The sequence below is a fragment of the Crinia signifera genome, chromosome 3 (assembly GCF_055691185.1).
Source record: "Crinia signifera chromosome 3, ASM5569118v1, whole genome shotgun sequence".
NCBI classification, from domain to species: domain Eukaryota; kingdom Metazoa; phylum Chordata; class Amphibia; order Anura; family Myobatrachidae; genus Crinia; species Crinia signifera.
In genome coordinates, this window is record NC_139219.1 from 65,522,879 (window position 1) to 65,587,700 (window position 64,822).

Consider the following 64,822-nt stretch of genomic DNA (forward strand, 5'->3'; position numbering starts at 1 on the left):
AGCTCCAACTGTCATGGTACATGCTGTGATTGAAAAATGGCAGTTATACACTGGTTGGTTGGTGGTTTATTACTCTCCATTTTATCACTTTTCAAGGCTTTGTACATCTCGCCCCTTATCTCTGAAGAGACAGATTTAAATGAGCACAATCTGAAGTGTATAAATGTTGGCAGAGGCGTAACTCTGGGAGACAATGGGGTCATCTGCCGCCGGGCTCCTGCTCCCAAGGGGGCACCTTTCCTCCCCTGCCAGTTTGAATCAGTTAATTCAAAGCCATTGATATCGCTTCTCAGGCTGACTTCCCTCTAATATCATTTTTGCAAGTGTCACATCCTGTATTGGAACCCATGACCTGTCTTACTAGAGACAGACACCTTACTGATTTAGCTATTTGGGGGGCCAATATTTATCTTGCCTCCGGGCAACTGGAACGAACTTACGCCACTGAATGTTGGTGTACCTACTAGAATAACCGAAGACTAGTACACCACAGCCTTCATGATGTCTGGCCTGCTCTCCACACCAGTGATACAGACCATACAGTCTTCCCTTTTATTGATGCCAGGACGACCTTTTAGTAGACTTTGCAATGTGTCACCAAACAATATTCTATGGTCAGACCACAATTCAGTTCCCTGAATGCTCAGAAACCTCATCTTCACCACACATTGGCCTGTTTCAGACCTGCTCTTTCATTGCCTAGCGAGCGGTTAAGCGCTGCCCCGGTGAATGCCCCACCCACCCTCCGCATGCCCCGCCCGCATCCCCTCGGGAATGTGTTGGAGATCACATCCCTTCGCATGCGACTGAAGGAATCACCACTGATCGCCAAAGTTGGGGCGTGCGATGAAATCATCAGATGTCATCTGCCCGCCATGAGCAGGAAATGCCATGCCTGCCTCCCCAGGGGAAAACCACGTGTCCATGAGGATGCCCATAAAATGCTGGGCGCTCCCCTGAACTGATCGCCGAATTGGCCCGACTGCCCCGAGCAGGGAACACCACGTCTGCGTTCCCAGAGCATTTTCATGGGGGTGTCCATAAAACGCTGGGCATTTCCCTGATGCCGCCCCCTACCTATGCGATTGCGAGTTTGATACCTGCCGAAGGTGTTCGCACAGGTCGAAAAATGGGCATGCGCATGTGCAGACACCCCCCACCCCCCCCAATTGGATCGGGGTTGAATTCGGCCCCTTCCAATTGGATCTGAATTAGGCCCAAGGTAATTTTGTTAATAAATAGGTACAGATCAGCCCGTGCTCCTAATGTAGCTGATAATACTGACATTCTGCTTTTCCATCAAACACAGGAATTTGGTGCAGCCTCTCGGTCAGGGCAGTTAGTGAAAAGGGCCAAAGAGTGTTTAAAGAAGAGGTCACTTGTTTTCCCATGAAACCATCTGTAAGGGCACTGCTGTAACCACACAAACCAAGACATGTGTAGGGTGAAATGATGAATTGAGTGTCATGTCAGGGAGGCCATGGAACCACGTCCCTAAGTGAGAGTCACTGTATTTCATTTGTTTGGGGGTCAATGGATATTATGTCATTTTGTTAAACAAAAAGGTTATAGGTCACCCACATGTCAGTCGACGAAGAATAACGAATACACTTATCATGTTTTTCCCTACACAATTACAATGTTACATCTATTATTATTATTATTATTATTATTATTGAATTACTGCAGTTGGAAATCTAAACATGACAATGCCCTTCGGATTCATTAACAGCTATAATATTGTCATCATCTGCCAGGGTGACAGTGGCTATATTTCCTCCATTGTACTGTATCTGTCATGGTCACAGCAACTCCCTACACAATATACATCTAATTATATTGATGAAACCCTGGAACAAGATGTCAAAATTACAATATTTATGCAGTACCATGTTATCTTAGCTAATTGGCAGATAAGACATAGGTTACAATTTATCAAAGGTTTGCAGCCATCTATGGCAGCTGCTAAGCCAAATGCCATTTTCTGATGGTGTTTCAAGGCATCTTTATATATTCAGCAACTGTAACATTTTTGTATTTTTTCCATTCTTCAATTGTCTATTGTAGAAGCTAAGCTGCCGTCACAGAGTACATTATTATAGCTGTCTGTGCACAGTGTCGTTTTAGGTTTATGAATGCGTAGGATATTTTATAATACTTTAATTGACTTAAACTTTATAGTTGTATTTTTGTAATACAATTCAAAGTAGAATGTTTGAACAGATTCTTCATCATACTGTATCTATATATTAATAGCATACGGGTGATTTTTTTATGTGACATATATATTTATCATTGCCTGAGCAGGACCATATACCAAATTATAGCTCTTGGTAAATAAATATGTAGAAATAAATTAGCTTTGTAATTGGCTGCTTAATTGTAAAGTTAAACATCCGCCAGCCAATCACAATGGATCACCTTTGTGCTTCTTTTAAAATGTGACAGTTGGTCAACTCTGTTTGTGCAAGTTCTGGGTTCCCTGTGAAGTCATCTGGAAACTTAAGGTGCCCATACACGGTGCGATGATCGTTATGGGCTGGATCGCATCGCAACGCATGCCTTTTGCATGCTATGTGATGCAATGCGATCCGAGGGTAGTACAAAAAGTATGTGCAGCACAGACCTTTTGTACTGTGCGATGCGATGCCCGTGGAAGCACGCATCGCACCATGCCATCGCACCGTGTATGGGCAGCTTTACAATTATGTGCATCCAGTAGTATGGATATTACTCGATATCGGTTCCTAAAGCTGTATACACAATGGACGACATTCTGCCGATTGCGACAGGTCAGAAGGACAAAATCATAATGTTGTCCAGTGTGTACTCACTATGTTGCTGATGATGCTCCCTCCTGTATTCACTTGTTGCATCCAACCTGGTCCCATCACTCAAGAATTAGTGAGTATACATGTCATCCAATGTGTACCCAGCTAAAGGGACACTACTGGGTATCAACACGTTTGCTCCCATTCAGGATTGCAGGACTTTCTTCAGGCTGCACCCAGGGCCGGCGCCACCACTAGGCAGCTTTAGGCAATTGCCTAGCGCGCTGTCCACTGGAGGGCGGCATAAAGGGAGCTGGGATGGGGGTAATGCGGCGGTGTTGTGGTGGGAGGATGGCCTCACTCCCCCCTCCCCTCTCCTTCCTCATCTCTTCAGGCAAGCTTATCAAATTCCAAAAACATGAACCTTTCCAATCCAATTGCACCCCCACTGTACATATCCTCACTTATTTTTTTGTTTTTTAACGTTCCCATCCTCTTCACCCCAGGCCAACACTGCTGGGTCACCATATCATAAAGCCCACTGATAACCTTTGCAATCTAGTGGGACTGCTATGCAATAGATATACAACCGATGCAATAGAGAACACCTATCCTTGTGTATCAATGCCTATTTCCCTTTAGATTGCGAGCAGGGCCTTCCTACCTCTACATCTGTCTGCAACTACCCAGCTTTTTTTTATTTTTTATAATTGTTGTTTCCAATTGTAAAGTGAAATTAAATATGCTGCACTATATAAGAAACTATAAATCACAGGTTCTCAAACTCCGTTCTCAGGACCCCACACGGTGCATGTTTTCCAGGTCTCCTCACAGAATCACAAGTGAAATAATTAGCTCCACCTGTGGATCTTTTAAAATGTGTCAATGAGTAATGAATGCACCTGTTGGGTGACCTGGAAAATATGAACTGTGTGGGGTCCTGAGGACCGAGTTTGAGAACCCCTGCTATAAATAAATACATTAAAAAATATTCGGCACAGCACACCACCACCTGGGTCTAACTGCATCTGTCTCCACTGTAACCCTGTTCAAGGATTGATAATTCTCTCTGAGTCTTCTCCTAATAACTGTCAATTAATATCCACTAATGGCCAACAGAGTGACTGATCCTTTTTTATCTTTATCCTGGGTAGATGGGCTTGGATTCCCCAACCGCTCCTCAGGTATTATGTTTTATATTATTTTATATACAGTTCCATTATATACTGCTACAAGCTTTTCTTTTTGCCCTTCTTCTCTCTGGTTATGGAAACCTGGTGAGAAAATCCCTAAACTACGGATGTAGAATATAGATCGGACACATGTATTTAAAGAAACCTTCATAGGAGTACACTTACCTATACTGCTGTAAGTATGGTACGCAGCCATTTATACTAACTGGAGGTGTATCCTTAAAAGATACCTTTATGCACAGGATCACACATTTAAGACTGTGAGTTCAGTACGCAATCACCCTTTTTGTTGTTCCCTTCACATTATCTACTTCCAAAAATTCTTACACCTTTTTTATTGTTATTATTTTTATGAACATCATGTCAAACACTTGAACACCATCTGATACCACCTTTATGAGCACGGAGTCATGCGCCATCAACACTGTTCTTTTCCAGTTGTAACATCCACTAACCTGACCCTCTTATAGTTTTCTACTGTGCTACAATACAGTACAGACCATTTTTCTTCTGGGTCATTTTTACAGAGATCTAGTGATATTTTCTATCCTGTAGGCACTGGTATGTGACAAGGAACCAGACCACTTCCTCAGCATATTTTATTGGGTTGTTAATGCCCCCAAGCATAAAGCATACAGCAGGAAAGACACCTTTGCAACTTTGACCACCAATTCATTTATCCAACACTGATCCGATTCAGGTGCGATGATTCATCATAGACATTTGAGGAAGGCAGGAAGAGGCGGTGCTCTATATTTCACAAAACTGAGGTTTAACGAGGCGGTAAACCTCAGTTTTGTGAAATATAGAGCACCGCCTCTTCCTGCCTTCCTCAAATGTCTATGATGTCTCCCATTGTGGGAGAGCTGATGCCAGGGTCTCCGTCTGAAGGAAATTTTCTGACCTCATTGAAGGAGCTCCTGCAATCAACCTGCGTAACTTGAGGGTTACTCAGCCAGCTAATGATGTTGCAGAGTGATCCAATGGGGTATCCCAGACACAGCAGAGGATCACAACTGCATACAGGAGGCATCTACTTTTACCAGATACCTCCTGCTTTATTACCATATGTTAGATGATTCCAAGGAAACCATAGTTATGGTTACCATAACCACACCAGAATCAGGTCCACTGTGTTCTACTGAGCTGAATAATATACCAGCTATAATTGGTATGTATCCTTAATTAAACATACCTGAGGACACATACTGGAAGCCAGAGGGTATGGTATTCTGTGCTTGGCAATTATGAATCAGAATACACCTTTTCCACAAGCTTCCATGTTAGTAGGCAGGTTTTTCTTTAACTAAACAGTTTGCGGGACTTTAGCTCCCTCACCACGAACATGTGACATCAAGATGTTACAAAGAGGGTGGGGCTACTGCGACCACGGAGAAGCTATGAGCCATACAGACAATTAGGGATGGCCATCGTTTCTATTGCCATCGATGGTTGCCATTGATGGCAATTCTGCAAATAGTGCTAAACTATTCAATGGATGACCACCATCCATTGTGTTTGATTGATTCGCCTGTGGGCCAATCAAAACATGGAGGGTGGGGTTTCATGGATGTCGGGGGGCGGAGCTAGGCTCCGTGTCTCGGCACTTTGAAAAAAAAAGCCAAACATTGTTTTGCTGGATTATCGATGGAGGGAAACCATCTGGTTCTCCCCCATCGATGGTAAAAGTATTCGACATCGGCCATGAACCATCGATGATTTCGAATCATAGATGGTTGATGGCCATCCCTACAGACAATCCAGTCAGCTCTAGGCAGCAGGGTGAGGAACTGAGGTGTGGTGTAGGTAATGGCTGAGGAGGCACTGGCTAGTATAAGAGTCAGATTTATACAAACACGTATATTACTTGGTGGGGAGTTTTGACCATAACATTATTAGAAAACAAATACAAAGATTATATAAATAATGAATTGTTGATATAAGTTATAAACATTTTATTCGTATAATTATAATATATATATTTTTTGTTAAAACTGGAGTGTTCTGGAGTATGACAGTGAAGCTACCATGACCAAACAAGACTGGCTGTTCCCCAGGAATTCATACCTGCTTTGGGAAAGGAACAATCCCCTGCTGAATGTGGTGCCGGACAGTTTCCAGACAGTCGGGATCCCGACAGTCATTAACCCGACATCGGGATCCCGACAGTCAAAACCCCGACACTCGGGGTCCCGACGGCCACTGGCTATTCTCCCTCGTGGGGGTCCATGACCCCCATAGAGGGAGAATAGAATAGGTGGCGAGTGTAGTGAGCCTCCGTGCCCGCAAGGGGCTTTGTTGCGCTTGCCCCGCTGTCTGAGTCCTGGCAGTCGGGATCCCGATGTCGGGCTAATGACTGTCGGGATCAAGACTGTCGGGACCATATACCACACCCTGCTGAATGACTGTAACCTGCCATTGTTTGTTATTATCATTTGCCTGCTACCCTAGGTGAACTTGTTTCATGGTGTAATAAAGTTTATTACCAGCTCAGGGAAAGTACAAACGGGACTCAACTGAGGGGTGTCAACTGAGCCCCGTGTGTAATCAAGATGTAATGAACCCATCAGAGAGATGGCTAACTACATCCTGCCAAGCCCGGAAGCTGCGGTCAAATACAGTACACTGTGCAGGCGGCGTCTAGTGAATTTTTTTTTTGCCTGCACTAACTATTTGACCAGGCGATAGCGATGCTATGGGGCCACACATCGCTATTGCCCACTGTGTACACACAGGGCAATTCTGTAATACCTTCTTGGCAGGACGGGGGCAGTGGCAGCACTGGGACATGGATATACCCATGAAAACGCTAGGCGTTTCCATTCAAAGGCAGCGGGACAAAGTGTGCTGGGGGCGGGTGGCTGACATCACATGACATCAGCCGCCCAACTTGTCTTTGTCCCTGCGCCCGCAAATATAAGTCGTGGACACCCACGGAGGGAGAAAGTTTCAGGATTTCGGCGGTCGGGATCCCGTTGAGACGGGTGCTGTGATTGGTTTGGGGTGCTGAAATGGGATGCGTTTAACATTCTGACTGATGAAATGCCAGCTGTCAGAATACTAATACCGGCTTTCTGCCTTGTGGCCAGACCGGCGCCAGAATCCTGACATCAATGAGTGTGCCGACCCTGAAATTCCAAATATCGGTATCATGAATGTAGTTACACGTGGCAGGTTAACAGTGGGGGAGGGGGGGCTAGGTTTAGGCACTAGCAGGGGACTTAGGGTAAGGCTGCGGGGAAGGTTGGGTTACGGCTGCGAGGACGAAGGGTTAGGCCTTACAAGCATCCCGTCCACCGGTCATCTGTATGTATTAAGCTGAGAGGGAGGCTGTCATAGGAAAGGGATGATGCCTCGCCCCCAATTTTTTGATGCATATCTTCGCCACGCACTGTCCCTATATTTGATTTAGAGGGGAGGGGCACCAGTTCCCTACCTGGCACAGGGCACTAAAATCTCTAGTCATGGCACTGGGTCCTGCACATGTGCAAAGTACCAAACATAATGCAACAACAACAATGGGATCTGAATCAGGCTCAAAACGTGCATCATGGGTTCCAGGGCCTTCTCCCATTTCTGAAACTTTACAGATGCTGCAGCCCTGCCCCCACTCCCTGCCCATCTCCCTGCTCATCTCACCCCTCTGCCCACTCCCTGCCTGTCTCCCTGAAGCGGAGATGGACAGTGAAGCACCCTGCCGCCCAGCTGAGTAGGCCAAGTGAGCAAGTGAGACACTCGCGTGTCGCCACCATCCGCCGTCTGCCAGCTCCGCTAGAAACATTGCCATGGTGAGCTGGAGGGCTGACTGAGAGGGGCTCCTTCTATACATCTGCCAGTATAGAGCGAGGCTTTGTCACATTTTACATGGTTCGCCAAATGTGGCTTTTTGGTGTGATTTGAGGATAGACATATGTGGACAAAACTGTAAATCACATGAAGATTCCCAAAACAAAATACATTAAAAAAGTTAAATGGAGGTGTATCAATGATAAAAAGGGGCTAGGGTGGTCACCTTATGTTTTCTTTTTTATTGAATGCAATAAAAAAGTTAAAAAACTATAAACTATAACACACACCTAAAATTAGCGATCACATGATACTAAATAGATTGATAAATCACATATAAACTACAATATTATAAAAGCGCACGGACACGTGGATTCTTGTCTACACACCCGTAAGAAACATTTGAACAGGTAATGCTGGAAAAGGCCACTACTTCTCTGCATTAAATCATTTACCCAGTGTTACATGGAACAAAATTATTTATGATTCACTTTACTAGCATCAAAACCCTGGAATTATCATTTATTAATTGTCCTCTGCTTTTGCTAAATGTGATTTCCTAGTTATCATGGCCAAGAGCCTTTTTAGAACATTCTTCCTACAATAGGGCCTTGTAGTAAGATTTATAGAAGTGTGTAGCATCATTGTCATGTAGGGGAACCAGCAACTGTGCATTCAAACAGATTTATAGGGAGTACAGGAAATGAAGAGTACAATGCCTTGTACTGGGGGCTAAGTAACACATTGTTTCTGATTATATACGCCACTTGAAATTCAAGAACATGCTAAGCAGAATAACTGGATTTTGTTTAGTGGAAGGTCAACATCTACATGTTAGTATATGAGTATCCTACTGCTGTAATAACAGGAAAACATTTCTACTTAAGTATTTCCCAAATTTGGCTTCTTTTCCATTCCATTAACACCATGGTTTGCTTTGCACTTGGTTTTTCTCATTTACATTGCTTATTTTGTGCTTCCTCTTCTTCAGTCCTCCTAAACCATTATCATGTTCCAAGATGTGCTACTATAACCACACAATAGTAAGAATCAAGAGCACTCCGACATAGCTAATGCTGCAAACTTTGCACACTTAACAAGCTCTTCTTATACACAATTAGGGCCAGAGATAAATATTGACACACTAGATTATTTTCTAAATTTGTTTTGTGGAGTGCCTAAGAAATCAGATGCAGCCGAGTCCTCCTGCCTGATAACTCCAGTTCTTGACTAATAGAAACAAATAAAATAAGAACTTCTGTCCACAATGGGTTAGCAACATCCATTGTTGGTAGGACTAATCGGATTAAATCGGTTGCTAGCTCTACAGCTAGGAGTCTAAACTCATTCCAAAAATGTTCACATCTCAAGGGGATGCGCCTTTGTTGCTTTCCACGGCATCCCTATTTACATCACAGAGATAGAAAGCAGCAAGTACAGACTTGAGATTACAGCAATGGCTTCTCACAATGCAGACAAAGCCTATCGGAGAGCACTAGCGCGGGAATACAGCACCGTCGTTAAACACCATTGACAGGGATTCTATGGACAGTATTCCCTATTGTTGTTTGCAGAATTTTTCATAGATAAAATCCCTGGTTAAAAAAAACAAAACCGAAATGATTTTAACATATCAGCCCGGCTACAAAGAAAACAGGCACAAAGGGGAAAATGACCATTTAAAACGAGCAAATCCTGCAAATTGGCTTTCACACAACATACATGAGAAATATTAAAAAAGATCATTTCAATGGGATCTTATGTCTAAACTCCGGCTGCTTGTGTATAGAGGGTCTGAAATCAAATATACAGTAATGGGTAAATATATATATATATGTGTGTGTGTGTGTGTGTGTGTATATATATCATCGAATTTACTGCTGTTCCTTTAATTTTTTTTTACTGCTGACCCTCGGACATCTAGATGATTGCAGCGAAACGCGTTGACATCGCCTTGGCAACAAGAGGTTAAAGTAATTAAAATAAGGTCAAATTCTAGCAAAGTAGCGAAATCTACTAAATAAACAAGTGAACACCAGCCATAAATATTATCACTGCAGCCGCGCAGACTGCAACGAGCCGCCAGTACATTTTTTTGCCTACAGTCTGATAATTTTCAAAGCTATTGGCAACTTGGGAATATTTCTTTCTTATCAGTGTGGCTCAGCTAACTTCACTAAAACTAATCAGTGCAGGAATCATTCATTCAAGGATTGCACGATCATGTCTTCCTTTGGCAGTGACAGCTGCCTGAGCCACATTAGCAATGCAGATCAGTCGGCCTAATAGGTTAATGCAGAACACGCGAAAATTAGGTTTAATCCCCAGTGAAATAATCTAACATTTTCACATTTCTTGATGTTGGGATAGAGACATCGCTGGTGACTCAATTAGGTATAATGTAGATCAAAGCAAATTTACCTTCTGGCTGAACCTTTGCTGTGGTTGAGATAGGAGAATAGAAAGGTGCCTGATTAAATGTGTATAGCTACTGGTGAAATGTTCTCCAACGCATGTGTGTATTGTAGAAAGCAAACACTGCTAATGTCTCAATGACCGTGACACTAAGCTTTATTATTCCGATGATCATTTCAGCATTCTTCTACAATATGCAAAATCACATAACAGTCTTTTTCTTTCTTGGAGACTAATATGCCGTTAGTAATATTATTTGACTTATGAGCTCACCATACAATTATATCTTGATGTCTTGGAATAAAGTACCAGTGCTAACAACATCAACAAACCCTGCAGAAATGTAGTCACATCAGTAAGAAAGAAAGGCCAGTAAAAAGTAGCTGCCCGCACTAGACCACATTTCCTTAAAAGAATGCTATTTCTTTCCAATTTATAATGTTGCTCAATAAAGTGTCAATATGAAAAGCCAGTGGGTAAATGTAATAAAGCTTCTAAAAATGATTTAGTCATTGTAATCCTAAATATCAACACAATTTAAAAAATTACATTGTCAAATTTCAAAATTCATTCATTTGTCTGCAGACTTTTTGAAATAAATGCGTTGTGGAAGCTCCAAGCTCATTTTGGACATCTGTGTAAGGACTGAGACGCCCACTTTCAGAACTGGTACATGCTGTAATACCACCTGGTGTGTCTTTCAACACCATCATTCGGTTGCATCACCGAAACTATGCAGCCCTATGCAGATTGTCTGTCTGAACATGGCCTCCAAAGTGAATGTTTATCATCTGTGTATACAAATATTACATTAACATGGCTGTGGCAGTCCCAGCACTTTGCCAAGTCCTCTATGATTGAGGACCAGATGTACTAAGCTTCGAAAGTGATAAAATGGAGAGTGATACACAGCCAGCCAATCAGCTCCTACCTGCCATGTCACAGACTGTGTTTGAAAAATGTCAGGCAGGAGCCGATTGGTTGGTTGTTTATCACTCTCCATTTTATCACTTGTTTTGAAGCTTAGGACCTTATTCTGATTGACTTGCAAGGCTGTGAAATTAGCCTTGAGAATCAGTCAGACGCCGCCCGCCACCCGCAGTTCCAGCCGCACTGCCCATCGCGCATGCGACCCCCCCGCACATCTGCGAATGGATGATTTACATTTCATTCAATCGCAGGAGGAGAGAGAAATCATTTGATGGTCGGCGACTATCGAATGATTTCTCCAGCGCTTGCAGTTCAGAGGCACTATTATGGTGACTCTAAACTGCAGGCACCCTGTGCGAGGACAGGGCCAGCAGCTGACATCTGGTGATATCAACTGCCCGCCCCCCCCCGCATGACCGTCATGGCCTCATTAGCATGGGAATGGCCAGCGTTCTCCTGGGAACGCCCATGAAACACTGGGTGTTCCCATATGCCCTTCTCCCTCCCCTGCCAGCTGTGTAGGGTGCGTGCCAGTGGCGTAAGTTCGTTCCAGTTGCCCGGAGGCAAGATATATATTGGTGCGGATTCAGTATTGAATCCCGGCGGTCGGGATCCCGGCGTTCAGAATCCTGACGCCGGAATCCCGACAGCCGAAATGCCGACAAGGGGGGGACGTGGATCGCCCCCCCCCCCCCTTGCGGGCTCGCTGCACTCGCCACGCAGCGGGCCCGGTGCCTCGCTACGCTTGGCACACTAATTTATTCTCCCTCCAGGGGTGTCGTGGACACCCACGGAGGGAGAATGTGTCTGCATTTCGGCGGTCGGGATTCCGGCGTCGGGATTCTGAACGATTGGATCCCAACCGCCGGGATTGTAACTGCATCCCATTGGTGCCCCCCCACACACACAACCATATATAACCTTATATAAAATATATATATTCTGTTTGGAATATAGATAGATAGATAGATAGATAGATAGATAGATAGATAGATAGATAGATAGAACATATATATATATATATATATATATATATATATATATATATATATATATTTCAGAACTCAGCCACAGAAGCAATATCGTTGGCATTTAAATAACTGATTTAAACTTCCAGGGAGAGGTGCCCCTTTGGGAGCCGGAGCCCGGCGGCAGATGACTCCATTGCCTCCCAGAGTTCTGCCTCTGGTGCGTGCACAGAATGTTTGCCATGGGTGCACACACCCTGTGTCTGCACATGCAGACACACACCATCGGCCCTCCGTGCGAACGCTGGGAGGACCGAATCAATCAGAATAAGGACCTTAGTGCATCTGGCCCACAGTGAGCAGAGCCGAACTTAGTGGGTTATTCAGACTTGCTCGGTTCTCTGCTAATTTGCAGAGACCTGTCAGAGTGAAATCTCGCCCTGTGCAGGCCTGCAAATCAGTGTATAAAACTATATATATACACTATATAAAATCAACTCCATGCGTAGTTGGATAGTAGTGGTATGAAAAAATGGGGTGCATTTAACATGGGAGCCCAGATAATACATAAGTACCGAAACAGGTTGTTTGGCGTCGAAGCTGACGCCACATGACTTCCCCTCAAATGCATGAGTTTTCCTGACATTCCCAGAAAATGCACAGTTACCACCCCCAAATGCCAGATTTCTGTCAATCGACTTGTGCACGGCCAGCGAATAAAATATGAGCGGGATTTCATCGCAGGAAGGTCCCTCTTATGCCGTGTTCTCACTGCGAGTGAGAAAGACACGGCTTTTACACGGCATTAAAATGCCGGGGACTGAGGCGCTGGACCCCCGTTCTCACTGCAAGGCAAATTCCCGGGTGAAGAAGTTCTACCCGGGAATTTGCCTTTAAACACGGGTTTTTCGGCAGTGTGAACGGGTCAACATGTGTCTGCATATCCGGATCTCAGACACGGGTAAAAAGAAGGGTTTTACCCGTGTATGAAATCCGGATATGCAACCTGTTCACACTGCCAAAAATCCTGTGTTAAAAGGAAAATTCCCGGGTCTACATGCTAGACCCGAGAATTTGGCTGCAGTGAGAACGTGGTATAATGCGTACTATGAGCCAAATGCATGCAGTCTATCCATTATCACCTCGTCTGTGAATTTGCAGCTGTGCTATTTTTTTTAACCCCCTTGAGCGGTGGATTTTGCTGGGGCAGGACAAACCTACCAGGGCAGGTTTGTCCTGCCCCAGCAAAACCCACCACAGACCTGTTGCCCCCCCCCCCCCCCCAATCGCTCCCCTCCCCCTCATCTCTGCTCCTGGGCCCTGACACTGCCCAAGCGCCACTTAATGGGATGTGATTTTTAGTAAGGTTCAGGTTCAGGAATGGCACAATATATATATTTATTTAAAGAAATGTTTTATTGAAACACCTTGTAATACATTTTACAATAGAGAATCACGAAAGAAATCGCGATTTTTTACTTTAATGAGATGCGAATTTGCGGGTGAAAAGTGCAATATGTTTTTTAGTCTTGAACCTGTGTGAATTTTTAGACGTGCAAATTTTAGCCATGAAAAAGTGCGGTATTTAGTAAAAAGAAATTTTTAATGGTGTGGGGTCCCCCCTCCTGAGCATAACCAGCCCTGGGCTCATTGAGCCAGACCTGGGTCCAAAAATACAGGGGACAAAAACCGTAAGGGTCCCCCATATTTCTGAAACCAGCTCCAGAATCTTGGACCGGTCCTGGTTCCCAAAAAATATGGGGGACAAAAAAAACTGGGGGTCCCCCATATTTTGGACCAAGCACCGGGCTCCACTGTAGGTGCGCATATACACAAAAAAAAGTCTGGGGTGGTGAGGCAGATAGGGTGTTGTGGGAGATGGAGAGGGTGACAGAGAGGCAGTGGGTGGCAGGGATAAGGCAATAGAACGAGGAGTGGGTTATAGTAAGAGGGTACTGGAGTGAGTAATAGTGAGTGGGAGATGGAGAAAAGCAGTGGCTTACAGGGAAAGGGTGATGGAGAGGCAGTGGTGACAAGGAGAGGGTGGCAGACAATTGGTGATAGAAGCAGTGGGTGATAGGCTGGATGTGACAAGGAGTGGGTGACTGCAAGAGGCAGTGAGTAATAAAGTGAGCGACAGTGAGTTGGTGACTGCAAGAGGCAGTGGCTTACAAGAAGAGTATCAGAGAGAGGCGGTGGGTGACTGAAAGAAGCAGTGGGGTACAGGGAGTGGGTGATGCAGAGAAGCCGTGGGTGACCAAAACATTGTGACAGGCAATGGGCAATAGCGAGTAACAGAGAGACGCAGAAGCTACAAGGAGAGGGTACCAGAGAGAAGCCATGGGTGACCAAAATATGGTGTCAGGGACTCTATTACTACTCTATTACACAGCACATACACAATACAGCTCTATCATAGACACATCACAGGTCAAACCATGAGGCGAGCGCTACCAGCATACTTGCACCACCAGGCTGGCATCTTTCTACATTAGGTTGTGCGTGAGCATGCCTATGCATAGCCAACAGCTTCACTCCCATTATGTGTTACTGGGAATAACAGCTAAAAACTGTAAAGCAATTCTACGCAGCCCTAGGGACTGTATTATGTGTTCTGTCACCACACAGTCACACAGCCATAGGCTATAGCAAAAGTTCATCACAACTTCTCCAGTGCAGGCAGCAGCACAGGGAAGTGTGCCCAGGCTCAGTCTGACACCCCCCCAGCAAACATTACTTACAACCCCCCCCCAGCAAACAATACAGACACCCCCCCAGCAAACATTACTGACACCCCCCCCCCAGAAAACATTACTGACAACCCCCCCCAGACATTACTGACATCCCCAGCAAACAATACCGTCACCCCCCCAGTAAACATTACCGACACCCAACCAGCAAACATTACTGACACCCCCCCCCCAGACATTACTGACAACCCCCCCAGTAAACATTACTGACGCCCCCCCAGCGAACATTACTGACAACCCCCCCCCAGACATTACTGACACCACCCCAGCAAACATTACTGACAACCCCCCCCCCCCCCCCGACAAACATTACTGACTGACACCAGGGCCGAAACTAGGTGTTTCGGCGCCCGGGGCGGCAGTCATTTGGTCGCCCCCCCCGGGGGGTGGAAAGGGGGGGGGATACACACACACCAAATGACTGCCTTGGGGACAGGCGACGGAGCGACGAGTGAGTGAAAGCTGCCACTACACCAGTCCCTGGACCCCCGCTGCCAACATACCTGTGTGCAGCCAGCGGGGGTATAATGTGTAATGCCCATTACACATTATACCAAACACTTTGATGCCCATTATACATAATGACACACACCGTAATGCTCATTACATATGCCACACACGCTAATGCCCATTATGCATAATATTACACACTGCAATGCCCCTTACACATAATATTACATGCTGTAATGCCCATTACACATAATGCCACTGACCGTAATGCCCACTACACATAATATCACATGCCGTAATGCCCATTACAATTTACACCACACACTGTAATGCCCGTTACACATTTTTATTTGGGTAAAAGGTGTCACACACACACACACATAAGGGGAAGAGGGGATCAGACACCAGGGAAATTGGGGCAGATAGGGTCACAGACACAGAGGAAGGGGGTAACAGGGGACAAGGTGTCACACATGGGGAAGGGGGTACAGGGGGGTCAATCCCTGGGCACTCACCAATTTGTGGGGGGAGCTGCAGGGTGTCCAGGTAGCCAGTGGATCCAGGGACAGGCGAAGGGGGTGCCTGCTGCAGGAGGAATCCAGACTGTGCACCCGAGAGGCTCTGGCTGAGCAGCGCGCAAGCGGATTTGGAGGAAGAGATCTGCAGTTCCTCCACGGCGCTGCTGCAGGAGGAGGGAGATGTAGTTTCCCCCATGGTGCCATTGAGGAGACAGGCAGGGCAGGTCCAGCCCCAGCGCGTATCGCTGGGCGCACTGCGTTCATCACAGACACTAGAGGTCAAGCCCACCTCTAGTGTCTATCTTCTTCATGGCGGCGGCCATCTTTGAAGTGGCCGCGGCGCCACAGACATATATCTATGTCTGCGTCGCTCGCTCCCCGCTGCTGCCGCTGCTCACACTAGCGCCCCCCGCCTCCAGCGCCCGGTGCGCGTGACCCCCTAGCCCCCCCCCTAGTTACGGCCTTGCTGACACCCCCCAGCCAACATTACTGGCACCCCCTCCATCTTCAGCAGGACTTATCTGAGCCCCTGCTGACCGAGTCTGTGCTCCTGCTGTGGTGTGGCTGCTGCTCTACATCCTCTTCTCTCTGCTGGGCTCCTCCAGTGCAGAGAGTGTAGGACATGTGACTTCCTGTTCAGATCAGGAAGCCGGAGAGAGGACGGGGCGGCACCGTGGTGCTCACGCTGATGGGAGGGGAGGAGGGGGGACCCGGAGAGACGCTGCCTGTACGGATAGTGCTGGCAGCGCCGCTGCTGCCTGTGAAAGGCAAAAGCTGCAACAGCCCACCCTACTATCTACCGCTCCTGTGCTACACTGCAGTAGCGCCTCTGGAAAGCTTGGGCATTGGGCACCTAGGGATATGGGGCCCTTGGGCAACTACCCATCAAGCCCATGCGGTAAGATGGCCCTGCTCCAGAGTTGACTCTGTGCTGCACTGACTGCGGGGTGAGCCAGCTTCCTCCACACTTGCAGCGGGTATCCCCTCTGTCATCCTGTTATAGAAGCACTCAGCCCTGATTGGCTGAAAGCATCTCCATGGAGAAGCCTACAGTCAATCAGGGCTGAGTTCTTCTACTTTTCTCTGTGTGTGTTTTGAATTGAACATTCTTTTTAGAGGTGAACTACAAGTCCAAGGGGGCCCATTAATGCTCTGCATGCTAAGACTTGTGGATAGCCAATTCCCAGCATTCGAGGGAGGCCTTGTAGTTCTACTGTAAAAAGCTATTTTTTAAAATTTAATTTTACATGTATCAGCCCGGCGTCCACCCTGGAGGGGTGAAGCTTGGGGGGTCATGGTATGGCCAAGGTACCTTACGTAAAAAGCATGGTATGGCCAGGGGACCTTGCATAAAAAGTGAGCATGGTATAGCCAGGGGACCTTACATAAACAAATGTCCCCCGGCTGTGGCATGACATAATAGGCTGTTGGAGCCCGGTCCTGGTTACAAAATATGGGGGACCCCCAGTCCCCCCCCCCCCCCCCGTAGGTTTGGAACCAGGATCTGTTCAATAAACCTCGGGCTGGTTATGCTCAGGAGGGGGGACGCCAAGGCATTTTTTATTTTATTTTAATGTTTACACATTTTTTAAGATAAAACCATGCACAAATCTCACTGTCTGTAAGAACCTGGTCTGTTTGTTTAATGGTCTGTTTGTTTAATTTGAAAACATCTGGATGCAAATTGAAGTGTGTCGACAGTTAAGAATGCTATTTTCACAGCAAAAAGTGTGTTTTTTTAACGCAATTCGCATCCTATTCAGTTGGTGATTTTGGAAAAACATGCAAATTCTGCCATTTTTTACTAAAAAGTCGGCACTTATCCCATTAAATGTCACCATAGGATGTATGATTTATGGTAGGTAGTATGTAGACAGGCCTTCAATATATCACAGAAAACAATAAAGCACATTGGCCTCAAAAGAAAAAAAAAGGCATAATGGCCTCCAATAGAAAACAAAACAAAACACATTGACCACTGACAGTATACATTGGACCCCACAGGAATATATAAACCACACTATAAGCCCAGGGGTGGATCCAAGAAAAAATTACAGGAGGGCAGGGCAGACGACAGGGAGGGGGAGGGGGGGGGGGCAAAGGGGACACTCTTACCAGGCCCCGACCAGTTGAGGGGCCCCAAAGCTTTGAGGAACTCAGGGTCTAGTACCAGCTGCCCCTGCAGATGTGTTCACATAAGCCTTTCCTAAAATCTAGCCTTATGGTTTGATTTGGCACACCATGAACTACGCCATTGATGGTCTAGCTGCAATGTCTGGTGGGAAAGGGCTTTATTGTCAAGCTTGATGGTGGAGCCGAGCTTGGTGGAGGAGCCATGATGCACTAGGTGTTTACCCAGAATGCCCTGCTGCTTATATGCAAATTAGCTGACCCACAATGCACTCTGATTTTAAAGGATGTCAGGTTTTATTGTTAATTTCCATAGTGCAATTAATAGAAACGGTGATCAGCATACAGTACTGTAAGAATTCTACAAGACCAGATATAATTAAGACCAAAAAACACACAAAGGATTACTCTCCATGACCCTAAAAGCAATTGAAAACAAGGCCTTGAAAGACGGCTCCATTGGTTTTCACCTGGGTGTACAAAACACCCAGGGGGGGGTGAGTCAGAAGACCGACTGCGCCCCTTACAAACAATTGTAAAAGATAGAACTATTTTCCAGAAGGGCTGGTGTAATGTACCAGATGCTTACTGCAGCACCCAGCAGCTGTCACATCTGGCGCATGCCACTTTTCCTCAGGGGCGTGTCACAGTTTAAACTGCCATTGGCTGCTGCTGGAAGCGTCTCATACTTTATGCGCTTTTAGATTAAATCCCTGTATTTATCAAATACCTGAGAGCTGCTACTTTACTTTACCCACGTACTGGGGAGGTGAGTGTGTTTTTAAGGAATATTTTATGGACACTACACCATTGTTTAGTTACTATATTGGAGTGCAGCCTTGTCTGCAAATCCGATGTATATATATCTACATATTTTACACATACACAAACAGTATCGGATATATAACAGTATAGCAAGTGGATTTACAGATCCAGGCCCTCCATTTAATATAGGCCCATAACATTTTAGTGGATTAAGGTATAGGGAACAGCCAGTAAAGTGCCAACCAACCTGCCCCCTGTCCTATGGGCTGAAGCAGGTTGGTTGACCACAGGGTCTATCACTCTGTCAGCCACCAGCAGCAGCAAAAGAGAAAAAAACAAAGACATTTTCTTTTTAGGAAACATTGGTGGAGACCTAGTGATGGTTCAGGGTTAAATAGTGACCATCGGATCCATTTTACCGATGGTTCTGATGAAACATCTAATGATCCCCATCCCTAATTTGCTAAATAGAATGTCATGTGTCATGAATGACCAACCCTCCTGCTTTAATCCTAGGCTGGTATTGGAAAAATACATGTGTGATGTAATCCCGATATTTCACTAACCAGCTAACACTGGTCGATATTGTTACCGCTACAGTATATCACCCAGTGTGTACCCAGCTTAGTGGAAACACCTTTAACACTTGGTACATCTCCACCTTGGGCTTTTCAGCACCCTGGCTCCACTCAGAGGCGGAACTAGCGAGTTGTGGGCCCAGGTGCAAAAATATGCTTTGGGCCCCCCTGATGCTCGAAATAGGAACAGTGTGTGCCAAAGGCGAGCGACAAAAATTCAGGGCATTGTTTTGTGTGGAAGGGTCGTGGCCACATACTAGGCTGTGGGATGTGTGTATGGTTAGGGGTGTAGGCTGCGTGGTGTTTATGGTTAGGGTTATAGTTTGTGGGGTGTGTGTGTATGGTTAGGGTTATAGGCTGCGGTGTGTGTGTGTGTATGGTTAGGGTTATAGGCTGCGGTGTGTGTGTGTGTATGGTTAGGGCTATAGTCTGTGGGGTGTGTGCGTATGGTTAGGGTTATAGGCTGCGGGGTGTGTGTATGGTTAGGGTTATAGGCTGCGGTGTGTGTGTATGGTTAGGGTTATAGGCTGCGGTGTGTGTGTGTGTGGTTAGGGTTATAGGCTGCGTTGTGTGTGTGTGTATGGTCAGGGTTATAGGCTGCGGTGTGTGTGTGTGTGGTTAGGGTTATAGGCTGCGTTGTGTGTGTGTATGGTTAGGGTTATAGGCTGCGGTGTGTGTGTGTGTATGGTTAGGGTTATAGGCTGCGGTGTGTGTGTATAGTTAGGGTTATAGGCTGCGGTGTGTGTATGGTTAGGGTTATAGGCTGCGGTATGTGTGTATGGTTAGGGTTATAGGCTGCAGTGTGTGTGTGTGTATGGTTAGGGTTATAGGCTGCGGTGTGTGTGTGTGTTTATGGTTAGGTTTATAGGCTGCGGTGTGTATGGTTAGGGTCATAGGCTGCGGGGTGTGTGTGTGTATGGTTAGGGTTATAGGCTGTGGGGTGTGTGTAGTTAGGGTAATAGGCTGCGGGGTGTGTGTGTATGGTTAGGGATATAGGCTGCGGGGGTGTGTGTGTGGTTAGAGTTATAGGCTGCGGTGTGTGTGTGTGGTTAGGGTTATAGGCTGTGGGGTGTGTGTATAGTTAGAGTTATAGGCTGCGGTGTGTGTGTGTATGGTTAGGGTTATAGGCTGCGGTGTGTGTGTGTATGGTTAGGGTTATAGGCTGCGATGTTTGTGTGTATGGTTAGGGTTATAGGCTGCGGTGTGTGTGTGTTTATGGTTAGGTTTATAGGCTGCGGTGTGTGTGTGTATGGTTAGGGTCATAGGCTGCGGGGTGTGCGTGTGTATAGTTAGGGTTATAGGCTGTGGGGTGTGTGTAGTTAGGGTTATAGGCTGCGGGGTGTGTGTGTAGGGTTAGGGATATAGGCTGCGGGGGTGTGTGTGTGGTTAGAGTTATAGGCTGCGGTGTGTGTGTATAGTGAGGGTTATAGGCTGCGGTGTATGTGTGGTTAGGGTTATAGGCTGTGGGGTGTGTGTATAGTTAGGGTTATAGGCTGCGGTGTGTGTGTATGGTTATGGTTATAGGCTGCGGGGTGTGTGAATGTATAGTTAGGGTTATAGGCTGCGAGGTGTGTGTATGGTTAGGGTTATAGGCTGAGGGGTGTGTGTATAGTTAGGGTTATAGGCTGCGGGGTGGGTGTGTCTATAGTTAGGGTTATAGGCTGCGAGGTGTGTGTGGTTAGGGTTATAGGCTTCGGGGTGTGTGTATGGTTAGGGTTATAGGCTGCGGGGTGTATGAATGTATGCAGTGGCGTAACTAGGGGTCCGCAACCCAAGCATTCGCGGGGGAGAGCCGGCGCCACTGGGGCGCAGGGTCATGGCGCTCTCTTGGAGCCAAGAATCCTGTGTGAGCTGCAGCAGCCTGCGTGCCACTGTACAGCGCACACAACAGCAGCAGCCGCTTCCCACAGAGCGGACTACTAGGCATCACACACCACGATGTGAAAGCACTGTCTGCTGACAGTGTCTTCCACAGAGTGCATGCCGCTTGCCACTCCCCCTATCACCGGGAGCATGCCGCTTGCTGCTCCCCCTATCACCGGGTGCACGCCGCTCGTCGCCTCCCCCCTTCCATCAGGTGCACGCTGGGCCGTGCAGGGTCTCTAACGCGGCAGGTGGGATGCGGCTCGGATGGAGATGAAGACTTCAGCAGCAGCTTCAGCAGACCCAGCACCCAGTATACTAGTAATCACTGGCGCTGCTGACAACGATACCATGGCAAAGGTAAAATGGTCCCAATGCGTGTGGCACAGCTAGTTCTGTACTGCTGCTGCAGCAGCACCGGTGATTACTAGCAGACGCCGGGGCAGGCACTGTGGCTGCTGAGGAGCTGTAGGTATTTTTACTGTAGACGCTGGCCTGGTACTGGGGCTGCTGCGGAGACTAGGAGCTGGAGCATGCTCCTGTAGAGGTGACACTGACTCTATAAAGACATACGGGGTATCATTAAAGGCGGCAGTGGGAAAAGTTAGTTAAAAGGGGGGAGGGCAGGATTTTTTTTGCAGGAGGGAGCAAAATTTGTAGTTACGCCACTGAATGTATGGTTAGGGTTATAGGCTGCGGGGTGTGTGTATGGTTAGGGTTATAGGCTGCGGGGTGTGTGTATAGTTAGGGTTATAGGCTGCGATGTGTGTGTGTTTAGGATTATAGGCTGCGGGGTGTGTGTGGTTCTGGTTATAGGCTGCGGGGTGTGTCTATAGTTAGGGTTATAGGCTGCGAGATGTGTGTATAGTTAGGGTTATAGGCTGCGGGGTGTGTTTATGGTTATGGTTATAGGCTGCGGGGTGTGTGTGTATAGTTAGGGTTATAGGCTGCGGTGTGTGTGGTTAGGGTTATAGGCTGCGGGGTGTTTGTATGGTTAGGGTTATAGGCTGCAGGGTGTGTGTATGGTTATGGTTATAGGCTGCGGGGTGTGTGTGTATAGTTAGGGTTATAGGCTGCGGTGTGTGTGGTTAGGGTAATAGGCTGCGGGGTATTTGTATGGTTAGGGTTATAGGCTGCAGGGTGTGTGTATGGTTATGGTTATAGGCTGCGGGGTGTGTGTGGTTAGGGTAATAGGCTGCGAGGTGTGTGGTTAGGGTTATAGGCTGAGGGGTGTGTGTATAGTTAGGGTTATAGGCTGCGGGGTGTATGAATGTATTGTTAGGGTTATAGGCTGCGGGGTGTGTGTATGGTTAGGGTTATAGGCTGCGGCGTGTGTGTGGTTAGGGTTATAGGCTGAGGGGTGTGTGTGTGGTTAGGGTTATAGGCTGAGGGGTGTGTGTGGTTAGGGTAATAGGCTGCGGGGTGTGTATGGTTAGGGTTATAGGCTGAGGGGTGTGTGTATAGTTAGGGTTATAGGCTGAGGTGTGTGTGGGGTTAGGGTTAAAATGTATTGGGGGATGTATGGTAAGAGGGAGGGTTATAGTGTTAGTGATATGCTGTGGGGGGCTGTATGTTTACTGTTATGCTTCAGGGGTGAGCAGGTGCACCAGAATATTTTTAGTTTGGGGGCACGATATAGTCTTAGATTGGTGCCCCTAAATTGCTTTATTTTGCCCCTGTGCTAGATGACAGACGGCCACCACTGTGTGAACTGCTAGCTATGCCCCCTGTCCCTCTCTCACAGTTAATAAATGCTGTCTATTCCCCGCTGAGCTGTGAGTGGTAGTGGGGGGACTCCCAACTACTCCCCCCCCCACCACCACCACCACGGGATAGTCCCAAAAACTGGAACTGTCCCTCAAAAATCGGGACAGTTGGGAGGTATGCTGTAGTGAGGCAGTGGTAGAAAGGCAGAGGGTGACAATGATGATAATTAATGAACGACAAGCAGAGGGTGAGACAGGGAACATGTAGTGGGAGACAGAAGTGATGCTGGGGTAATGTAGTGGGTGGCAGCCAAAGAGCACAACTGGGGAAATCTAGTGGGAGAAAGGCAGAGGGTGACAATGGGGTGAGGCAGTGGGAGAAAGGCAGAGAGGGTGACAATGGGGTGAGGCAGTGGGAGAAGGGCAGAGAGGGTGAGACTGGGGGGTGGCCAGGGCAGGTGACAGGGGGGTCAAAGGGGACACTCATACCAGGCCCCGACCAGTTGAGGGGCCCCAAAGCTTTGAGGAACTCAGGATCTGTAAGCATGACTGGCTAGAAAGAGATTGTGTGCCAGCGCTGGCTGATCCAATTTGTAGACAAGATGGTTACTCAATTTATAAAATTTAATAATCACATATATACTGTACATAATACATTGACTAAAATCAAGTTTCATATGCTAATGAGCAATAACAGGTGAATGACTGAATTTATTGGCTCCATATAATATGGCTTATTCAAGGTAATGATGATGTTATATACTACCATCCGATGTTTTCTGGCGATTTTGTGAACCAGAACAATGACGTGACAGAGTCCCAGAGTTCCCTTGTATTAGGGTATTCACCTCCCTATTCGGCGTCTTCTCCTTTATATGGATGTTTAGGAATAATGCAGATATCCCAAACGATGTTTGTAATCCAATGGAACCAGGAGAATTGTAGACGTCAGTGGGTGGTGGGGTATCACAAAGTGGATGGATGCAGAGTCAATCAGAGAGCTCAACGCGTTTACCTGGATGTTCACTGTCCGGCTTCCTCAGGAGCAAGTGTGGAAGTGTGCAAGTGAGGAAGCCGGACAGTGAACATCCGGGGAAACGCGTCGAGCTCTCTGATTGACTCTGCATCCATCCACTTTGTGATACCCCACCACCCACTGACGTCTACAATTCTCCTGGTTCCATTGGATTACAAACATCGTTTGGGATATCTGCATTATTCCTAAACATCCATATAAAGGAGAAGACGCCGAATAGGGAGGTGAATACCCTAATACAAGGGAACTCGGGGCTCTGTCACGTCATTGTTCTGGTTCACAAAATCGCCAGAAAACATCGGATGGTAATATTCAACATCATTATTATCTCGAATAAGCCATATTATATGGAGCCAATAAATTCAGGCATTCACCTGTTATTGCTCATTAGCATATGACACTTGATTTTAGTCAATGTATTATGTACAGTATATATGTGATTATTAAATAAATTTTATAAATTGAGTAACCGTCTTGTCTACAAATTGGATCAGCCAGCGCTGGCACACAATCTCTTTCCTAAAATTATTTGGGTTTGACAACCCAGTGCCAGCAGCTGTTGGTAGCGCACCACTATTTTTCCTTTTTTCAAGCATGACTGGCTACCTGTCTGGCTACCCGTACTAATGAGTTTAATGACACAACACACCAAACCACACAACGCACAATGCTGTGCCCTCCCATCTGCCCTTCCCTATTATATTGCATTGTGAATATTAATTATCTGTTTATTTTTATTATTAAAAAAATACATTCCATATGCAATGTAATAACAATCCGCGTTCGGTGTTGGGGGGCCTTAGAGATATCAGTGTTCCGGGCCCCAAGATTTCTGTTGTCTGCCCTGCAGGAAGGCACCACAATTAATCAAGGGGTGTCATTGTTTGAGCAGGTTTCTAGAAAAGGGTGCATGGCCTAATAAAACATGGTTGAGGCCTCAAAAGGTAATGGTTTACCCAGTGGGCAAGAAGAAATGATTTCTTAGTGGGCATGGTCATGTCATGAGGAGGCGTAGTTATATGAAACTAGAGGAGTTGCTACATGACAATAAGGGCATGGTCACATTATACCACACACCATAATGAATGTTACACATTAAGCCACAAACCATAATGACCCATTACACCACACACCATTATGCCCATTACACATTATGCCACACACCGTAACGAATCTCATACATTATGCCATACACCATTATTATTACACCTTATGCCACTTCCCGTAATGCCTATTACACATTATGGCACACTCCGTTAGGCCCACTACACATACTAGTCCTCAAGGTTGCAGTCACATGAATGATTGCAGGCAGGGAGATCTGCTCTCCAAATAAAATTGGCAGCTGAGCTCTACCCCCGAAAGCAGTCATCAGCCTAATCCATTCTTACCTCCTCACCAGTATCACTGTGCGCTGGTGGCCAGTGTTGTGGCTCCCAACTCCTGACTCTACCCCCACGGGCCTGCATCACTGAAAGAAAGTTGAGAAACTTTGGCTACTACATATTGGTTCTTGGCAGCGGCAGTCCGTGGTGATTGGCTGCTGCTCCAGTCCTGGGTTGCATGACCCCCTGCCCTAGTCCCCCACTCAGAGGCGGAACTAGCGAGTTGTGGGCCAAGGTGCAAAAATATGCTATCCCCATACTCAAAATAGGAACAGTCTGCGCGACGAACGCGGGTGACAAAAAATGTAGGGCACGGTTTTGTGAAAAAGGAGATTGACCACATAATAGTGTTGCAGTAATGCCTATTAGTCACATTACACCACATAGTAGTGCCACTTGTACACATTGCACCAGGTAGAGTTCCTCATACCCCTTTCAGATCATATTTATAACCCGGGTTATTGCTGTGCTGAGGTGCAATGTGGAAGCACGGAATAACCCTAGTTTGGCCAACCCGGCAATTAATTATAAGAGGGGTTAAACCCGGGTCGCCTTGTGTTTAATGGGCGACCTGGGTTTAGTGTGAAAGGATCAGACCAGGGCACCTCGTAATGCCCATATTCACATTACACAGTGCGTAGTGATCAATCAAAATCCAAGGTCCAACCTGGGATAGCAGTCTGAAAGCGCCACTTAGACGCACTAATCCAGGATTATACACAATGTAATGCCCATTACACATTGTCACCCACTGTAATGTCCATTACACATTGTCACACACTGTAACACTGTAACATTGTCACACACTGTAACTCAGAGTCCAACCTCATTGTCAAATTTGTTGACAATACTACAGTGGTGGGTTTGATCAGTGGGGGAAAGGAAGATAGCTATAGGTCGGAGGTGCAGCAATTAATTGAATGGGGTGAGGTTAATAACCTACTCCTAAATGGTAAAAAGACTAAGGAGGTGGTTATTGTCTTTAGAAGATCGACTATCAATCTGCTGGTTTTAAATGGTGAAGAGGTGGAGAGGGTTACTAATACTACATTTTTTGGTATTACGTTCTCGGAAGATCTGTCCTGGTCCACACATACCGCAATGGCAGTTGGAAAGGCTCAGCAACGTCTATTTATTCTGCGAAGATTACAGGCAGCTGGCCTATCTAGGCCTTTGCTTACGAACTTTTACTGCTGCGTTATCGAGAGTCTGTTGACTTATGCCATTGCGGTATGGTATGGAAATTCTAAGTGCTCTGATCGGAGATCCCTTGACAGGATAGTCAAGGCTGCTAAAAAAGTAATTTGCCAACCTCTGCCTAGGATGGCAGATATTTTTTTGAGGAGGGTAAACGTTACAGGTGCTTGAGTTGCTGTACTAGTCAGTTGCGGAACAGTTTTTTCCCATCTGTTATTTTGTGTTTGAATTGTGGTATATGAATTGTGAGTATACTCTCTTCTCTTCTTTTCTTCCTTGTGAATTTCACTTTACATTTTTTTAATGTGGTAGTGACAATAAATTATTATTATTATTATTATTATTAATAATGCCGATTATACCTTGTCAAACACTGTAGTGCCCATTATACATTATGACGCACATTGTAATGCCCATTACACAATGTCAGACACTATAATGCCCATTACATATTATTCCCCCAGTAATGTCCCTTACACATAATTTCCTCAACAGTGCCCATTACACATTGCCCACATTAGTGACCCTTAGATAATTCCCGTATTAGTGCTGGAGAGGAGGGGAGGAGAGCACTCACCGTCACGGCGCTAAAAGGGGGGCTCGCAGAAATGATCATTACAGGGGACAGGTGTGCTTTTAAATATTATTACTACTTGAGGAAGGGGGCTGTTAAATATTAATAATGCAGTATTATTAATATTTAACTCCCCCTCCCTCAACAGCCAAGGAGCTGAGCACACACCACACAAGGCCATGGTGGTGGACGGCGGGTGGCCATAGTATAAATATTATTTAACAGTCCCCTCCCTGTAGTTTTAATAATATTTAACAGCCCCCTCCCTGTAGTATTAATAATACTACAGGGAGGGGGAGTTAAATATTAATAATACTGCATTATTAATATTTAACAGCCCCCTTCCTCTAGTAGTAATAATATTTAAAAGCACACCTGTCCCCTGTAATGATAATTTCTGCGGACCCCCCTTTTCCCTTATATTAACTTATTTCATACTGTTTTTCGTTGGCACATGGCCACCAACATGTTGATGGCCATGTGCTAAACACTGCAGTGGGACTCTGAGGGCAGTGTCTTCTGGGCCTGCCTCATTCAGTAACAGGCAGCCTCGCAATTGGATGCCTGTTGCTATGCTGGAGCTGCTGACTGACAGGAGTCAGGACCAGCATCCATCATCCCCGGCATGGATGCAGACGTCAGGACTGCATCCATATCTATGAGATGCTGCTTTACCCCCCGCTGCCTTCCTCACGTCTGTGGAATTGTGTGCACGTGCCGCAGCAAGATAAAAATAAAAACTGGAAACAGCGGTGGCGGCTGCATGCGGTGCAGATGGGCAGTGGCTGCGGGCCCCAAGTTCACCGGCTGCACTGCTGATAGTTCTGCCCCTGCCTCCACTAGCACCCAGAGCTTCATAAATAATAAAAAAAAAATGTTAAAAAAAAAAAAATTCTAAACGATATTAGGGATGTGTCCAGCAGCACAACAGTACCACTGGACTGGACTTATACAGCAGTACTAATGGATTTTAACATCAGTACCACTGGATTGGATTTTATAGCCGTATCTCTGGACTGGACTTTACGTCAGTATCACTTAACTGGACTGTATCACTGGACTAAACTTTAACGGCAATACCACAGGACTTTAATGGCAGTATCACTGGACGTTAACGGCAGCACCAATGGACTTTAACAGCAGTACCATTGGACTGGACTTATACAGCAGTATCACTGGAGTGGACTTATGCAGCAGTATCACTGGACTTTAATGGCAGTATCCCTGGAGTGGACTTATGCAGCAGTTTCACTGGACATTAATGGCAGTATCCCTGGACTGGACTTATGCAGCAGTACCAATGGACTTTAATGACAGTACCACTGGAATGGACTCATACAGCAGTATCACAAGATTGGACCAATACAGCAGTACAACAGTATCATCGGACTTTAACGGCAGTATTACTGGACTTTAATGACAATACCAATGGACTTTGACAGCAGTTACACTGGACTTTAATGGCAGTATCCCTGGACTGGATTTATGCAACAGTACCAATGGACTTTAATGGCAGTACCACTGGACTGGAATAATACATCAGTACCACTGGACTGGATTTATACAGCAATATCCCTGGACTGGACTTTAAATGCAGTATCAATGAACATTAACGGCAGTACCACTGGATGTGACTTATACAGCAGTATTACTGGAGTGAACTTATGCAGCAGTATCACTGGACTTTAACAGCAGTATCCCTGGATTGAAATTATGCAGCAGCACCAATGAACTTTAATGGCAGTACAGTACCACTGTACTTTAACAGCAGTACCACTGGACATTAATGGCAGTACCACTGGACTGGACTTATACAGCAGTATCACTGGACTAGACTTTAACGGCAGTATCACTGGACTTTAATGTCAGTATCACTGGACTTTATTGGCAGTACCACTGGACTTTAACGTCAGTATCACTGGACTTAATGGCAGTATCACTGGACTTTAATGGTGGTATCACAGGATTGGACTTATACAGCAGTATCACTGCACTGGACTTTAACAACAGTATCACTGGACTTTAATGGCAGTATCACTGAATTGGACTTTTACAGCAGTATTACTGGACTGGACTTATATAGCAGTATCACTGGAATGGACTTTTACAGCAAGATCACTGGACTGGACTTATGCAGCAGTATCACGGGACTGGACTTATACAGCAGTATCATTGGACTGGACATATGCAGCAGTATCACTGGACTTATGCAGTAGTATCATTGGACTGGACTTGTCACTGGACTGGACTAGCAGAACCATGACTTTACACAGACAGAGCACCAGGTTGCCACCCCAGGTTACCAACCCACGCACTCAATACCAGCCCACAGACCCTTCCTATCCCTCTCCGTCCAAACCTGGACTGAAAATGGCGTTGAGCCACCTGCACTTGAATGGGTCTCGCGAGATCCAACAGTGGGATCTGACGTTTTGCCAAGACCCACGCTCCAAGTCTGGGTTTGGAATTCCCAAACAGGCGCAGAGACCTACTACTAAGCATTGGAGAGTGATAAAGTGGAGAAAGATGCACTACTAACTAATCAGCTCCTAACTGCCATATTACAGGCTGTGTTTGAAATATGACAGGAGCTGATTTGTTGGTAGTTTTACTGTATCACTTCCAAGGCTTAGTACATCTGCCCCTATGCATCACAATTTATTTTATTGTTGGAAACAAGTGCTAAAGGGGTTATGACTCATTGTTATAAAGAGCCCAAAGTAGAAAAGGCAGGGAAAGGAAGGGATGAAATTGGGAAACAGTAGAGAAGAAAATAGTAAAGGGGTGGGCTAAGGCTCTCTGTATGGTATGGCTATTCAATTATCAGACTGATACTAAAATTGTTTTCTGCTGTTGTTTTCTCCACAACATCTGTGTGGAACAACATCTGGCACATCATGTGGATGGAAAAGTTAGTGAGCAAGCAGAGGAATTAGAACCAACTGGCGACAGTAGTAGTAGTAGTAGTAGCAGTAGTAGTAGTAGTAGTAGTAGTAGCAGTAGTAGTAGTAGTAGTAGTAGCAGTAGCAGTAGTAGCAGTAGCAGCAATAGTAGTAGGAGCAGTAGCAGTAGTAGTAGTAATAGTAGTAGCAGCAGTAGCAGCAGAAGTAGTAGTAGCAGTAGCAGTAGTCGTAGTAGCAGTAGCAGTAGTCGTAGTCGTAGTAGTAGCAGTAGTAGTAGTAGTAGTAGCAGTAACAGCAATAGTAGTAGTAGCAGTAGTCGTCGTAGTAGTAGTAGTAGTAGCAGCAGTAGTAGTAGTAGTAGTAGCAGTAGCAGCAATAGTAGTAGTAGCAGTAGCAGTAGTAGTAGTAGTAGTAGTAGCAGTAGCAGTAGTAGTAGTAGTAGTAGTAGCAGTAGCAGCAGTAGTAGTAGTAGTAGCAGTAGCAGCAATAGTAGTAGTAGCAGTAGTAGTAGTACCAGTAGTAGTAGTAGTAGTAGCAGTAGCAGTAGTAGTAGTAGCAGCAGCAGTAGTAGTAGTAGTAGCAGCAATAGTAGTAGTAGCAGTAGCAGTTCTGGCCTACCCGCGACGACGGAGCCGGGACCTAGATTTCGGACGGCGGCCAGGAATTGGGCTCCGGAACGGAAGACGCCTCCGGAGCTAAAAAAAAAAAACAGCCAGCGGTGCCCCCAGCCCTCCCAACTCATCCTCAGGCACCCCTCTGAACTGGAACCGGAATGGTAAGTGCTATGTGCACTGATCCCCCACCTGGCCCAGCACTCCCTGCAGTATTGCGGCGGCCATATTGGTTGTGGCACCAGAGAAGCCCACTCAGCACAGCTCACCGGCTCCCAAAAACTACCCCTCCAGGCCTCCCTCGGCCACACACTTACCCCTCCAAGACTAGAGTGGAGACCCAGACTGACGACCTACTCCTGCCGCGCACTGGGGTAACTGAAGTACTGGGGTAAACTATATATTTGAATACTCAATACTTGCAGATGTGAGCAATCCACTTACTCAGCTGCCACTCATCATCTCTATTTAACAAGCAACAATTCTAATGTTCTGAACCTATACTCCCCCCCAGGTACCATCCCCTTTGGGAGCTCAGCTCATACTCAGTGTGCCTCCTCGCTTAGCTATGCCTACCAAGAAAGCTAAAGATGCAGTACCATCCGAAATCTCCCTTCCTTCCAGAAAATCCCCACAACTCCCTATAACACGTATCCCCCCCCCCCCCCCCCCCAAAGTCCACTTCCCCTGCACTGGGAGTGACGGGAGGAATGACCTCACCCATTGTGTTGTCCGAATGGATTGCTAATCAGACGCTCCAGTGCTGGTTAAATCTGTATGCCAAGTCTTCTCTGCATTCCAGGCGGAAATGTCTAAAGACTTCAAATCTGCTATTCGCGACGTTAAGACTGAACTGGTCGCTATCGGTGACAGAACCGATCACCTGGAGCGCAAAATGGAGGAACTGGTTGCGTCTCACAATGATTTGATATCTTCATATGACCATCAACAAAGAGACATAGATCAATTCAAGTCCAAACTTGCGGATCTGGAGGACCGGTCCATACGCAATAACATCAAGATCAGAGGCATACCTGATTCAGTAGCCAACGCAGAATTAGAAGACTACGTATGTGCCCTGTTCCACAAGCTACTCCCATCAATTGACCCCAAAGAACTCTTGATAGATCACATACATCGTCTCCCCAGACCCAGAACAGTCTCTGCTGACCTAACGAAAGATACCCTTCTACGAGTTCATTTCTTTACAGTGAAAGAATGCATTCTTAGAGCAACGAGAAATGTGATTAGTGGGGGTATGAACAGGTCGCTTAACGCTTCCCCTTGCGGGGCTCGATTCGCTCGCCACACTTCGGCACCCGCATGATCCCCTCTCCGCCAGCGTCCGCCAGCGCAAGGGATCTGGTGGTTACTGGCGCTGTGTGGGGGAGGCGCTCACTAGACTTGCCATGGATGCCGGGGACAGAGCCATGGACACCATGGACAGAGCCATTGGCGCCGGGGACAGAGCAAATGGATGCTGGGGACAAAGCTGGACTGCCGCGGAGTCACTATGCTAAGTACGCTAACTACGCTAACTATGCTAGGCTGCCGCAGAGTCACTATGCTAACTACGCTAGGCAGCCATTGGGCTACGCTGACAGCGTAGCTTAGCCTACACTGAAAACATAGCGTAGCCGGGTGCCGTGCTATTACACAAGTACCAAAAAATGTGTTGGTACAGATGGAGCACCTGTCAGCCAGCCTGAACTATTCCCAGATCTCCTGAGCTGGCGCATACCCATCTGATGGGGACGCGTGAGCATTTCACACGCTTGCATGTCCCGATCAGCATGGTGGCGAGGAGCAGATACCCTGCCTGTCTCTGCTTCAGGGAGATGGGCAGGGCAAGTGGGGGATGCAGGCAGCTACGGGGGAGGATGGGGGAGCAGCTGGGTACTGATGGAGGGCACGCAAGTGTCTGTCTCATGAGCACCTGGCTGGCAAATGGTGATAGAATCACCAGGAGCAGCTTCAATGTGAGCTGCTCCATCTGTACTTAAATAAAAGGGTTGTTATAAAATATTCTGCTGCCCATAGCAACTTACATTTTGTGTAATGCTTGACCATAATAATGAGTATGTTCTTTGTAAAGAATGTTTATTTTTCAATGCATTATTAACGGAAATATAATTAGGAAATAGAAACAATCTTCAACATTTATTTTATTCTAAAAACTAGGTACTCCATATCTTTTGGGCCCTCAGAAGGTGGATGGCCCACTGGGAGGCTGATGGTCCTTTCTTGGATGTGCCGACCTCAAGGGAGGAAATTAACCGGTGTCAAAATTGGTGTGGTGGCTCCAGAGGTCTGTGAACCAGCAGGTTCCTGCCCCCGGCTCTCCAGGAGCCATATAATGCTGGGCCTCCCTTAATGTCAGAAATCTGGTATGAAACTGAACATTGTCATTCCACATTTCTTACTGATTGTGCTCAATGTTGCGCACATGTCCAGTGAGGCGGCTAGTGGTGTGGAACAGCCTATAAGATTGATGGGCGTGACTTTGGGTGTTAGAGACTGCTGGTGCAATGCTGCTTGCGTTGTTGCCTGATGGAAAGTTGGGAGGGGGCCGGTGGCTGCTGTGGTGATACATACCTTAGGGGGGCTGTCTTCTTCTGTTAGTGACACCCAGGGGAGGAACCCAATTTCCTCTGTACTGTCACAGACAGCCCCCTGTTACTGAGCCATTACTCCCACTTACATTAACTCTACATAGTATAAAAGAAAGTCCCCGAAGTGCGGATTCTTCGCAGGTATCTTGTTGTCTCATCGATAAATGTAAACACACACAAAGTTGAACTACACTTTATGACCTTCCTTTTGTTACATAAACTCAAAGAATAGGCTAACCACGCTAGTATATAAATCATCGCAAATGATCTGCTGCATTTCTGATCAATGTTTTCCAGTCCCAGAATGATCCGCAGAACAAATGACATACCCACACTTGCCAAGTCTCTATTATTTTGCCCTAGCCTGACATCTTAATACATAATCCTTGCGTGTGGTCAAATCAGTTTACTATAGACAACCAATCAAGTAATTAATCCTAAATTATGTTTGCCCATCTCACATTGATTGGTTATTCTTTTCATATTGGCTAAGCTCATTATTCCGAGCAGCTTGCTTATTATGCCTCACACATCATGCGCTAATTCAGTCCCTATCTGCTCACAACAGCCTGCTGATGTTTTAAGATGCCATGCAGAAATAGGGGCTCCAGTGATCTATTGCATTGTCTTTTGCTGCAATTACAATTCACAGTACTGATTAAGTTTGATGTGAAAACTAATGAGATAAGGCATGTTATCAAGGCAGACCTGATCGTCATCCCATTTATACAATGTTTGCCATCAGCAAATGACAAAAAAAAATCTAATGAAGATGTATTTGACAGCAAGATGAGCTAGTGCAGAATTCAGTGTCTTGTCAGCGAGTGTTTCCCGTCCACCCCATCACTCTGTGTGAAAGATGGCAAAATTAGTTTAATAATGAAAACACTTCACCTAAATGAACAAATGTTTACATTAAAATAGCTACATGATAAATGGATGTTAAAAGATTTGATGCCTCGTTGAGTCTAAACAGTGCACTCCGTGCTGAAAACCCAGTGTCATTCTGTGGTCCTTGAAATCACCTACTCGTAGGACGTTACAGTGATGCTTCCCATCCTAGCTGTAAGATATATACTGTACGCTGCAGCATGATAATATCACCCTACTGTAATGTCTTACTGATCACAGCAGGGCAATAGACGTTCGGTACTTGTACATTTATTTCAGTTGCATTATGTTAGATGAATACATACGTTGGAGTGCAATTGGGAAATAGACCACGAATAACGCTGCTGTGACGATGACGTATCACACATTCCTAAATAGGGGACTATTATTGCCATTGTCCCTTACACATCCCTAGAGGGCTCATCATGTCTCTTTAACATATGGTGCCTCAGTGTGGATAAAGCAGGAGTGAGGGTTGGGGGATTTCTGGATCCTTAATACAGAATAATTTCTGTCTTTTCAGGAGCCATTCCTTGTTGCTCTATTCTAAGCTGGTGAATTAATTGCAGGAACTGGTGAGTACATGTAGCAATAGGCGCAATGACAATAATGGCCAATAGCACACAGTGAACGATGCATTTTTACAATTATGATTTATCATAATTATTAATCAGAATTTCAGAGGGAAGTCCAGGTACAGAGCACCATGTCCCTCCTGGAATGGGTCATTTTTGGGACGTATAAGAGTCTACTTCCACATTTGTGTATATGAATACCTGAACTCATAGGATTCTTATTAGTTTTACCAATATAAGAAGACAGTCCTTGTCACACGTAGCCGCGACGGAGCGCGGCGGGTACAGTACTCACCCGTCCGCGCCCGCCGCCGGCTAGCGTGTGCAGGCTCCGGTCTGCGGTGTGCGGGTAGCGGCAGCTCTGGGTAGGGATGGCAGCAGGGGAGCGTCGGGTAGCGGTGTCTTTGCAGATAGTGGTGCTGGGAGGCCGGCGTCGCCATCTTGGTTGAGGGCAGGAGACAGATTGGCCCAGAGTGGAGGTTCCCTCCTCATCCTGCGCTGACAGCCAATGGCAGCCGTCACCTGGGGATATAAGGGATCTGCCTAGGCTGTTCAGTGTCAGTGCAATGAGTCTTTGGAGTTATTCACAACTCCTAGCTGATTCCCGGATCCTGGCTCTTTCTCTCCTGACTCTGGTGCCTTGCTCCCTGCATCTTGCTACAAGGAAGTTTTCTCCTGACACCAATGCTGCAAGTCCTACCTAGTGCTTGTTCCTGCTTGTGTCCCAGAATTACCCTGCACAGCATTCCGCTGCCCTCCTTCATACAACTTATTCATTCCATCATCTTTCAGTCATCCGGATCCATTTCTTCTGTCATCAAATCAACCTCTTTCCGGATCTTCCTCTATGTACTCTGGCTCATCAAGTACACGTTTCCAGATTTACCTGCTCGTTATTAATATTGTGCTGGACTCTATTTAATTTATCCCAACTGTCACTTAAAGAAGTATTTGAGTGAAGTTTATCATTTATGAAATCTGTTATTAAACCTGCACGTTTCAATCCTACTCCTCCTGGTCCGTCTCCGGCTTCTGTGCACCACACGACTCCATCCAGCCCTTTAGCCGTGACAGTTTGCACTGACCCGATGGAATCGGGTGAAGCACAGGCCTCCATGACGGATGTTCTTCAAGGCATCATGGCTCGCTTAGAACGGGTAGAGGCTACCCAGCGTCAAGTGGCTCAATATCTCCAGACCTTGTCACCACCTCAGGCGGCTCCCCCAGTTTCGGCAGCACCAACCTCCGGAGCTTCGACCTCTGCTGCTCTTCCTGGGCCAGCTGCTCCTCACCATCTACAGCTATCAACCCCCAGTAAATATGACGGGTCCCCGAGGGGGTGTCGAGGATTCCTGAATCAATGTGACGTCCATTTTACCCTCCAGCCTTCCAATTTCCCCTCTCCCAAGACTCGGGTGGCTTACATCGTGTCCCTACTGGCGGGTCCAGCCCTGGAGTGGGTGCAGGGGCGGGCTGGGCCGGGGGGCAGGGTGCCATGTGCCCCCCGGGCCGCTTACCCAGCCACCTGCTGCGGGCCGCGCGGCGCACCTCCTCCAGCTCTCCTGCGCTGGCCGCGTCTTCCAGAACACGGCCGCGGCCACAGGAAAATGGCCGCCGGCCCCCTGCACTGAGGACATATCCTTAGTGCAGGAGGCCGGCGGCCATTTTCCTGTAGCCGCGGCCGTATTCTGGATTCTGGAAGCAGCGGCCAGCGCAGGAGAGCTGGAGGAGGTGCGCGGCCTGCACCGGACTGGGGCTGCAGGGTGTGGGCAGGAGGGGCATGAACTGCGCTCTCCCCCGCCCCCCCTCCCCCAGCAGCAGCATCAGCAGCAGCAGATATAGTTGAAACAGCAACAATGGTGAGTTGCAAATTCTGGCACTGGGGTATATGTGTTTCTGGCACTGTGGGGGCATGTGTATATTTGGCACTGTGGGGGAATATCTGGCATTGTGGGGGCATATGTGTATCTGGCACTGTGGGGGCATATATGGCACTGTGGGGGCATATGTGTCTCTGGCACTGTGGGAGAATATCTGGCACTGTGGGGGCATATCTGGCACTGTGGGGGCATATCTGGCACAGTGGGGGCATATGTGTCTCTGGCACTGTGGGGGCATATGTGTCTCTGGCACTGTGGGGCATATCTGGTACTGTGGGGGCATATGTGTCTCTGGCACTGTGGGGGCATATCTGGCACTGTGGGGGCATATGTGTCTCTGGCACTGTGGGGGCATATGTGTATTTGGCACTGTGGCGGAATATCTGGCACTGTGGGGGCATGTGTATATTTGGCACTGTGGGGGAATATCTGGCATTGTGGGGGCATATGTGTATCTGGCACTGTGGGGGCATATATGGCACTGTGGGGGCATATGTGTCTCTGGCACTGTGGGAGAATATCTGGCACTGTGGGGGCATATCTGGCACTGTGGGGGCATATGTGTCTCTGGCACTGTGGGGGCATATGTGTCTCTGGCACTGTTGGGGCATATCTGGTACTGTGGGGGCATATGTGTCTCTGGCACTGTGGGGGAATATCTGGCACTGTGGGGGCATATGTGTCTCTGGCACTGTGGGGGCATATGTGTCTCTGCCACTGTGGGGCATATGTGTCTCTGGCACTGTGGGGGCATATCTGGCACTGTGGGGGCATATGTGTCTCTGGCACTGTGGGGGCATATGTGTATTTGGCACTGTGGCGGAATATCTGGCACTGTGGGGGCAAATCTGGCACTGTGGACATCACATTGTGCAGTGCAATGGGCATCATGTTATGGGGCGTAATGGGCATTACAGTGTGGGGATCATTGGGTAATTGCCATCACATTATAGAGTGTAATGGGCATCAAGGTGTGCGGCATAATGTGTAATTAGCATCACAATGTGCAATCTGCAGGTACACAATACAATAATGGAATAGGCCACGCCCCCTAATGTTAGGCCACAAGTCTAATTTTTCTGCGCGCCTCCGGCGCGCGCAAGCGTACCGTCTTCCAGAAAGTTGGGGGGGGGGGCTATGGGCCAGTGCTCTGGACTTGCCCCCTAGGCTAAAAGTTGCCAGCCAGCCCCTGAGTGGGTGTCCCCCCTTTGGGAGCGTGCGGATCCCATCCTCTACAACTATGAAGAATTTGTGGCCTCCTTCCGTCGCATCTTCGACGAGCCTGGCAGAGTGTCCTCCGCAGCCACGGAGATCCTAAGGATTCATCAGGGCAGTCGCCCAGTGGGACAATATGTCGTACAATTTCAAACCCTGGCTTCCGAACTCAGATGGAACGAAGAGGCTCTCGTTTCTGCCTTCTGGAACGGCCTAGCCGGGCGCATCAAGGACGAGTTAGCAACTCGCGATTCTCCTTCCACCCTGGCTGAACTCATTTCATTATGTAACAAGGTCGATCTGCGACTCCAAGAACGCCAACTTGAGAGGAATCGCTCTGATCGCCTTCGCCCTCGATTCCCTTCCAATGTCGCACCAGCTTCCAAACCAACCCCACCTCCTGCGGTGTCAACAGATGAGCCCATGCAAATCAACCGCTCCCGTCTTTCTCTCGAAGAGAAGTCCCGAAGACAGCGAGAGAATCTGTGCATGTACTGTGGTTCCTCAGCTCACTTATTGGCTTCCTGCCCGCTGCGGCCGGGAAACGACCGCTCCTAATCTCCCCGAGGGAGGTCCGATTAGGAGTCTTGCTTCCATCTCCCTCTTCTTCTGATTCCACCATTCCGGTTACCCTTGTGTGTCCCCAAGGGAGAAAAAGAGTTCAGGCCCTATTGGACTCTGGAGCAGCGGGAAACTTCCTTTCTTCCTCATTTGTCACCCAACATGCCCTGCCTGTACAACCCCTGGATCACTCGCTGGTCCTCACTGCAGTGGATGGGAGTCGAATTCGTAGTGGACAAATCACCCATCAGACAATCCCGGTGACACTGCTCATAGGAGCTCTACATCAAGAGACCCTCGAATTCTTCATTCTTCCACAGTGCTCACACCAAATGGTCCTGGGCCTTCCCTGGCTCTCCAAACATAACCCACACATCGATTGGACCAATATGGAGGTCAAGGCCTGGGGAACAGATTGCCAGTCTACTTGCATTCCTCAGATCCTTCCGGTCTACCAGACCCATCCACAAAGTGAGGGTAACTGTCCTTCATCCTCTTCAATTCCACCCTTGTCGATACCCGCACAATATCGTTCATTTACAGATGTCTTCAGTAAAGGTAGTGCCGACACCCTGCCTCCTCACCATCCTTGGGACTGCCCGATAGAGCTGGTGGCCGGGAAATTCCCTCCTCGTGGCCACATCTATCCCCTGTCGCTACCCGAGACTGAGGCCATGTCCTCGTACATTCAAGAGAACTTAAACAAAGGTTTCATTCGACCATCTACTTCTCTGGCCGGGGCCGGGTTTTTCTTTGTGAAAAAGAAGGATGGCGGTCTTCGGCCATGTATCGACTATAGTGGCCTGAACGACATCACCATTAAAAACCGCTATCCCTTACCCCTTATCGCAGAACTATTCGACAAGATGAGAGGGGCAGTAATATTTACTAAATTGGACCTGCGAGGGGCCTACAATTTGATCCGGATCTGTCCAGGTGACGAGTGGAAGACGGCTTTTAATACGCGCGACGCTCACTATGAATACCTGGTGATGCCCTTCGGCCTTTGTAACGCCCCCGCTGTCTTCCAACAGTTTGTAAATGATATCTTTCGGGACTTGCTGTACCACTCCATTGTAGTCTATCTAGACGATATGCTCATCTTCTCTCCAAATCTTCAACTTCACAGACAGACAGTGTCCGAAGTCCTACGACGTCTTCGCCAAAATCAACTGTTCTGCAAGTTGGAGAAGTGCGTTTTTGAGGTCACGTCCATTCCATTCTTGGGTCACATTCTCTCCGCCACTGGGATAGAGATGGACCCAGAGAAGGTGAGAGCCATCCAAGACTGGGCAGCCCCCACAACACTCAAAGGAATTCAGAGATTCCTAGGGTTCTCAAACTATTACCGGCGATTTATCCGGAACTTCTCTACTATCGCTGCTCCCCTCACTGCTCTCACTTGCAAGGGAGCTGATCCAAGCCGATGGTCGCCAGAAGCATCCTCTGCCTTCCAGCAGTTAAAGAGAGCATTCATGACAGCACCAATCCTCCTCCAACCAGACCTCGACAAGCCCTTCATTCTCGAGGTGGACGCATCCTTGGAAGGGATCGGGGCCATCTTGTCACAAAAAGGTGAGGATCAAGAATTACACCCTTGTGCCTTCCTCTCCAAAAAATTCCTCCCGGCAGAGAGGAATTACCCCATCGGGGAACAGGAGTTGCTTGCAGTCAAAACTGCGTTAGAGGAGTGGCGCTACCTTCTGGAGGGGGCGCGGCATAAGATCACCGTGTATTCAGACCACAAAAATCTGTCCTTTCTCAAACAAGCTCAGTGCCTTACTGCCCGCCAAGCCCGTTGGGCCATGTTCTTTGAACGCTTTGATTTCCAAATTAAATTCCGACCTGGAACCACGAATACTAAGGCGGACGCTCTATCCCGCTCCTTTGAGATGACCTCTGACCTAGAGACACCTCCTCGTCCAATCCTCGATCCGGTGGTCTTCGCCCAAGTAACCGTACAGCCATCTCCTCCTCCAGGTAAAACGTTCGTTCCCCCCGAACTCCGCAAGAAAATATTGTCATGGGCACACTCTTCCCGCTTCGCAGGGCACGCAGGAGCACAAAAGACCTTGATGTTCCTGTCACGTTCTTATTGGTGGCCAACCATCCGCCACGACGTAACCAACTTTGTCGCCTCTTGTGTAAAATGTGCTCAGCATAAGGTGCCCAGAACAACTCCCGCTGGTCCTCTCCGCCCTCTAACCATTCCCACAGAACCATGGACCCATCTGTCAATGGACTTCATTTGCGAACTACCTCCCTCAAAAGGTCATACTGCAATCTGGGTAGTGGTTGACCGATTCTCTAAAATGGTCCATTTCGTCCCACTAAAAGGTCTCCCCTCTGCTCCAGTACTGGCTCAGCTATTTATCTCAACCATTTTTAAACTTCACAGACTGCTCAAAGAGATTGTATCCGACCGCGGAGTACAGTTCGTTGCAAAGTTCTGGAGAGCTCTCTGTGCCGCGGTACAGGTCAAACTCAAGTTTTCCACTGCCTTTCATCCCCAGACCAACGGCCAGACAGAACGGGTGAATCAAGACTTGGAGGCCTTTATCCGACTGTTTGTCTCGTCTTCCCAAGATGACTGGGTGGATCTTCTCCCGTGGGCAGAATATATGCATAACAACTCCTATCACTCTTCCTCCGGAACCACCCCCTTCTTTACAGTATTCGGCAAACATCCACGATCTCCAGATTTCTCAGAATTATCCTCTTCCGAAGTTCCTGCAGCAACCACTTCATTACAACGCTTTGCTAAAATCTGGTCGGATGTCCACACCGCTCTCCTTAAATCTTCCGCCCGATACAAGAGGATGGCAGACAGGAAAAGAAGGGCAGCGCCCAGATTGAAAGTCGGAGACCGGGTATGGCTGTTTACCCGCCATATACGCCTCCGTCTGCCCTCTATGAAGCTGGCTCCCCGGTTCATTGGACCATACCCTATCACCCAAGTCATTAATCCGGTCGCTTATAGACTTCAACTTCCTCCTTCCCTAAGGATTTCCAATTCCTTCCATGTGTCCCTCCTCAAGCCTTTAAGGTTGAACTCTTATCAAAAGAAGATTCCCAAACCGCCCAAGATTAACTCTGAAAGTGGGGCTGAATTCGAGGTAAGACGCATTATAGACTCTCGTTGCCGCAATTCTCGTACCCAGTATCTGGTGGAATGGGTTGGGTTTGGTCCCGAAGAGAACTCTTGGGTGGATTCCATTGATTTGCACGCTCCGAAACTGATAAAGTAATTTCTCCAGAGAAATCCTCACAAGGCCCATAGGCGCCCTGGGGTCACCCTGAAAAGGGGGGTACTGTCACACGTAGCTGCGACGGAGCGCGGCGGGTACAGTACTCACCCGTCCGCGCCCGCCGCCGGCTAGCGTGTGCAGGCTCCGGTCTGCGGTGTGCGGGTAGCGGCAGCTCTGGGTAGGGATGGCAGCAGGGGAGCGTCGGGTAGCGGTGTCTTTGCAGATAGTGGTGCTGGGAGGCCGGCGTCGCCATCTTGGTTGAGGGCAGGAGACAGATTGGCCCAGAGTGGAGGTTCCCTCCTCATCCTGCGCTGACAGCCAATGGCAGCCGTCCCCTGGGGATATAAGGGATCTGCCTAGGCTGTTCAGTGTCAGTGCAATGAGTCTTTGGAGTCATTCACAACCTCCTAGCTGATTCCCGGATCCTGGCTCTTTCTCTCCTGACTCTGGTGCCTTACTCCCTGCATCTTGCTACAAGGAAGTTTTCTCCTGACACCAATGCTGCAAGTCCTACCTAGTGCTTGTTCCTGCTTGTGTCCCAGAATTACCCTGCACAGCATTCCGCTGCCCTCCTTCATACAACTTATTCATTCCATCATCTTTCAGTCATCCGGATCCATTTCTTCTGTCATCAAATCAACCTCTTTCCGGATCTTCCTCTATGTACTCTGGCTCATCAAGTACACGTTTCCAGATTTACCTGCTCGTTATTAATATTGTGCTGGACTCTATTTAATTTATCCCAACTGTCACTTAAAGAAGTATTTGAGTGAAGTTTATCATTTATGAAATCTGTTATTAAACCTGCACGTTTCAATCCTACTCCTCCTGGTCCGTCTCCGGCTTCTGTGCACCAAACGACTCCATCCAGCCCTTTAGCTGTGACAGTCCTATCTTAGGCCCTTATTCAGATTCGAGCGGTACGGCCCGCGTGCGGCCGTACCGCCGATGTTTTCCGTCTGCACATGCGCAGAGGTCAATCTGCGCATGTGCAGGCGAATTCGCCGCACATAAATTTACTACGCCGCAAAGGGGGCGTATAGGGGAGTGAGGGGCTTCATGCCCTCATTTCCCTATGTATACGCCCCGCGTTTCATGGGCGTTCCCATGCAAACGCGGGGCGTACGCATGCTAATGAGGGCATGACGCAACTCATGGGGGCGGAAAGCTGACGTCGCCGGATGTCAGCTTTCAGCCCCCATACAAGCTACCACACGGACGATTGTCCGTGTGGTCTCAGCTTGCGGGAGCTGCCGCGGCGTGCGGACCTGCCTTCGATGGTCGACGACCATCGAATGCAGGGGGCAGCTCCCACCATGGTGGAGGCGTAGCCTCCACCATTTTTATGCGGATCGCCAGCCGTCCGTGTACGGACGGCCGTGGCGATCCGTAGGGTGGGCGGGGATTCGTCTGGTGCGGTCGGAGCCGCATATGCGGCTCGACCGCACCAACCAGAATAAGGGCCCTAATGATCAATTGTCTACATATTGATATCAGACCCTCTTTCACAAAAGCAAATTTAATATCACCATTTCACATTAAGCGATACCCCTGATGAAGTATTTTAGCAGACGAAATGTATCGGATACATCCTATTCAACTTCGACCCTGATCATATAAATTGATGAGAATTTATGAAAACTGATGGAAAATTGATATACTTTTTTTTACATGCTTTTAATTACTCGTATTGGGCTGTGTATGTTTTTGTTTCGATTCTCCCCAACAGGGAGTCTGAGGGGTAAAAAGGCAGCCCATAAATCCATATTGTGAAATAGCGTATATATTTACATAGTTACATAGTAGGTGAGGCTGAATAAAGACTTGCGTCCATCTAGTTCAACCTAGGTTTGTAATAACTTATCCCTTGTTGTATAGTATGTTCTGATATTTTGAAGACAGATTATGTTTCTTATTTGTACCCATGGATGCTTTTAACCAATAAATGTTTATCCAACCTTATTTTATTTCCAGGAAGAGAGTTCCAAAGTTTGACTGCTCTGACCATAAATACATTTTTTCTTCTAGATGAACTAAATCTTTTTTCTTCTATTCTAAACTTGTCCCCTCGAGTCCTAGATTCCTTTCTAGCAGAAAAAAGGGTGTTTGATAGTTCCTTATATTGGCCCCTGATACATTTGTACATGTTATCATATAATGTGTCATATATATACTGTATATATATATATATATATATATATATATATATATATATAACTTCAGTGTTCTAATGGTACATTGTGTTTGCTAATCACATTAGAAATATAATGGATGATTATCAAAATGGTGTTACTCCCTAAAATCCTATATTTATTCAGGACAATCCCCGTCAATCTTCCTGACACACTAATTGCTAAATTCAATAAATTATTTCTATCTTATGTGTGGAAGAGGAGGAAACCAAGGCTAGCGCGTACGACAATGTCCCTCCCCAAACCCCTCGGTGGCCTAGCTTTCCCCGATCTCCAAGCATATCAGACAGCAACCCTCCTTTCCTCTATAGGAGCCTGGGACCCTAAGATTGATCAGAGACCTTGGGTAGCACTTGAACGTGGGCTCCTCTCGGACTTCCCACTCTTGGACTTACTTGGCCTGCCCCCCCGAGATGGGATCCAGATTTCCCTTCCCTCGATTACAGTAAGTTCGACCTGTAAAGCCTAGCACACTTTTGCTTCTAGAATAAACACATTGTCCCTACCTTCTTTGGACATATCACTTAAAAGCCTAACATACTTGATACCTAACCTATCCTTTAACTCTTGGACAAACATTCACACCCTGGGTGATATTGTTCACGCAGGAGATCTAATGTCATTTTCCCAAATCCAGACTAAGTACTCAATCCAACGGAGTGACTTTTACAAGTACCTCCAAGCGAGGCACTGGCTACAATACTCTTCCCCCTCGCGCTGGCCTCTCTCCGAACGATGCCTAAATCGGTGGAGGCCCTTATCAACAAGTCACACAAAAAAGGCGCCATTTCCAGATGGTACACAGCAATTATAACCCCAAACCGACAACCTAAATTCCCTGCACTATCTAAATGGGAGCAGGATATAGGATGTCCAGTGTCGGACGATGAATGGAATCTAGTATTCCGAGCAAATCTGGGCAGCTCCAAGTGCATTTCTCATATTGAACAACAGTTTAAACTTGTTCATAGACTCTACATGACACCGGCATTGCTCCACAAAATTTGGCCGAACACACAGAGGGCATGCTGGAGGGGATGTCAAGAAGTGGGGACAATCTGCCATATATTCTGGTCATGCCCTCAACTTAATGATCTATGGAAACATATATTCCAACTTATATCCACTATTTCACATTGCATAATCCACCCGCACCCAAAAGTAGCTTTACTTCACCTTTTCCCACACTCCAACTCCCCCTCGGAGGTATATGTACTTAGCCAAATTCTTTCAACCACCAAACGCCTCCTGGCGCGCAACTGGCGAACCACCTCAGTCCCCCACTGGTCTGAGGTTGCGAATATAGTTCACTCCAATTATCAATTTGAAACTTCAGATTGTCCCCTTAACCTATTATCCACGATCCCCACCTTGAAAAAGTGTGCCCCTTGGGCAAGGTATAAACTGTCTCTAGGCGAAAATTAATCTTAGTGGGATTTATCAAAGATTATAACCAAGGCCCTTCATACTTGAGGGTCCTTCTATCGGGTTGTATCTTGATGATGTTTTGTAAACTGTTTTGGATGTCTTAACTGTATTTGACTCGGAAAGTACCATCATTGTAACCCAGCATTGTACCCCTCCCCTCCCCCTCCTTCTCTTTTCTCTGTACCCCCCCTCCCTTTTCTTTTACCCATAATTTCTTTGAAAATCAATAAAAATCTACAGTTGAAAAAAAAAAAAAAGAAATATAATGGATGATTAATAAACCCTTGAAAACCATGGTGCAATTATGTTAGCACAGCTGAAAATGGGTTTTCACATTAGAAAAGCTATAAAACTGACCTTCCTTTGAACTAGTTAAGTATACGGAGCATCACATTTTGTGGGTTCAGTTATACTCTCAAAATGGCCATGAAAAGAGAACTTTCATGTGAAACTTGACAGTCTATTCTTGTTCTTCGAAACTAAGGCTATTCCATGCGAGAAATTTGCAAAAAACTGAACATTTCCTACAATGATTATTACTCCCTTCAGAAAACAGGCTCTAACCAGTGTAGAAAGTGAAGTGGGAGGCCTCGATACACAACTGAGCAAGAAAGCAAGTACATTAGAGTCTCTAGTTTGAGAAATAGATGCCTCACAGGTCCCCAACTGGCAGCTTCATTAAATGGTACCCATTCAATGTCAGTGTAAATGTCTACAGTTAATTGAAGTGACTCCAGAATGCTGGCCTTCTAGGCAGAGTGGCAAAAAAAGCCTGGCCAATAAAAGGAAAATATTTATACAGTATGCGCAAAATAACACAGACATTGGACAGATGACGGTTGGAACAAAGTGTTATGGCCAGATGAATTGAAGTTTGAGGTGTTTGGATCACAAAGTAAAACATTTATGAGATGCAGAACAAGTGAAAGGTCGCTGGAAGGTGCCTGATGCCATTTGTCAAGCATGGTGGAAGTAATGTGATGGTCTGGGACTGCTTTGGTGCTGGTTAAGTGGGATATTTATACAAGGTAATAGGGATTTTGAATATGGAAGGCTATCACTCCATTTTTCAATGCCATTCCTCCTACAACTGGACAATGACCCAAAGCACACCTCCAAATTAAGCAAGAACTATTTGGGGAAGAAGGAGGCAGCTGGTATTCTATCTGTAATGGAGTGGCCAGCGCAGTCTCCAGATCTCAACCCCATTGAGCTGATGTGGGAGCAGCTTGAACGTATGGTACGCAAGAAGTGCCCATCAAGCCAATCTAACTTATAGGAAGTGCTTCAGGAAGCGTGAGGTGAAATTTCTTCAGATTACTTCAACAAATAAACAGCTAGAAGGCCAAAACTCTGCAATGAGAGAAGGAGCATTCTTTGACAAAAGCAAAGTTTAAAAGGCAAAATTATTATTTGAAACAAATTATTATTTCTAACCTTGCCAATGTCTTGACTATATGTTCTATTCATTTTGCAACTCATTTGATAAATAAAATTCAGTTTTTATGCAAAACACAAAACTGTCTGAGACTAGGAATCCCAAACTTTTGAACGTTAGTGTATATATATATATATATATATATATATATATATATATATATATATATAGATAGAGAGAGAGAGAGAGAGAGAGAGAGAGAGAGATAGAGATAGATAGATAGATAGATAATTGTTAATTTTAAACATTAATAAACATTTTTATTGCTTAAATAACATTGCTTAATGCCATACTTATGTTGGATGCACAGACTTTAATTCTGTAAATTATTCCAATATTTGACCCTGTACGGTTAATACAGCATTTAGGACCAGGGCTTAAAGTGAGGGGGAACGGGTGGAACTGAGTTCCACCACTTCTAATGGTAGGGGGAACTGAGTTCCACCACTACCACAGCCCTGAACAGTAATTTCAACAGAAAAGCCTGTCCCAGTGGTGGCTTCTTGCACGGCGTAAGTGATGTCATGCCATGGACAGTGAGCTACTGGAGTGACACAGGGCATTTAGCTTCTGAGGGACATGGACAGTGAGCTGCTGGAGTGTATAAGCAGCACAACTGTGTACATTATGTGTGTAAAGGGCACTACTGTGTGATTATTGGTGTGTAATGTGTATATGGTTATGCTACTGTGCGTTGTAATTTTTATTGGAGATACTATTGTGTGACCACACCCCTTCTTTATGGGACATTATGCCTTTCTGGGTGGTAGGGCACAAATTCCCTGGCACTGGTCTAGGCTCTACCTAATGAGGTGGGGGGGGGGGATTGCGGTGTTAGGGGAAAGGGAGTTCCACCACCCCTCCAGGACCACTTTAAGCCCTGTTTAGGACTAATATAAATAAATAGGAGCTCTGACCTTCAACCTTGTAAGCCTGCCTATAAAGAGGGATGAATCAGCCTTTGTGGCTTAGTGCCCCCCACCAATATCAGGAAACTGTTAAGTATTGGTTGTGCCTGTCCAATAAATCATTGGTTGTATAACTTTACAATCCTCCACTTTAAATCTGAACTTGGATTATGTACAGTATACCAACCTTCTTGAACCTGGTTTCACTAATGGTGTTCAAGCACATGCACAGGAGACAGGACGTCATATCAATGTTTCCAGACAATGCAGAAACAGCAGGGAGTGAGTGGAACTTACAGTATCTGTTTAAACATAACTCTCTACATTGAGCAAATAAGGAAACCTCAGAACCGTTCTTCAGTCCGCTTCTGTTTGAAGTTAGTCAGGGAACCTTTGGAGGAGCAAGCAATGTCTCAATCCTTGTAAATTCCAGTCAGAATACTTATTTTGGGAATTTGGTATGTGCACTTAAACTCATTGAGAACATTATGCAGCTACTTAATAAAGACGATGATCCTACTTGTGTCTGCCAATAAAAGGATTATGTCCTTACATCTTTCCACATTCATTTAAAATGATTGCCAGCCTTCAATTCAAAAATAATTAATTGCTTTCCTTAACCCATAAGATCATATATGGAACAATAATTATAAACTTTTTTTTTTTTGTTGAAATGGTAATTATTTCACTATATAAACGTAGCTATTGCACGCTGTATAACAACCCAATGTCATTATTTTGTTTTATTATACAACTTCTAGTTAATGAGTAGCACAGCCATATTCATTGTAGTATATCACAACAGCATAAATATACGAGGGTGGATCAATAAGTACCTGTGTTTGTAGACAGGTGGCGTTGTAGAGTAAAGTTGCCATTACTATCATGAATTACCATCTTTCAAACCACACCATACTAAATTTCACATTGATTCATAGGTTGATGTTTTTTTTTCCACCACGACAATACACCAGCTACCTCATCTGGAATTGTTGTGGCCAAATTGCATGAATTGCGCTATGATATTTTTTTTCCCTGCGAGTCATGTTTTCAGGTTAGGGAACAGAAAGAAGAAGGAAAAAGTGGTATACTCGAGATGGGGTACTCAGAGTAGGAACAGGCGCCCTGTGGGGTGTTGTGTCAAGCTGCTCCAACTTGAGGGGTGTCAACCCTCTACAGTGGGGGTGAAGAAAGGAAAAAAGAGGTGGAGTGCTGGAAACAGATCAATTGGATATTACAAAATTAATTTATTAAGAAAGAATTAAAATGAATTATTAATAAAAAAAGACATCAATAACATTAATAGTAATGTATGTATAAAAATTAGGACATGGAAGGATTATACTTATGTCTCTGGAATACTGCTGATATTATCCCATATGGATAATGGGCTCCTTGATCCAATGGATATGTACCCTGTGGAGATGGTGAAAGCAGATTGCCGTCTTGGAATGCAAAAATGACGCTGGAGGATGGTCTTATTCCCAAATTGATGTGGGGTCCTCACAATATTGCGAAATTTGTAATCCACAGTGGGTTAACTCACGCTGGAGGATGATCTGATTCCTGGGTGCAGGAAAAGTCCTCACAATGTATGCGGAAATAGGGGTCCACAGTGGATGAAAGTAGAAGTCCCAAACAAAGGGGGAGGCAGTCCAGAGTGTGGAGGCAATGGGGGGGGGGGGGGTCCAAGGGTGGGCAAGGAGTAAAAAGCAGCAGTGTACAGAGGTCCTTCAGAGTCCAAGTTAAAAGTAGCAAGTAGCAAGGCAGCACTTGCTACTTTTAACTTGGACTCCGAAGGACCTCTGTACACTGCTGCTTTTTACTCCTTGCCCACCCTTGGACCCCCCCCCCCCCCATTGCCTCCAAACTTCGGACTGCCTCCCCCTTTGTTTGGGACTTCTACTTTCATCCACTGTGGACCCCTATTTCCGCATACATTGTGAGGACTTTTCCTGCACCCAGGAATCAGATCATCCTCCAGCGTGAGTTAACCCACTGTGGATTACAATTTTCGCAATATTGTGAGGACCCCACATCAATTTGGGAATAAGACCATCCTCCAGCGTCATTTTTGCATTCCAGGACGGCAATCTGCTTCCACCATCTCCACAGGGTACATATCCATTGGATCAAGGAGCCCATTATCCATATGGGATAATATCAGCAGTATTCCAGAGACATAAGTATAATCCTTCCATGTCCTAATTTTTATACATACATTACTATTAATGTCATTGATGTCTTTTTTTTTATTAATAATTAATTTTAATTCTTTCTTAATAAATTAATTTTGTAATATCCAATTGATCCGTTTCCAGCGCTCCACCTCTTTTTTCCTTTAGGGAACAGAAAGAAGTCACAGGGAGCCAAGTTGGGCAAGTACGGTGGATGCAGCAACAATTCATAGCGCAATTCATGCAATTTGGTGGCAACAATTCCAGATGAGGGAGCTGGTGAATTGTCGTGGTGGAAAAAAAAAATAATACCTTTAAATCAATCTGAAATTTGGTATGGAGTTGTTTGAAAGATGGTAGTACACGACAGTATTACCAACTTTCCTCTGCAACGCCACCTGTCTTCAAACACAGGTACTTGTTGATCCACCCTCGTATATGATCAGTAAAGGCAACTCACAGGTTCAGTAACATTTGCTCTCATGACTCCTATAGGTCACCTTCAGAAGGGATGTTGCTATGCGCAACAAATCAGATTGGATCTATTATCAACAAGAATGGGCTACATAAACAAGAAGTAGATTACGATTGGTTGCCCATAGCAACAATCCATCTTTAATAGAACTCCCACCTTAGTAAATAACCCCCTTTCTGCACTGTGAGATTTTATATGTAGTCAACTGCAAAACTGATATATACAGTAGTTTCTTGCTAATGATGGAAGTGGTTCAAATGGAATGTGTATGGGTCGTTACTGCTCAACAGTGTCTAGGTCGGCAGACAAGAGGTCAAAAAAGAAAATGGTCAAAAGGTAGGCACAAGCAAAATGTTGTCATGAAAAAAGGTCGATATAGGAAAAGGTCGACATGAGTTTTCCACTTTTTTATGTTTATGTCGAAACAGTGGTCAACCTTTTGACTATCGACCTAGCCGGTGCCAACCTAATAACCACATCCCAATGGAACTGACTGCTTGGTACCAGCAAGGGAGCCTCAGGTTCTACTGTAGGTTCACTATGTGTACCAGTATTACATCATATAGCGCTAGTGGTGAACATTAAGGGAAATTGGCAGTAATAGGTCACAATTAGGAAATTGTGCTTGCCCAGAGCATGCACTCCAGAATGCCAGCCGCATGGCTTGCTGGGGCGCAATTCTAGAAGTGATGTAGATGGTCAGAGACCACTGCAATCCGCTGCCTTTGTGTTCAGCACATTTTAAAGTGCCCATTCACGTTTTTTTTTTACTAACATGGGAGTTCTACTCAGGATGGTATGTTGCTATGGGCAACCAATCAGATTCTATCTATTATCTTCTAGAAGTAAGTAGTAGATTCTGATTGGTTTATATGGGCAACATCCTATGTTCAATAGAACCCCCATCTTAGTAAATAAACCCCTCCGAGTCCATGTGGATGTATAAAAAAAGTCCACAAATATATTTTAAAAGAACATGAAACCCACATGTCAACTTTTTCACTTGTAGACCATTGCCATATCAACCTATTTCTTGCATCGACCTTCTGACCATGTTGAACATATTTACGGCGGACGGCACAGACCTGTTCACTAGGCTGAGAGTATATTCGGCCTAGCGAACAGGTCTGAAACAAGCCCTTAGTTACCAGCGCCGGATAATGTCTATGGCTTTTAAATATAACTGTGAGAACTTGAATGCAAAATACCCCAAGACTGAATTAATGAATTAAATAAAGTAGCGCTATTAGATTTCCATCCTTGTTTCACAACGTTTGAGGTCATTTAAGGACATTGGGAAATAGTTACCTTCATGCCACATTAGCTATTTACTTCTCATGGTCACAATCAACCAACTTTTCTCTTTAACATGGTAAGTGCTCATTAAAACCAGTTATTTGCAGGCACTTGGGTGTGGAATATATTATTTAGTCAGTAAATCGAGCACAACATTTTTTAAGAACAGAATAACCTTCTGATTGCATGTATTACTCAAACCATTTACTTTATTTTTGAATTGTTACTGTGGAAATGTAAAAAAATTGATTTTTTTCTAACAATAAAAATAATAAACATCTTAGTGATGACATTTTTTCAATGCTTCATTTCTTTCTGTGTGCCATGACCACTGAAAGGCAATTTCATTTTATGCATTTCAAAAATAGCTTTATGCATTTCAAAAATAATCTTTGTTTTGTTTCTTTTTGTATGAAGGGACCTTAATTTACTGCAGTGCACGAAGATCAGAGACACCACTATGGTGTCTCTGATCTGCGAGCTCCCTCTGCGGGAAGCAGGTGGGCAGCTGACATCCGCTGACATCAGCTGCCCGCCCCCCGCACCCACGCCACCGGCCTTTTTTCATGGGAACGCCATGCATTTTAATGGGAGCGCCCATAAAAGGCAATGCATTAGCATGTGCTAGGTGCGAGCTTGCACCCTGCATCTGCTCATGTGCAGAAATGTGCCTGCGCATGCGCAGACACAAAACATCGGTCCCCCATGTAAACCAATTATGTTAGAATCACCCCCTTAATGTGCCTTATGTACTGCTGCGTGATGGGCTGTGGAGGGTTCAATGATGCTGTTACCGCTAAACATGAGCGGTCTCCTCTCTCTCTCGCTGCTAGTGATACGTGTGGCGATTGCATTTATCATACCATGAATCTGCCTGACTTAGGCTGACAAATTTACTCCCTGTACCAAACGCATGACTGAGGAACATAGTACCCTTTCAAAAATATGTTTTGGGAGGACACATGACTATGCCCCCTGACATGGATATACCTCCATAACCTGGGGCTGATGCAGCTCTCGATGGCCCTGATAGGGGTTAGAAATTATCACTTTTACTACAGAAGAAAGCTGGAGAAGATGATTTCTGGAGTACCAATGTGCAGAAGGCGTGTCCAAAGTTCATGAACTCATGTTTGCATTGGCAAAAGGCATTAACCAGGGCTTTGCCATACCCTCTACTTGTCATGTTCCCCACCCAGTATCGGTGCCCAGTAGAACTTTCCGTGGTCCTTGATACAAAATGTGGTCAGTAGATGGTGTGTGTGTGTGTGTGTTCAGCAGTAGGAGGGAATTTATCAAAAGCAGACAGTTTACTCAATGACAGCTCTTTTTTAAATGAAAGCAGATAATAGGTGTATACTAAATGGTATAAAAAATCTGTATACTACCACAAGTGTAGGCTTCAGTCTGTTCTATGCATTTGATGTGGCCAGCACCAGCAATTGACAGTTAGTCCAATGGAAGGCTGCATGTGGGGATCCAAGAAGTTGCTATATTCAAGCCCAAATTTCATCCCGGCAACTCTGGATAAATTAAATATTGTTTATTCTCTATCAGTCTATAGCAGTTTATGGCAACTTTGCATGGCGAAACCCGGTGCATACAGCCGTGTAAAATGCTAATGGTCAACTGATCGGAGCAACAACTGAACAGCTCCGCTATACGCCCATCAGCACAGACGTCCAGCAAGGGGGTTCAGCAGAATTGAACTTGCCATAATAATTGTATGTAAAACACCAGAATAGAGACATTCATGGTGTGGTATAGAAGATCTACAGTATTTAGGTTGTCAGTAAAAAGGTTCGACACCAAATGGTCAAAATGCATTAGGCCGACAAGTAGGTCTAGAGGTACAAAATATTGAAAGGCGGAAGGTCAACAGAGGTTAAGGTCAAAGTTCAAAAGGCTGACAGGGTCAAAACAAGACAGTAATGGTCAACACACATAAATACAGTAGTTAGAGCTTTAGGGCTTAAATGTTGTATGTTTGTTAATATGTTACCACCATCAGTAGAAACCCATGGGGGGGGGGGGGGGGGTGCTTTACTTTCTAAGCTTCTGGCACTCGCCACAGGTTTCCATAGTCCACGTGGTTAGTAAATCAATCAAGTGTTACAAAAACTTGTTGAGCATTTGCACCTGTTTAGCTTTTGTACCTGTCAACATTGAGCACTGTCAATCTCATCTGTCAATCTTTCATACCTGTTGATCTTATGCATGTCAACCAGTCAGTGTTGGCATATTAACTGTTGACCTACCCATTGGTATATATTCAATTGATGCTGGATCCATTCCGAAATTCTTTTGCCGGAATGAATCCGGCATCCATTATTCAATGCAGCGGCCAAATCCAGATGTCGGATTTGGCAGCTGAATGATACGCACCCGGTCGGCACAGGGCCCGGGTGAGCGCTGTGGCAGGAGGCAGCGGGAGCCAGGATGGAGCCTGCACGGGGCTGTGTGAGCTGCTCTCACCCAGCAGTGGGTGGGTACGGTAGGCAGCAGGAGGGTGCGGGTGGCATCGGACAGGAAGACGGTGCCGTGTAAGCTTCTGCTTACATTTTAAACAGTAAAATGTATACCTTTATAAACAATTTGGTTCATTCATTGATATAAGCGCTGCCTAGACACGCCTTGTGCGAGTACTTTTTTCTTTCTACCAGTGGGGAGTGACTACCCTCACACCCAGGCAGCTGCTTACATTGCAGGATCAGCTCATTGTCAAAGCGCCTGATTATTCCTAGTGAATATTTTTTTAAGCTTCTGCTGCTCACCTGGCACTGTCCTCCCTGCCTCCACCTGGCATTTTTTTATGTCGATTGCGATTGACGGAAACACAGACAAAACCTTTCGACCTGCTTAAAAAAAATAGCTAGCATTGAATAGATCAGAACCCCTTCCAATCTACTCATGTCAAAAACTGCCATCTTTTCGGCAAGACAGCAGTTTCGACATGCATTGAATATACCCCACTGTCTATCTATCAGCCGAATACCAAAATAAGAAGGTGTTTCTCCTAAACTGATAAAAAAAATGCCAAGAAAGTCTAGGCGAGGCAAAGAGGGCTAAACAACAAAAGTACAACTAAATTATAACAAAGTGAAAACAGTAAACAAATGCCCTTACCGCAGCGTGTTTCATATACAATAATTACATTACCTTTTGATTTAGAGTTTAAAGTAAATAATATTTAGACATCTAAAACATACTCCAGACAAATGAGAAGCCTCTAGATGCGTTTGTATGAGATGCTCAAGAGCTCTACAAACATGAAAGCGCCACCTCAATTAGGTCCATCTTCATCTGGGAAAAGAAACAGCGAGTGAGGGCTGAATATATTAGATAATGCGTACTCACAGAGGAGCATTCTTTTACTGAAAGAAAAATTTCTAGATAAGGAACCTAAAGCTGGCCTCAGAGTTTCTCTCTGTTAATTTTATTTGAAAATGTTTAACTAACTGGGAGTAGATATCCATATTTAACAAAGACATAATTAATGTGAGCAGTTCTTTTTTCTTTTTTTTTTTTCTCTGCTCTCAGAATACATCATAATAAGCCATACAAGAACAGGGAAACGTAGGTTTAGAGGAACTCGTTTAAGGACTAAGCATTGACCTGTAGGATTTCATTAAACCATCGGAGCTAAGAAAAAGAATTGACAGTAGTAAACACTGGGCCGAATTAAGCCAATTTTTAAATGCAAATTGTAATCTGCAGATGTCGAGGATGATATATTAAATATATATATGTCTATCGTTTGTTCAGCAGAATATCAGACATTTGAAATGTAAATTTTAGAGAGAAAATCCAAAACGGTTCTAGGATTCCTTGAAACAAATGGATACTTAATAAAATATAGAAATGGAGCAATCCACAAAGCAGCAGTTTTTCTTTTTTCCTTTAAGTGTTTAAAAACCATAAATCTTTGTTCCATAATAAGCATTACATATTACAGATTGAGCCTTTCAAAGTAAGTTGTTTAATTAAGATAATAGGCTTGAAAAGTATATTTAATAAGCTGGGGTGGGGTATACATTGGTTAAGAAGTTACATAAAAGTATGTGTATTTTTAAGAGCTGGAACATAATATACTGTAACGACAGACCTCCATGTGTATAAGAATGTCTGTTACTGTTATATATTGGTTATATGGTAACTTGTTTTCTATATTGGTTTCCCCAAATAAATTAATTTAAGGTGTGATTATAATTCATAATAGCACAGCTTAAGTGTAGGGACATAACTAGAGTGGTGTGACCAGGACCGTTACCTAGGGTGCAAGGCACCCATGAGATGGTCACCATGGCTGCCTTCCATTGCTCCAACAGTGCCCTTTCAGTAGCCTGGATACCTCTGCTCCACATATCCTACTGGACCTCTAGCATCTGATTTCCACACCATGATACTGGAAATGCCAGAAGTGCTGGGTTGCCAGCAGCCAGCATGGTGGCATTGATTGTTGGGGCCACAGAAAGGGAGGCTTGAGCAGCATAAACCCCCAGGTAAAGAGTATAAGACCCCTGCTAATGAGCATGAAAGGGGTAATGTGTCTCAGGCATCAGGGGTGCTGATTTACATTTCTTCCGGCGGGGGCTCCCACAGACACCCCCCGCGCGCAAAGTAAAATATGCTCGCAAAGTAAATAGTGCTCGCAAAGTAAATTATGACATGTGTATGTGATCATGCTGCACAACCCCACCTGGCCAGCCCCATCAGCTGTGGAGAACTGCAGTGATGGCACCTGTTCTGCAGCCGAGAGGGCTCATTATCACTGCTGCTGGGAAATGGGACTATTTGGGACATGAATGCTGTGACGGGAGTACTCCTGCTGCGGCTCTGATTGGACTCTCTGGATAGGAGGAGGGTGAGTTGGCTGGTTGGTGGGGGGGGGGGGGGCATGGCATGATGTTATTTTAGCCCATGGGAATGGGTGTAAAAAGTTTGAGTGAAATACTTTTTTTCACCAACTCAAAAAAAATATTATTTAATTATTTAATCCTGAATAAATGGAATGAAAAAATGCTAAAAAATATTGCCCTCCCTACACAGTGCATCATATTCTAAGTACTTCCTGTGTTATGTCATGTGACTGTTGCCAGGGCCACCGACAGGGGGGTGCTATGGGGACAACTGTCCTGGGCCGGGCCTCTCTGACAGAGGGTAGTGCACAGGCAGTGCTATCCCCAGCACCCCCACCCCTTCACTTGTCTAAACTGCAGTGCCGCTGAGTCACAGCCCGCCGCACTCCTGCCCCCTCATTCTACTGCGGCACTGGACCGCGGTTATTATATGCAGCCCGCCCCACCGAACATACTGTATACAAAGCCCCATGGGGTGGCCGGAGCACGGCGGCTACATATTTATTGCGGCGCAGACTCCTGCGTGAAGCTTAGATTGCTCCACACAGGAAGCCACCGCCCCCCACCTTGCGGCATGATGTAATGATGTCACGCCCCACGAAACATATGAGGAGCTGGCTCTGTACTCTGGCCTGTCTCACACACGAGCCTGCCTGGACTCACTGTAGAGAAGAGCTGCTGCACATTAACAGGCTCAGGCAGCACAGTGACGTGCAGCACAGCCGCCCCAGTCCAACCTTGCACTGCCTGGTGGACTGCTGGTGTGTGGTGAATCTGATTAAGAAGGTAATAAAAATAGCAATCATCATTAAAGTGGGGGGGTGGCTTGCTATTTTGTCAGTCCTGGGCCCCACAATTTCTGATGGCAGCCCTGACTGCTGCAGCCACACGATGAACACACTAGAAATATGACTGGTCTCCCTGACTGTGTGTAGGTGAGGCCTATGTATAGGACTGTGGTAAGACGATTTCCTTTAGTAAACAAAAGTGTTCTACAATTTTCTTTTGGTCTTCAGTTTTTTGACAGGTTTTTGTAAGTGTATTTTTGCGGGTGAGGTATGGTGGTGATTGAGGGGTATTTCAGAGGGTGAGAAATGTAAGTGCATTGATCACATATTTTTTCCTCACCAAACCATCACCTCTGCATTCCTCATTACCTCAATAGACATCCTGGTGTCTGTCTCATGGTGCACCCTAAACTTGAACCCAGGAAGATGTTAGTATAACTTACTCCTTCTGCTCTTTGGTGGCTGCAGAAGCAGGGAAGCATGGAGTAGGGCAGAAAAGCTAGCAATCAGAATCACTTTTTTGCCAAGTATATCAGTGCACATGCATTGATATCACAATGGCAGCATCAGCCATTACTGTGGAGCATACACTGTATGCACCAGTTGACATTAGGGGTCATGTGGGGGGGGGGTGTTACCCTGGTTTGTGGGGTCCCACATGGGAGAGAGGTAAATAGCCTGGTTGGCTTCCTTGTTTGGGGGCTAGATACATGGCTGTGGCATGTAGACCGAAATTACATGCAATTCCCTGTTTAATGTCCCTCTACCTCTAGAGCCCTCTAAACCTAGGGTTCCAGGATGGATGTACTCTTTGTACATTCCTGTCACTGGGCCTGCATCAATCTGATTGCAGCTGCAATTAGGGAGGTCAACCCAATGCCATTTTTTTTTCAATCATGGTAGTCAGGATTGATAAACACTCAATCCCAGGATTCCCAGGATCCCCGGATTAAGTTGGTGGTAGCACTGGCAGGCAGCAGCATCACTAAGTGGCTGCACTACATACTCTTCTCCCATTCCCCATTCCTTATTTCTCTCCTTATATCTCTGTCTACCCACTCAGTCCTTATCTCTCTCTTCCCATCCCACCCCTCACCCCCCCAGTACTGGTCACGATTTTTACCGATATCGATTGGATGCGAGCTCCCGTGGTTTATTTTGCTAAATCTTCTGATCTTTCTAGTGTGTGGGCACCTTCCGACTCCCTTACCTCTGTTCCTCTCAGCGACTGTCTGGGCTAATGTGTGTGTGCCTGTGACACTGCTGTGCAGCTGTGCAGCCAGACCTATGATGTGATGTCATGCCAAGCACAGCCAATGCTGCAGGGTCAGTGCTGCCTGGCATTAACATTTAAAAAAAAAACAGTGAAAAAATTGGAAGCTCCAACCCCAGGATTCAAATGTTGCTAATTTTAGGACAGAATCCTGTTATACTGACACTCAAAATCCTGGGATTGGCCACCCTAGATGCATTGATGCCAAATTCAGCAATCTTATCCTATTCATAGCATTGGGATTCACTACTAGTTGTCCACCTTAGGCTACTGCCCATTCTGCCAACTCACTGACGTTGTCCAGACTAACAACATATGCAATTATATTGGCAATGTTTCAATAATGACAACAGGTAAAGGTAGAGATTACAGAACTGTACAATATTATTTGTTGAACTGTAGATATTCTATAGTTAATATTTAAATATCTTCTATTTTCTTCCTTTTGTCTCTAATACATCCGGGAGTTGGCAAGATAAATTGACTTTCCAATTGTTACTGGATTTTTAAGGTAATAATTTGCAGTTACACATTTCAAAAATAACAATATTTTATCCGGGTTGTAATAATGTTAATTTGCTTCGGTTTTCTACCCTTATTTTTAAACACAGATAAAGCAAAGCATACAAGTGGCTATTTATAATGTCTATTAACACGCTCTAAATTATGTTGCAAAATTAAAAACTGCATGTTACATGGACATGCATACTAATCAATTCTCTTGGCTGGTGTGGGATAATAAATCCGAAATTAATTCATCATGTTAAGTGGACACTTAAGCAAACACTAAAAAGAATTGTATTATTTTAGAGATGGAGTGGAGTGGTAATGTAAAAAGATGGAGGGGTATTCTTACAAGCTTGTGTATCTGTGATGGGGATTTATGCAATAGGGATCAAAGTAAATAGGTAAATGACTGATACCACTCTGTTTAAAGGGGTTCTAGGTAAACTATACAACGTAGTCTGAAGGTGATTAATTGCATTGGCATTTAAACCCATTGGATGACGCAGTCAATGTTGCAGTACTGTACATTGTAGACCACTCTGCTGTGCAATAGGATGATGGTACTGAAAATAACAATGCCTACTGTATCTTTAATAATAACAAAAAAGTTTTACAAGTTTTTTATTTTTTTTATTCTAGCCGAGTGCCCTGAAAGCATTATAAACAAACAAGCCTCGCAGATGTCAGCAGGACATAATAGATGACTTCCGGGCGTGTGGAAAATAACAGAAAGCATTCATGCAAAAGTGAAGGGGGCATTGTTTTTGCCCTGTACGGCACCATTTCTTAAAAGCTTTTAGGGTACAAGTAAGTCATTCTGCTGGAGCCGTAAGAAGTAGAAAAGAAAGCCAGAGACATACAACTCATATTCTCATGTCAAGGAGAACAATTAAGTTAGTTTAGTTCGTTACAAAATGATTTATTTCCGAGCCGGTGTGTACTGTAGGTACAGCATACACGTATTAGGGCATATGTCACTAAAGTGCTCATTCACAGTTTATTATAAAAGTTACCACTTGGCATATTCCAAACTACAATTCTGCACACGGACAAGTACATACACGCAGGCATGAATTTAGTGCATAGAGAGGCACCAGTAATAAAGCAAAACAGCAATCATCATCATCCTCACATTCATAACTGTGCACATCTTGAGTAAGCCTACATTTTATACATGGTAAAGATACATTTTAAAGATAGATGTGACCCTAGACCAGAGGTGTTCTTGGCCTGCACTGCACAGTAGTGCACATGTATCGGAACACTACTGATCCACCTCTCAGAAGGGGCTGCAAGTGCAATATATGATCAAAAGGACCAGTGTCCAACTCTATCTCGCACCATACTGTACGTGTGCCAATTATGCATCCAACTTACATATCAGACCTCTGCTAAAATTCCGTTCTCCACAGTATTCTGGTGTTTTTATCATTTCTTAGCAGCTCTCAGGCAGTCTAAGCCAATGCATCTGCCTAATCCCACCTTTTGGTAGCAGGCATTTTATGATTATTATGTGTATAATAAAATTGCTTTGTAGCTTGAACACAAGCCGAAATACTAAACAGCATGGACGGTGTAATGGTTAGCGTTACTGCCTCACAGCACTGAGGTCATGGGTTAGATTCCCACCACGGCCCCAACTGTGCAGAGTTGGTATAATCTCCACGTGGGTGTACTCTGCGTGCTCCGGTTTCCTCCCACAATTCAAAAATATACTGGTAGGTAAATTGTCTCCCAACAAAAATGAACCCTAGAATGAATGTGTTTGCATGTGGTAGGGATATTATATGGTAGGTATGGGGCAGGGACTGAAGTGATTGTTTAAGTACTCTTTGCAGAATAAGTGTGCTCCATATAAATGACTGGGTACTTGTTTCCTAGCACGGCTCCAGCGATAAAAGTTGTATCCATCGGGTCCTAAAAAATTGCGTCGATCGCATCGCATACAACCAAATCGCATGCGATGATTTTTACATTGGAACCAATGTAAAATGGTCCCTGAGACCCGATTTTACATTGGCCCCAATGTTAAATGCCCCCCAGACCTCAATTTTCATTGTATCCCCACCCTGATGGGTCAAATGCCCCCCCATTGTTAACGCCACCTCACGATGAACACCAACCCAAACGTGGCGAGCGCAGCAAGCCCACGAGGGGTGGCGGTACGCGTCCTCCGACCCTTTCATACCCCCACTATCCACGTTGGCGTGGAGTTGACGTTATATAGTGTGGCGAGCGCAGCGAGCCACCGTGAGCCACCGGGCCCGAAGCGTGGCAAGCGCAGCGAGCCCCGCGAGGGGACGCGCATCACTTCACAGGTATTATGCGTGCGCTCGCCACGCTTCGGGCTCAGTGACCCACGACGGGCGCCGTGCTAGGAAACAAGTACCAATTACTGTTATATAAATAATTGGTAATAAATAAATAATACTATGCAGTGACAGTTGTCTTCAACACTAGAGTTCACGAACAATATTAGAGCATAATTGTATCTAGTATCCTAGGGGTACATTTACTGGTCGGGAGTTCTATTGAAGATGGGAAATTGCCCATAGCAACTAATCACATTTCATCTACTATTAGGTGATAAGTACAATCTGAGTGGTTGCTATGCACAACATCCCATCTTCAATAGAACTGCCATCTTAGTAAATGTGTCTAGATAACTACATCACCACTTGAGACCTCTGAAACAAATTAATGTAGCTAAATTTTGAAAAGAAAAGATAAATACAAATATATCTATTGGCCCTTATTCAGATCTGATTGCAGTACAAATTTGTTCTCAAAATGGGCAAAACATGTGCATTGCAGGTGGGGCAGATGTAACATGTATAGAGAGAGTTACATTTGGGTGGGGTGTTTTGAAACTGAAATCTAAATTACAGTGTAAAAATCATGCAGCCAGTATTCACCCTGCACAGAAACAAAACAACTCACACAAATCTAAAGGCACATACACACTGGGCGACTTTGAGCTGAAAGTCACTCAAAACAGCAAGCGGCCCAGTGTGTATGTCTCGGCGATGAGTGGTGAGTGCTACTGCGCGCTCCCACATCATCGCCGGGAAAGCCACTTATCTGCTTGTATTGCCAGCTAACACTATGCTATGCAAAGCCATCCTCCCCCCCCCCGCTGTTGGTGCCGGGAAGGGCATAAACGGCTTAGTGTGTTGCGACTTTCCCCCCAGCGATGACAGCGATCATCGCTGTCCATACACGATGGGCATAATCGCCCAGTGTGTATGGACCTTAACTCTCTCTACACATGTTACATCTGCCCCACCTGCAGTGCACATGGTTTTGCCCATTTTGAGAACAAATTTTTACTGCGATCAGATCTGAATAAGGGCCATTAAGTATACAGTCCCATCAGACCTTACATTTTCATTTTTAAAATAAACTACACATACAGTATATGGTATCACTACTGTATATGTAGGTGGGCTGAGCAACATTTGAGCAAGCGGGTGGAGCCAGGAAGCTGGGACTGGACAGAAGGACGTCAGCAGCGTCACAGGTAGGAGTCTGCGTCACTCAAGAGGAACGCCACAACGCGTTTCGTCAGTGATGACTTCGCCAGGAGGCAGGATATATATATACACACACACACATATTATTGTATTTGTGATCACTTCAAAAAGTTATTTCCACCACAATTAAAGCTTCCTGGTCACAACGCTGTTAATAACGCCACATTACACCGACATATGTAATAAGTTGAGATGTGCAGTTTTGGTTATACTCGGTTGTTATCACTAAAATATCGCAAGTTTGGATTTTTCCAATTGGCTATCGGATGACATGTGTTTTGGCTAGCCTAGAAAATCCCTCTTTGAGATCCGAGGAAATCCGGGTAAAACCAAACCTTCACATCTCTAGTTATAAGTTACAGTTGGATATGTTTTATGGTATTTTGTTATATTATTTTAATACAATAGATACCACTTTCCAGTTTCTGCAAAAAGCAGTGTCTATTAGGCTCAGTAATAAGGAAACATTTATATAGTGTGTTCTACATTTTTGCTGAGTATTTTGGAAATCTGCTGAATTATCTATATTGGAAACTCAGCAAAAGAACTCAGTACTACGCTGCCAGTGCTGGCGTTGTCATTAATTTGCTATCACTGTGTCATGGTTCTGTAAAAGACATACAAGATCCCTCTATAGAAGATGCAAGGAGGAAACAAGAACAGCATTTAATTCATTGAAACACAGGGAGTTACTGTTCCCGAGACTTTACCAGTCTCGGGTTTATAGCCTCCCAACCAATTGGCTTTTGTGCCACATTTCTTACCTTCTAGGGATTACCATAAGACTGCATTGCTGTGTAAAGAGCAATGAACTCTGTGAACTTGCTCTTCTTTTTTCAGATATATTAACTATGATCATTTGTCACTAAAATGAGTTTCTTGACATTCAGTTCCATAGCAGCCAGAGAGGAATGTCTCTGCGCTACAGTAAAAAGAAACCACTTTATGATGTGGTGTCACTTTTATTCCGATGGATAAAGCACAGTCAGTTGCTGAAAAGCCAGATTGTTCAACCGCTCTTATAAATCATAAAAAAAAAATGTATCTATTTATTACAGTATCCAGTATCTAATATCAGGTGGTTGTTGAAACAGGATGTGATAGATCAATAATTAAGTCACACGTATAGTGTTCTAAATGTGAAATATTAATTTATCCTTGATACCCTTAAGAGGAATGCAAGTAAATACTGTCTGTAGGACACTTGATAACGCTATAGAAGGGTCATAGAGAAGAGGCTGATTTAATAAAGTGTCTTTAGAGCAACCCTAGACATGAAGACCTATTAAAAGGAGCTAAATGATAGTTCTTCATTATGAGTATTGAATTAATTAGGAAGAATTTTTTTTTTTTACACTAAAATGTTGCCTCTTTCATAAAAATGATATGTTGTTAATGGTTACATCATCTTTTCTCTAATAGCACTTTATATGATTATGCAGTATTTCATTTTCTATTTCTAAAAAAAAAAAGCTTACAGTTACCATTGTCAGTTGGATTGATGATTTAATACCGCTTTTACACAGCGGCAATAACCCGGGTTATTGCCATGTCAAACCTGGTCAACAATCAGTGTAAACATCGCAAAAAAAAAAAACGGGTCCATGTTCCCAGGAATACTACTCGGGTCCTGACCAGGGTTAAACACGGGAAGGACCCGGGTAATGGTGCTGTGTGTAAACAGGTAACCCAGGTCGATGCGACACGGGAACCATTCACTGCAATGGAAGAGCTGTCACTGGGGAGATGATCTCATCTCCCATCGGTAATTCAGGCCCCTCCTCCGGTGATGTCACCCACCTGGTATTATGCCGGTTCAGGCACTAGTCTAAAATGGGTCACATGCTGGGTCACACCCAGAATGGAACCGGGTCTAAAATCCCAGCTTATAGGTGTAAAAGGGGTATTATGGCCAGATAGTTCCCCATAGCATAAACAACTGATAAACGAACAACAATGCGTTACAACATTAAATATAACAAAAAGGGTTTTTTTATTAAACATTTCAAAATCAGCATAATCTTTTGTTGTGGATATAACAAGAATATATATATATATATATATATATATATATATATATATACCAAAAGAACAGCTACATGTACATTATGTGCAACTTTTAATAACATTGCTGCTCAGTATTAGTTAGATATAATATTTTCCTTTACCCATTCTTATTACAGTCTATGCTATTATTATTTTAATAATGACAGCACAATACTTCAGATTTCAGGGCATGTCTATGTCATTTTATTGTGAAGACTGAAGATCTATGTGTGTAAATGATCAAGCGCTGATAGAGCTTGTCTATACATAGCTAGTAAAGCAATTAAATCCAAATAAGTGTGAGTAGTTTGTGTATGTAAGCAGTATACTGCCAGGGCAGGCAGTACAATCATCCTAACGCCTGCTTTATACCCATGTCACGCTTTCTTGA

General features: G+C 45.4%; 1 long non-coding RNA gene across 1 annotated transcript; it reads left to right on the forward strand.

The window, feature by feature from the left end:
- Window positions 1-3,813: 3,813 nt before the first annotated feature.
- On the forward strand, window positions 3,814-59,907 carry LOC146062505 (uncharacterized). The gene is made up of 3 exons (XR_014471363.1): window positions 3,814-3,955; window positions 34,556-34,607; window positions 59,492-59,907. It is a non-coding gene; the product is annotated as an uncharacterized LOC146062505 (long non-coding RNA).
- The last annotated feature ends 4,915 nt before the right edge of the window (window positions 59,908-64,822 follow it).